The sequence below is a fragment of the Salvia miltiorrhiza genome, chromosome 6, assembly GCF_028751815.1.
Source record: "Salvia miltiorrhiza cultivar Shanhuang (shh) chromosome 6, IMPLAD_Smil_shh, whole genome shotgun sequence".
NCBI classification, from domain to species: Eukaryota; Viridiplantae; Streptophyta; class Magnoliopsida; order Lamiales; family Lamiaceae; genus Salvia; species Salvia miltiorrhiza.
In genome coordinates, this window is record NC_080392.1 from 45,081,407 (window position 1) to 45,133,578 (window position 52,172).

The window sequence follows — 52,172 nt, forward strand, 5'->3', positions numbered from 1 at the left end:
AGATGAGCGGCGAATTTTGGTGTGTTCCAGAAATGGGGTGGCTGGTTTGGGAGAGAATAGGTTAGAATAGTTTAGGGTTTCAACTTTTATAGCGTAATTAGGGTAGGATTAATTAAATGTATTACTCCTCTAATTTTTTCCAAAAATAGAAGTGTGTCTTTATTATTGGGACAGCCCAATAAGGAAAGTGTGTCTTCAATAATGGGACGGAGGGAGTATAATTTTGGGGGGAAAAATTTAACTATGTAAAATGAGCAGCTCACTAAAACAAATTTGACATTAGCAACGTAGAAATTCGTTAATTTTATTAACAATGAATAACATACATCAGGTTATGCTAAATCAGTATATTGTATGTGAATATTCATTTTGTAGATGGAAGGAGTAGTATATGCTAAAACAGTACATTGTAATTGTAATTTTAAAAAGCTCAAAGAGAGTTAAATGAACACCAAATTGAATAATTATTGTATACTCTTGATGGACACGGATAATATTGGATTAACAACAAAATAGATATATTGGCATAATGAACAATGACTGGCACAAAGCAAGTGCAGTTAAAAGTTAACGACGATGACAGTGGCACAAAATCAAATTCTAAACCACACCAACAATACTTTTTCTTTAATGCAATGCAATAAACGAGAAAAGTGGAAGGCAACTACTACATGCTTTTCACACATTCCCTCGAACCATAAGGCAATGAACAAAACATACTACGCATTATTAGATATATTTTCCTATACTTCCATTCTCACCAGCACTTGAAGAAGTTCAACAGAAAGTTGACACTTCACAATCTGTCTCTACACAGCAAGTTTGTCAGTCAATTTGTATTAGCAAAGACATAATTTCAGAAACATGAATTCTAGTTCTAGAGGAAAAGAAACATCCACAATAAGAGAAGTGTAGGTTTCTTGGCGTGCATCCTCTATTCTTCGCCACAACTAAACTTATACAACTTCACTTTTTTTTATCAAACAGGAAGCTAGTAAGGAGTGCCCTAGTTATGCTTAAAAAGTCTATAAAATGCCAAAACTGCAAACTCAAGGTAAGCCCAAAACAACATAGTAGCAAAAATCGAGGGGTAATATGACCTATAATAACAGCAAATAATGTATCACTGGGAGAAAGAGAAGTTTTAGTTTTTCCATATGTTTTAGCTTATATCAATCAACAGCTAAATAACACACCAGCGGTCAAATGAAATAAAAACGGGTAAGAAACAATAACCAAGTTACCAGTTTCAGTTTTTGGGATATATATGATAAATTTTTATTGAAGTTATAATAATGAGAGCTCAATGACACAGTATCAGTTAAGTAACAAATTATAATCAAATTTGAGACAAGTTCTACCAGATCAAGGAGATCTTCCACAACCCATAGCTGAATTTTCCAAAAAAGCAAGTTGCACCAACAGCTGCTAGACCCCCCCATCATAACTGCCAAAGCTTCGTTAGTGCATTCACCAGCTCCGTGAGTCACCTCAGCCTTGATATGTATGGAGGAGCCACCACAAGGAGAAAGAGCAGCAGCTGAAGGTAAGTGAGCTGGAATGCATTCCTTAAATCTTGAATAAAGGTTTTCTAAATGTGATCCTGGAATAGATATAGCAAAACAAACATGAAATAAGATTAACTTATTATATTAATGGCAACTAACATCAAACACTGCAGAAAGTACCTGCAGCATCGACCAACATAATAAAAGGTTATGCAACCTCCCAAAAGATGCTGCATTTACATAGTAAGATCACAAAAATAGACATAAAACAGAAGGAATCTAAATTGTTCTTTCCCCCTACTTGTGCCAACTCAGTGGTCCAGAAAAAGACACCGGAGTCCAGATAACACAAGAATCAGTAGCCCATGCCTAGTCATAAGTACAATCCCTGTTCCGCAAGCATGCTGCATTCCGGAAGGGATTTTGAAAAATTGCATTTATATCTCCCGAAACTGGCAAGTTCGGGCAGTTTGACTCATAGAATTGACTGAAGAATAATAAATGGAATGTGAGTACTCATCCCACGATCAGAGTAATCAACAGTTTTCAGCAGATCTACCTCTTTCCATGTTGTGAGGGGAACAGACCGGATTCTCCAGTTGCCCAAATGAGAAGTCCAAATTATATGAAGCATTAGGACCTTGGTAGAATGGATAGTCCACCTGCAATTTCATTTAAGAGCACAGCATGTTAGATGGGACAAAAAACAGATTAACGAGAAAATCATATCACAAGTATCATATGCGTTTTGGAAGCAAATTACAGTGGCCTCACCATGTGAAGCACATTCAAAGAAATATCACCCTCAGATGTGTTTGGCAGCACAGCTAGCTCATTTGCATATGAAATATTCTGATCATCCATGCCAGCAAACCTGGTTCTAGAGTGTAATTGCTCCATATTCTCATGGTCGTAAGATGCAGATGACCGACAAAGTGATGAGAATGGAGTTCCAGTAACTCCATTAGAGCAATCCAAAGGAGGCAGTAGATCATCAAGTTCTATATATGTTGAATTGTCTTCAGGAAGCATGTTAAGTGGGTAGTCAACGTTATGTGATCCAGAAAAATCAAATATGCCTTCATTGATTGCAGTCCAACTATCCAGGTCATGAAGACCATTATAGATATCCAAACCCTCATTATAAGTTAACAATCTGTTATTCCCATTGCCACCAAGATCATCCTGCTCAGCACAATTCACATCAGCCCATATTCAAAGCGATGCATGCAAATAATGCACAATGCAATTCAATTTTAGTCACTAAAAGAGGAAATACCATTACATTTTTTCAATCTCTCTTATTTTACCATAAGGGAAATTGGGGAAGAAATGGAAAGAAAAATGAATCTCACATAGTCAAGCACAAGGATAGATGTATTCCTAGAAGACAAATAAACAAAATGTGCCATGAAGCATATAGTAACATGCTATGAACCCCCGATACATCTGGGAGGTTGGCATATCATCCCTGGGAGGTAATATGCAGACAGAAAAATACGCTCAAAATATGAATTAAATACTTTATTTTTTTTCTTTTTATTATTATTTTAAAATCTAAAATACATTTTAGTGCAAGTAAAATACATTTTGCCCTAATTGACAAATCATAGCAGAACATAAGATTAACACAGTACAGCTGGGTCTACAGGACTTCACAGCGTGCTGCTCACACCGCCGCTGTTGGGTCGACGCAACTTCACAACAGAATTGAGAAAATCACTTAATGGGAGCAGATGGGTTCCGTGTGTGTGTGAGAGAGAGAGATATGAATGAAAGAGAATCAGACGTTAGTGAGACGAAGAGGAGTTGGGTTGAGCTTTTTTCTGTTGTTCTAGCAAGTAATCACTAAGAATCTTATCTAGGCCTATGTTAGAAATGGTTAATTGTTAATTTAGTAAAAGTATTTTGATATTAATGTGTTTATACGATTTTTCTAATATTACATTAATAAAAATATAAAAATATTATAAATATAACATGATATTCTCAATGTATTCCAATCTTAAGTTTTGGAAAATGAACGTATTTGCGTCCCCGTGTCATATTCATATTTCATATCATCCCCATCCCCCATCCTTCATTGCTAATATGAAATGTAGCTAGACATGTGTACTTCAACAAATATTTACCTGGCTAAATCCATTCCCATCAGGAAGCAGCATGTCTTCATCGGCAAATGATGCAAGCATATGAACAATCTCATCATTGGTCTTATCTGCAGCCACCATACTATTTGGAGCAACAGCTGAAGATGATGGACCATCTTCAAGTATAGGCAGTGGTCCATTTCCAGAATCAAACAAGCCACTTCCAAGAGGCAAACTTTGCTCTTCATTCTGCATCCCAGAAGTTTGGGGAAGACCTTCAGCTGCCAATGATATGGCATGGTTTTCAGCAACATTGTCATCATCATCAGTCCAATCAGCTTCATTAAAAGGGGCACCGTATTGTGCACCATTTTTTGGGCCTAGCCCATTCTTCTTAAAGACTTTACACAGAACATAATTATCCTGCTAATGAAAACATCAGCAGTTAGACAACTATTGAGCTACCAAAAACAATATGAAACTGATCCAAGAAACTCATTGACAGAACCAGACAAGAACAATATGCAAAAACTGAAAGAAAAGCCAAACTCATAACTTTTATCAAGACTCTACCAATTAAATTGGTCATTCACAAGAATGGGCATAACAGTACATGCTGAATGAAAATGCTTTCTCAACAATTATAAAAATCCCAATATATGAAATTGCTTTCTCAACAATCTATGCACAACAAGATTGATTGTAACATGTTAAAAATAATTCAACATATTTATTTAATCTACGTAAACTATAAAGGTGAGCATGGAGAAATTCATAACAAAGAAAAAAATAAACTGAATAACCCACTAATGGTTGCTATCTAAATACCAAAACCGAATTAGAATTGCATGAAATAAGTGGTTGGTGATGTCCAGTTATTTCAAAGGAAAAAGTTCACTTCAATAATAAAAATTGACAATTTGGACGTCAATAAGTCACTGAATGAGATCTGGGTATCATCATTAAAAAAGAATTGTAATTCTGTTCCAACATGAGAAATTCTAGGATGAAGAGCTCAATTTGAGAAAACTGTGTCAAAAAGGTTAAACAGAAGCAGCACAAAAAAGGTAAAATTAGAATCAAGGAAAAAAAAAACAGAAAGAAAATTTGAAGCGACTTCATCACAATTCAGCACTAATCTAACTAACATGCAAAGAATATATACCGTACAGTTTTGGAGAAACTTTTGCAAACAACAATTATTCATTAAAACTTTCAGTAACAGCCAAGAAAGGAAGCACCTGAACTCCAGCTTCAGCCAACTGATTATCAACGACTCTGTACTCATGGATAACCCAATCCGTTCTTTCTCCTTTAGGGGCATGCCCCAAGTGGAAGATCAAGGTCTTAACAGCTCCAACAGTTTTCTCATTGCACGAAATAGTCCTGTCTTTTCCAGTAGTTTTCCAATATCCATTTTCAGTTGCACGCTTGACACGGACTCCACATGCATACTTCTTCTCTCTTGGACAGAAAAAGAACCACTCCAGATCCTTACTTTTCAAGCTGGATTTATCTGTGCATTAAGACAGATAACCATATGAACCACTGGATATATGAGAACAAATAAAGAAATTGCGAGGAAAATATGAGCTACTCAAGACAGAGTATCACAACCAACTGAATCAATGTCAGCATGTCATTAGAAAAGTTTATGGCAGAATTAAAACCATTTGCAGTATAGAGTTGTTTCTGAAACTTTAATTGTAAGTATGTAGTTGCTTCAAAATGTGACAGTGCGTCAACCAAGCTTTATCTACATTAAACCAGATTCCGGAGGGAAGTAGGAAGCTCAGAATATTAGATGAAATATAGATGAATGTAATATAGAAATTTAATATTGTTCAACGAAAGTTTCAAAATGATCATGTTTATTCAATTGCTCTGCCGTGTTAAATAAAGAACAAAATAGCTGACAGAAAAAATAAATGAAATAAAATAAAAGGAGATACAACTGACCTGGAAGATCCCATGGAGAGTATTTGTAGATGTTGACTTCTGCAATAGCCTCATAGAGAAGCTTCTTACCCAAAATCTTCCTCTTGAGATAGTACAAAACCAACTCAACATCTGTAGGATGAAAGCGGAATCCTGGGGGGAGACGCATACTCACCGGGACAACAGAACACCTAATAATCCAACTACTGAAGTAAACTCCCACCAACTATTTACTGAACAGCTCTCCCCACCAAGAACAAACCTTCTGCAGCCAATAGTTCTCAAAATTGAAAAAGAAAAACGAAAAATAAAAAGTGAACGCCTCTCTACACACCAATCCCAAACCACAGCCACTAACTTAATCCTCGTCTTCAAGTCCAATGCCGAAACAACACCTTTGTAGAGCACCACAGCCTCCCCCGGCTCATGAAACAGAAAGCACACCACACAAACCACTGATGCTTCTTGTTGGAATCAAAAGACATCTGGTGTGCAATACAAGCCCTAACATTTCAACTATATCAGTAGCCTTCACGCAAAATTAACAAAGCCCAGCTCAAACAACTGAGAACCACATCACGCGTGCCAACCAAACCCAACAATACAGAACTGATACAGTTGAATGGCACTAAAGACACTGATGATATAGTACAATACGTCAACGGAATTGAGCAAACATAGATTAAACATTTCCACTAAAAAAGACCACACCTTTTACGTTTAAAATTTTAAAATTTTAGTCCTAAACATACTCATCCAGTTGAAGGGTAAATACACAGATTAAAGGGCAAAGGACGAATTAAGATTTCATGTCAATCAGAAACAAAAAGACCCCAAAAGTCTCCAGAAATTAGTTCTGACACGAGCCTAACGATGGATACCCAACGTCAATACATAAACCCTAGAATCCAAACCGCCCCCAAAAACAAATTCCTCAAATCAATAGACCAACAAAACATCAACTAGTAAAAGAAGGAAACACAATTTTCGTACGACAAAACAACAAAAATAAGAAAACAATGGCAACACACACCTCGAAGGGAGACAACCCGGTGGAACGTAGAGGGAAAACGCGTACAAGAAATACAAGAAAAGCTCAAGAAAAAATAACGAGAGAGGGAGAAATTGTGGATGGGGGAGGGTTTATATAGAAGTAAAGAGAAGGGTTTAGAGCGAGAGAGTGCAATAGTGTCAAGCTTGTGGAGTAAGCTAATCTTCTCATTGGTTGATTTACGTTGCATCTCACTATTTTTTCTTTTTACTAATTTAATTTAATTGACTAACAAATTAAATTCTTTAACCTTTATTTTTTTCCTTTTCAAATGTGATATGCATTTAAAATTAATTAATAGTATAACATTAAATAAAATTTTAATGTATTACGTGACCTTTATAAAATGGTGATTTAATTATTGCGTATAATGTTTATTCTTATTATGCACGATGAATATCGAAATTAAACGACATGTCTAAACGATTGAACCGCTCCCCACGCCAAAATAATGTTGCGAAGGAGCCACCACCGCCTCTCCAACAACAGAAGCCGCTCCCCACCTCATCGCCCAGCTCTTTCCCTTCCCCTTCCCATTGGCGCCCCCACCGGCGGCGGCGCCTGAATTTTTCAAAATTCAAAAACACCCTCTGGTACCGCTTGCCACAAAATTCCGAAAAAAGCCCCCCAACCCCTAAGAATCACCATTTAGAATAATCACATCGCCCCCCACGACCCCCACGACCACCTCCCACTGAAATAGCCCACGAGGTCGCCGTTGTCTACAGTGCAAAAGAGAGAACATAGGGTATTTTTGGATTACTCTTCGTTTCATAGGTATATAGTTTTCTTGTATAAGTTATCGCAGGATATATGAGATATATTAATTTTCTTAAAGAAACAATAAGCGTAGTACGAGTATAGCCTTAGGGTGTGTTTGATATAAAATTGAGATAAAGGGTGATAAATAAAACTTAGATAAATAATACTTAGATAAATAATATCAGGGGGGAGGAGGTATTAAATTTCTTAGTGAAACAGTGATATAAGAGCGGGCCTCTCCCTTAATGCGGGTTTTCTTGTTAATCAATATTGCTAACAAACGCTTAGATAAGACGTGATTATTTATCTATTTTGCTTTATCTAGGGCTATCAAACATGCCCTTAATCTCGAATCATCCCAATTAATAATATGGGATACTAAACGGGATGATAAGACCAAATTATTTATCTATCATGGCTTATCAACCCTACCAAACACTACCTTATAATAGATTATTTATACATCATTTTAAAAAATTACGCACTTCCTCTGTCCACGAAAAATAATCTTTTCTTATTACTTTGGGACATTCACAAAAATTATTCTCTTTTAAGTGAGATCATTTCTCCATTTGCACCTATTCAAAGCTAGATAGCAGAACCAGCAAACTGACATACAACCTATGCAGTGAGCAAACTGACATCCAATTTACTAATAAAATCATTACAGAAAAAAAAAAAACAATGGATTCTCACTCTTCTGCAGGAAACTCATGAAAAGGATTCACAAATGCAGCCGCAACACGATAATTAACACATTAAATGTACGTGTTTTGGCACCGATGAGACGTGTAACCAACTGGTACCAATCAAACTTGCACACTTCTATCCAAATGAGCAAATTGCACTACACGAGTGAAACAAATTTGAAATTTATACACAATACAACAGAATGCTACTTGCAGCATTTTCACATAAAAGAATCAAGGCCGGAGATGGACGCCGGGGAGTCGAAGCCAAGAGAGTGTGATAGAGAGAGCAGCTTATGAATGTAAACTGATCAAAGCTTAACGGCAAGGCAGCAAATATACAGGCCGAGTTCTTTGCTACAGATCAATTGGTGTAGCAGACTCAAAAATCATAATCAAGGTTCCGAGTGCTGTCTTCAATGAGTTACACCCCCACCCCATTCTCAATCATTCTGTACAGTATGGCCCACACAATGTGGGTTAAAACGTCGAACCCCACCTCGAATAATGAAAACTCCATCTCTTCTCCTGAAACAAGGGAAAATGGCAAAACAAAAAATGGTAACTCCTCCTGTAGAGCTGTTTCATCAGCAGCTATACATCGACAGAGCACTCCTGCCTCGATACAAACTTGCTCACTGACCGAAAAAGGCATCCCAAGTATCATCGCCATGCATATTAGCAGTGATGATACATCGTAATTGCTCACTGCCAGGAAACCAGATATCCTCAAGCACAAAGAAATACACTATCTCCAACGGAGCTGCTGTCAAGGGTGTAATCCGTGCTCATAATATCCCATTCAAGACTCTCTGGTAGTAGTCATACTGGCGTGTCCTCCATGCATCCAAGCTACTGCTGATCAGCGAAAGGACCAAAGACACACATTGCTGATACAGGATAACGTTGTTTTGTGAAGGGATGGACAATACAAAATAGATTATAACAAAATTAGTGGAGGGTGGGGGGATCAAACCTCCTCTGTCAAACTAAGATGAAATCGTTTCCTCAAGTTCTGTATTGTCCGGGGACCACCTTTGAAACAAGGGAAGTCGGAATCCTACAAAAAATGGATAATTGGAATCAGATTGGGTGGTCAAAACTATGATTATCATAACAATGCTTTCCGTGTACATTTCCATTTAACTATTGTGGAGAACCCACCTCCTGTAACTGATTGATGATTAAAAATCTAACCGTCAAGAAAAATATGATAACAGATTCCACGTAACAATCCTTTATATGATCCCAGTAACATGCAAGAATCAAACCCCTGTTGCACAAATCAATCTAATTGGAGGAATAAATATCAAACGGTTTATATCATGTTAACAGGTTGGTTTCTGTAAAACACAGGCATTTCAGTCTACATGAGCACTTCCAACAATACAGTCATCACATCCCAAGAAAACCAATAAGAAGGGTTCTGGATTGACTAGAGAAACACAATCTATCAATTCAGAGCATCCTCATGCTTCTCTAATAATAATAATAATAATAACAATAATAATTAATTAATTAATCAATATATAAATAAATAATAATTAATTAGTAAAAGCAAGCACCACAGCCAGTCTCGTCTAATCATTTGTAAATATAGCTAACTAGGAGAAGTTTACCTACCCCACACCCTGCACCTATGACCTGCCAACTGATAGAACACTTTCTTCGAACTAATAGATACAAACACAAAAGAAAATTGTAAAAGAAGGTTCCACAAGGTCAAAGACCACTCTGAAAATCATAATTTCTCAAGAAATACTGTAACATAAAACACCACATATTGGTCCACTAATCCACCTATAACCCTTTATAATGCAAAATGGTGAAAGGATTATAAATGCTCTACGATGATAAGTCAAACCGAACAATACTTCATAAATCGTCAAATTCAAATACTCCTTCAGTCTACGCTAAGTGTAGCACAATTACCTTACTCGGTGTTCGACGAAAAGTGTAACACTTTCCTTTTTGGGACATGACCCCACACGCTCAACCTTATAATTCAACCTCACAACCACTCCTTATTCACCAAAAAACCACCCCTGGACCACACTCAACCCTTATATTCTACATGGTGGGACACTTTCACCACTAAAAACACATCTACCAACCATTTTATTAAAACACATGCCATCCACAAAGTGCTACACTGAGTCAAAAAGAAAAAGGAACAAATTTAGAAGAAAATTGGATAATCTCACCTGCAACATCTCGACAAGAAGAATTATGCGCTCTGCATGTTTGCGACACGTTAGAAAACCTTGGATGCATAAAACCTGAAAAATATAGGTTGACAGCAATAGATATAAACACCGACAAACACAAGATTGAGACCAGACTCATACATATTTGGTCTACAGAGACAGAATGCACCACTTACCTTAAAATAATCGAAAAATTCACTTGGAACTCCCTCAGCATCAGAGTCCATCACCTAGTACAAAGCAACAACTGTGTTTCATTCATAAAGATTTTTTAGCTTACAGAACCAAAATGACCTGAGAAATGTGCCTAAGTGAACTCATATAGGAAAATGTTGGCCCTGTAGGCTGCATGAAAGAATATCTTACCTCAAGAAGTTCACGGGTTAATTTAAATGGTGCACTTTCAAAATTTACACCGCCAGGTGAATTAGAAAGCATGAAACCAAAATCTATGTGTATAATATGGCCTTCTTCATCCAACAACAGGTTTCCATTGTGCCTATCTTTCACCTGGGGAAAAAAAAAAAGAACACCCTCGTCAGGTTACTAAAAAGAATGGTCAGAGAAACAGTAAATTTAAAGCATATATCAGTGTCCATTTCCAGGAGTATATCCTAAGCATGAGAGGAGCCTGGAAGAGAGGAAAGCCTGAATTCGAATAAGGTAAACCCCCCCCCCCCCAAAAAAAAGTTTTATTTGCTAATTTCTCAAAAGGTTAAACAGACCGTTTAACATTTCAAAATATGAATTTGTCAGTAAACTTGAAAGTTGACATCAATTAAAATTTAAAAACTCTTATGCTCATCACATAAGCCCATTCAGAGATAATTCAAATAGAAAACATGACATGGGAAGAGAAAAGTGGAAGAAAAAAAAATGAAAAAAAGACATGCATCATGGAGCAAGAAACTATCTCAACATATTACTCTAAAAGTAGAATAATAAAGTTGTGATATTCTGATATTCAACTATTCATCACTATATTCTATATACGTTAATATTTTAAAGTAGATATATAACTGATATCAAGTATCTTCTTTTTAGCAGCTACTCGACTGAGAAAGGGAGGTTTACCTGTAATAGGTAGCACACTAGAGAGTATCCAGCCATGCTTTCAACAAAGTTCCTCTGCAGTGAAGAAAGATAGCTCAGAACTACTAAATCGCACGCAAGCTAAAAAAATTCCTATGAAACAAATAAAAGCAGAATAACAAAATTCATGAATAGTATTGTCATATTCAGTTTTCTACACAAACTGGTTCTGTGCTAAAAAGGAGGACCAGCAGTAAGTTGGCAGCCAGACGTATATAAATAAGACATCTGAAAATATTCTTTCACATCTATGTTCTAGACAAATATGACATCCTCGAGTTATGTTCTTAATCTGAACATGTTCAATGACATATTTGTGCATGTGTTACATGCAGGTACATACTACTACAGGTAGAGTTTGTGTATCCATGTTCATTTATATTCTCAAAACCTACCCTAATGCAGCAGCAAGGTTATAGACACTACCAGTTTCTAGCAAAGACCTGCTGCAATCTCAAATCATCAAATGTATAAGCGGACATCTATACCTCTATAAGAATATCAACCTGAAACTAAATTTATACCCCTTAAGTCGTATAACTACATATAACCCCTCAATTATTATGAATACCAAAAGTATATCCCAATTCCCAAGCAGGGATATTTTGGGAAATTCATTTAGCATTAGCTTGATCAACGGAGGGGATCATCATGACATAGAATTAAGTTCCAGTTAGGCTTCTAACATATAAAACAGAGTGTGCACCCATGGAGAAGTATGTAATATCCTACTGGGAAAATACACTAATCCAACCCAATAATAGCCCTTGTTTCAAATCCAACTCAATAAATGATTATTTACAAAAACACTCCCAACGAAATGATTTTTTTTTCAAATCTAACTTAGGTTAACTTTCCGGAGCTGAATTGTTGAACAAGACTAGATTTGAAAAATATTCAATTCATTAAGTATATTTTTTAAATGGCTATATATAGGATTAGATTTGAAAACATGAGCTAGTATTGGGTTATTCTTAATGTATTTGAAATCATAATTGAAATTGAGAACATAAAATAGGACAGCAAATCCTTTGTACTTATGTTCGAAATTCATACATTATTTAATAATAATTATTGTAAACTAATGATTAATATAGAATAATCATCTCGATTAAGATTTATTTACAAAAACTGAAACTAATGAATTTTAAATCCAAGTTATGAAATTATCATCCGTAATTATCAAATACTAATAACTAAAGAGAAAAAATTTAAATCTACAATATTGTTATAAATCTTAATCATAATATTGTCATTAATAATAAATCATGCCTAACTGAAATTCATTAACAATAAACCAAAATGAAAAGTATTGTAAATTGCAGTTATGAAATTATCAAATAGTCATTTATTGGGTTAGATTTGAAAACAAAGACAGTGGGCTAGATTAGTGTATTTGCCCAATCCTAACAGGGAGGGTAATGTAATTATTCTGCTTATTTTTGTCCATGATTGTAGTGAGAGTACAAAAGTAGCCCCTATCTATTGAAGATCAAGTATGACGTCAAGTAAACACATGCTACCAAATTCTAATAGCACATTGTATAAAATTATAAAAAGGGCAAGTTCACAAGTTTTCGGTTTCGTAACTTAACACTTCACAAAGAAAAGAAAAGAAAAAAATCAACACAAAGCAAAAATAATATACAGTTATTCAAATAATATGGAACAAATGACAAAGCATTTCAGCCATAACATAACTCCTAAACAAGAAAATTCAACCAAAGAACACTATCCACAGAGACAGAGTAGTGATAAGTTCAATTTTTCCAAATCAAACAGGCCAGAAACAGAATTACCTGAGAGAGCTTGAAGCTGGGAGAATTTTCTTCATACTTGGCAACAAAGAAGTCACGCAAACTTGAGATGTTCGGAAATCTACTTTTGATTGAATGAAGTGATGCCTGATGAATAAAATTACAGAAAATAAGTTTCGCTCAAGATACAAGCATTTCATATAAGTATATTCAACTATATTCACAAAGCAGTATCATTACCGTGTCTGGTATGGTTTCAATAAGAGCTGTATAAGAAGAAGTAACTAAAACTTCATAAGGACGCAACCACAGTGGGAGACCAGCCTCCTGGAATATATCTAGCATTGGGAGTGATGAAAAAACCAATAAATATTGGCTAAAGTAGCACAAGATAGTTGAAGCAAGAAGTGGAAAGTGGACATTCATATCCAGCATCATTATTGCACAACTATGAATTAAATTGGCCAGATGACCAAGGGAAGTGGAACTAATATAATGGGCTCATGACATAATAAGATATAAGAAACTCATAAGTAAATCAAGTGCCTTCATGTGAATATTCCTGATCACCAGAACTTCACATAATAATAGCTTTTGCTCGCAAATGAGAAATCTTCTCCATTCTAAGTCATCATTGATTCCTATTTATTTTGCATGTGTGTGGAAACAAAATTAGTAGCAAGGATCCAAGAAAACAATATATGTGCAACAGCTAAAGTCATTTATATAACTGCTCGTGGATGATGCGATTAAGAGGCCATTCTTGATCCCTCACATTAAGTGCCTAGACAGGGACTATGAGACCCTCACACCCTATAGATACCACACAGGTTTAAAAGTTCTATTAAGATAGTTATTAATAATTTAATACTATCATACCACCTTTTATTGATCATTGCTAGCTATTATGATGATTTCTCAAACACAGTCTCCTGGCAAGTCCAGATCATGAGTGGATACACATTTTTAACTAAGAACACGTGATACTTAAAGACTAATGAACAAGAAACAACTGAAAACAATAGCACTAAGGCCAGTGAGCAGGACGGAAAACATGAACCTAAATTTCTCTTAGGAGACGGTCACTTACCATAAAAGTGAGATATAAGTTGTACAGCCAGGTGTTCCTGTCTACAGTCATCCCCACTCTTCACAATCACCTAGGTAAAACAAGAATCAGATAAGTAGCAACTCTAAGAAAGGAAAGAACTATGTTGGCACATGTACATTACAATGTACTTCCGGTGGAAGGACAAACGGACAAGATTAAGAAGTATGAAATTTATATTTGGCACAGTTCACTAGAAAGAAGAGAAACATAAATTCATAAAATCTGGCATATAAAATGCAATAGTTATATCTCCAAAGGATTCAACAATATCTAGTCAAGAATTGTGAACAAAAAGCCTTCCATATCTTTCTGATTGACGTAATCTTAACTTACTTTGTCTACTCATATCTGATGAAAATACTAATCAAGCAAAGGAATTCCTTGTCAATCCAACCAAATAGATCCAAGCTATAGAGTAGAGATCATTCATTTAAGTCATTTGGGTGAATGGATTAGAAGTGATAGCAGCTATATCTTACAGCAAATTTTGGTAACAACTATTTCGAATTAGGATTTACGAGCCCACCCTCAGACCCTCCAAATGAGATATAATAGAATCTGACCTTTCTAGAAAATTACTGAGTCCCTATTATTTGGTCTGGATTAAGCAGATTTCAGTTGGATCTAAGCACAGATGCATCCATTAAACAAGAGCCATCATGAGAAAATCATGATAAAATTGCTCATAACACAATGATTGACAAATCCAAGCCATCCTTTCTGATACATTACAAATGGTAGTCTCATGTCATATACAGATACCATAATCTAGCAGATACTTAAACAGCTTCGTGAGACTACTATCTACCTCACAACAACTATATTTCCAGAAAGACAATTAAGAAGTAGAAAAATCCATCCCTTTGGAGTAAGTCAGATGCAAAGAGTTGAGGTAACTTACAGAATGCAAGTCCCACCCAGGCAGTTTTCCATACAATGAGGCATTGCGTATTCTCTCCTTCTTAACCTCCCAAAGTTCACCAGCTAATGCATCACTGACTTTGGGGACACCACCATTAGCAACCTAATAAAAATGGAATACATAATGACAACCCATGTAAACATAAACATAGAAACACAATGAAATTAGACATTTGGACTATTGACAATATATTCACCTTTGGTTGTGCATCTGATGAATCCTGTCCAGCCCCTTTCAAAGGAAGCCCTGGAGGTGCTTCTCCTTTCAAAGCAGCAGCCTTTTTTTGTTGTGGGGGGAGGGGGGGGGAGAGAGATTAAAACCAATAAATATCAATAATCCCATATTCCCATATAGGAAGATGGCCCATAAAGATCTGCCTTAAAAATTATTTTCATTGAGAGGATATACACGGGAGGATTACCTTGACTTCCTCGATAGCCACCGTGCTTGGAACACGGCGGTGCTCCTTCCGACGAGGCGGATCTTGGTCCACTATGTCATCCATGCTAATCCCAGGTTCAGCTGACAAGACAACCCTTACCCATTCTGAATCACAGTCATCCTCAGCTTTACATGCACAGTCAGCCTCTGTGGTCCAGCCAGCACTAGCAGCGGCAGGCTCAGCATGGTCTAGTTGCTTCTCCAGTGAGAAATTAACACGAACAAATTTCACTTTGGCCTCCCATAACTGAGCCATTGCTTGGTCTATAGCTTCAGAGGTAGACCTGGACATCCTATCATAACCAGTATGGTACATATCCTGCCCTGTCCGCAGTGGATAAGCCCATGGTGGTGGCTTTGGCAAAAGTGCATCTCCATTTGCCAACGGAATTCCTCCTCTGGAAAGCTTTTGTGAATTTGATGCATCCTTAGAATTACTATTTGAAAAGATGCAGAAAAATTCATCACCAAATTTCATTGTCATATGAAAGAAGTAAAACTCCAGGTTTCCGCCAAATAGCTTATTCTGGCAACAAAACTCACCTGGGAGCTTCACTCTTCAAAACCTCTACACAGATCAAGTAAGGAGCCTTTTCTCTGGAATTTAGAAGAACAGCTTCATCTTCGGGTATGTGAACCACACGATACATTCCTCTCCCTATCGGAAAGCATATTCCTGGGTGATCATCATATAAATTGAACAGTGAATCAATCTCCATCAAAAGACGTTTAAAAAGATACAGTTATTTGTTTGGTTGATAAACCAGTTACAGCATAAAAGTAAATATGCAGACAACATCTAATAGACAGAGATAAGTTTGATTATGTGCAGTTATCAGAACAACAAATCTTCAAGAAATGTTACTCCCTCCGTCCCCCAATTTCATGCCCCTTAGAGAATGGCACGGGTTCTAATAAAATGGTTGAGTGTGTTGTGAGCGGAATAAGGGTCCAACCTTTATGAGAGTGTTAAAGTGATTAAAGTGGAGTAAGGGTCCCACCTTTTATGGGGTTGTGTGGAGTAATTTTACTAAGAATAGAAAGAGGCATGAAATTGGGGGACGGACTAAAATGGCAAAAGGGGCATGAAATTGGGGGGACGGATGTAGTATTATAAAATTATACACTAAACACAAGTAAAAATTCATAATGCATTTGCCACATAGTTCTTGCCTATTTGAGGAAGTAACAAACTCAGACATTCCTCCAGATTATTTCTCAGTCTTTACATGCACAGTTGATTCTATTTCAAAAAGCAAGATGCATTAAATTTCCCCATAGTTCTCCAATCACAAAACGTAGAAATATGCATGCAAGTACTAGCTTGCAAGGGTCATAAAGTATTAATCTAAATGGAGGAAATTGTTCAACATCTGGGGTACACAAGAATTCTGAAAGCAGGGCCCAACTGGGGCGTGCTCTCAGAGATCACCAAAAAGTAATTTCCCACAAAGGAGCTCACTACATATTAAACTTAAGAAATAAAAGGCAAACAAAGAGTCCAGGCTAAAAGAAAGTAGTCGCTCCCAGGCTTTCAGCATTCGCAATTCATTAGACTACAACAAGCTGGCAAAATTAACTCCTGATATAGATTTCTCATGGAGAAAATCCAGTTCACCCCAGAACAGAAATAGCAGGGCAGCTAGTAAAAAGAAAGAAGGAAAGCAGATATTCTGCAGTTCGAGGCGAATATTTTACCTAAAAGAATATAGAACAGTTAAGAAAACATATACAACTCCCTTACAAAAAATATTCTACAAGTTCAAAATTAGAACAGATTTTAATACGAGGGAGTGCTAATATACCAAATCATGAAGCAGTGTTAAATTTCATTTACCTCCACTGTTTTGAGCATCATCTATATGAGCATTGATCTCTACAAGCGACTGAAAGAATGCAATAACAAAAGGTTCATTTGATGGATGAGAAATTTGAGGATTTTGAAGGAAGCAATAGGAAATTAAGACAACCTCACAAAGAGCAGATTTTCGATCGTCGACAGGAAATATATCAACGAGGCCATAGGATGTCTCACATAATGTTTGGACAAAGTCAAGTGATTCATGATACGTCCCTTTTCTAAACTGTGATGCACTATTTGGCAGAGGAGGTTTAGCATTCGACTTTTCATTTTGCTGCTTTGGTGAGCCAGGAGAGTTCTGCAAAATGAAATACTATTGCTATGAATTTGTTAAAGAAGCCAGCCTATAGCAAGAATCTCATAATAAATCGTAGGAATAAAATCTCTGCTAGAAATATATGCAACTCAATATAAATCAAACAATACCAAAAACAATATTCTAGTCAAACATAAAAATTACATTACAATTCCCTCCCTTATAACAGAATGATACATAAAAGATACTCTTGGATATATCCTGAAGAATGATATTAATTATCTGAAAAGGTCAAAATCCACGATTTACCATAGTTTGAATTAAGTAAACGAAGAAAAGCAGTTCCATTTCTCCAACCCTATTAATTTTACCATATCATTCTGCATAGTCTTCCAGTATACCTTATCTTATTTCATCTCTTAACATATTCTACGGTCTACCTCACAGACCAACCAAACTCCAGCCCATCAACAATACAAGAGGGCCTAATCACTTATAACTCAGCTACATAGACAGACATTTTGATGAAATACATTGAGCTCAAGAAGACCTGTGACTCAATGAAGAACAACAGGAAACTTCCCCTAAGATAGATCAAACATAGAATGCTGGGTTTTTCCAGAAAACCTGTACACTTCAATCACTCATTAGCAAATAAATTAAATTTTTCAAAGTTAAACTAAGTCCGGTTACTGCAAGTGAATCCTCTAGACAGCTATTGATCAATAATTATGTTTTCTTCCAGAGTAGAGAATTATCTGGTTCACATTTCTAAAGAAAAATTTAGTTCAACAGTTTCAACTACTTCCTATCAAAACAAATTTCCAAAGGTCTATCAGATTATGTTTGCCAGACTTACCATCATCTGATACAGTAAACAAACATAATTTCCTCTAACTTCTCTCTATATCTGTAACAAGTCTGATTCAGGTAAGGATAATTCCAGATGCATATCATAAACATGAGTATTCTTAGAAACCTTTCCAAATGTTAACTGTGACTCCAGCAACAAAGGCTTGTATACCAAGCACAATCAATTAATACTCGACACTAAAATTAACACCCAGAGCTACTACTCCAAAATATAGATGTCCAGGCTAGAGTCAGGAGCTACTTAACTTCACCAATTACTATGGCACTAATATTTACACCCAGAGCAACAGCTATTCCAAAATATAGATGCCCGAGATAGAATCAGGAACTACTTCACTTCATCAATTACTTTGAAGATGACATCCTAATACAGAGTATAGGTAGTTAAAACTTTTCATATTTTGGAATGTTTCAGGTTCTTATTTAAATAAGGGGAACAAATGATCGGAACCAGTAAATATATCATCACATGGAGAGCACGGAAAATAAAGGAACAGACCACTTTGTTCTTTCGGGAGCCATATAGTTCAGAATCCTCAACAGAACGATCACGATCCTTGAACAACTTCCGGAAAAAGTTTTCTGTTCCGGGACTGCTTTCATGCACGTTACTGTTATGGCCATTAGTATTTACCCTTGAAGCTTTGGAGTCTTCTGGATGAACACGAAGCGACCTACGGAACAACGAAAAATCTGATTGTTCCTCATCTTCGCCATTTGCATGTCCTTTCCTGTCCTCATCAATACAGACCAAATCTTTCCTGTCTTCTTCAATTTTTTCTTTAAATAGTTTCTTGAAAAATCCTTCTTTATCATGATCATCACAGGACTTTGATGCTCTTTCCAGATCATCATATTTATCAATACCATCCTTCCTGTCCTCAAATTTGTCCTTAAATAGCTTTTTGAAAAACCCTTCCCTTTCATCATCTTCTAGAGCTCTAGACAAAGTTTTTTCCTCAGCATCACTTTTACCCTCCCGAAACAACCGTTTGAAAAATCCATCTGAACTAGTACTAACTTCCTCCTCATCTTTACCACTCAACAACCTGCGAAAGAAACCCTCTTTCTCCGTCTCATCATCATCCTTATCAACTGACTGCTTTGCATCTTCATCTCGACTACTACTCAATAACCTCTTGAAGAAACCAGCTTCCTTCTCATGCTCCTCTTCATCTTTACTTCTATCCACTGACTTCTTCATCTCCTCATCCCGACCATCCCTCAACAACCTCTTGAAAAACCCACCTTCCTTCTCAGGCTCTTTCTCATTCTCCTTGGGCATTGATTTTCTTGCATCCTCATCCCGACTATCCCTCAACAACCTCTTGAAAAACCCACCTTCCTTCTCGGTCTCCTCATCAAACTCTTTGTCTTTATCCCCCTGTCTTTCTAGCATCATCATCCCGACTATCCCTTAACAACTTCTTAAAGAATCCACCATCCTTCTCAGGCTCATCATCTTCCTTCTCCCCCGACTTCCTAAACAATAGAGCATCCCGAACCTTAGCCCCTGGGATGAACTTCTTAAAAATCTTATTACTCTCATCTGGGGATCCCACTACCTTACCACCATCATCCTGAGATATTGAATTCCCCGATGAGGGTGAAAATGAGAAAGACCGTGATGCTGATGTACTACTCGGAGGCGAAGATGTCAACGACAGCAACTTCTGTTTGGAAGAAAACAACCTATTCAACACCTGATTCTTACCAATAGGACTACTACTACTACTATTGATATTACTAGAAGAAGACATAAAACCACTACTCCACGTCTGAGGTTTAATCAAAGGAGGCCATTCACCCATCAAAGTAGCTGCAAACTGGCATTTCTCCTGAATCCTACTAATCCCCTCATTATCATCTACATCTTCCAACTCCGCCATCAAAAACCAGTGTACTTTAAGCGCAATTTTGAGGGATCTCGAGCATATATCTATAACAAACTTATCGAGTGAAGGGCTAGGCTTGTGAATTAACATATAGCAAATTTGAAACAAGTAGCTCTCGATGCCGGAGAGAGGTAGAGTGTACATCCGGTTGCACAAGTAATCCCGCACCCCAGGATGATCGTGCTTGTAGAGGTAGCTGACCGCGATCCATTCGCAGAAAAACGCCGAATCGAAGAACCTAATCAGCCACCCGCTCTCACCGATGCTCTCACTGGTCGGAATCGTCCGCGTCACCTCGCGAGGTGACTCAGCCCACTCGCCGAAGGCACGCGTCAATCCCAGTAGCCTCGCCATCGTCAAATCCTTTTTCTCATCCTAGACATGGGCATCAATCAAATCTTAATTCAAAACCCCTAATTTTGAGAATTTGAAGTGATATCCCCACAGGCGCAGAATTAAAGATGAAATATACAGAGGGAATTGGGAAATTGGGGTTCCGACCGGCGCCGCAAAATTGGCCGGCACCAGGGGTATAATGGGGAGAAAAGTGGGAGGAGGTGGTGGTGGTGCTAACGTGCGCGGAGGGTGCTCCGAGGGGGGATTCCTCTTAATTTAATTTTTTTCTTTTCAAGTTTCGAGTGGGGAGAGTGACGGCGAAGGCATATTTTTCTTTGTTAGCGTCGAAACTAAAATTATTTTTTTTAATTAAAAATTAGAATCGATTTCAAAATTGAATTGAATTACTATGTAATTTAAGGGGGCCTCTTGGCGCATGTGAAAATTGGCGACAAGTCAGAATTTTTTAATTGTCATAAACAAGAATAAATGGGAAGTACTGTGAAAATAGTATAGAGAACCAAATTCATTTAAATTGGGATGAATTCGAGGCGGAGATTATCCAGTGTTGGAAGGGTTCTCGTTGGATATCCACCAATTTATTTATTTGTTTTACAAGTTTTTGTTATACATATAAGTATTTTATTCATTCCATCAAACACATCAAAATTCTAAATATACTAATGTCATTCAACATCACAAACACATCATAAATTTCACAATTAAAACCCAAATATATATTCTAAAGAATCTACGTATTCCTTTTGAAAAGTTGCATAAATTTAATAAAGATATTTATTTAATTGTATGAAATATAATCGGGGCGGGTTCGGAGTGGGTATATATATCCCTGACCCGACACGGGTATAATTTTTGTACCCTCCCTTGAAATTTCACCCCCGTACCTCGGCCCCTTAAGGGCGAGTACCCGAACCAACGGGTATTATTGTCATCCCTACAACAAATCTACACGAGCGTAATATTATGAGGATCGATAGCTTCGATTTATAATGATACAAAATTAGGGTTTAGGATTTATGATATCGCTTTAAATATGGAAGAATGTATTATATCTATATCTACAACACTCTCCCTTGAATGACCAACCCTAAATAGATGTTGCTTCATTGAAAACGTGCTAGAAAAATCAAATGGGACAAAGCGTACAGTTGTTCCCCCTGAAAATGATCATTGTATATCTTTGAGTCGGCGCATGCCGATCTTATGTACCAACTTTCTAAAAGTTGATGTTGGTAACGGTGTAAACAAGTCCGCTAAATTATCGCTTGAGCGGATTTGTTGAATGTTGATGTCGCCACTCTTTTGGAGGTCATGCGTGTAGAAAACTTTTGAAGAGATATGCTTCTTCCTATCACATTTGATGTATCATTCCTTGAGTTGTGCTGTACAAGCGGACTTGTCTTCATATAGTACAATTGGATTGTCCTTTGGTGAAGTTAATCCACACAACTCTTAGATATAATTTGTCATATTTCTCAACCACACACATTATTGATTTACTTCATGGATTGCGATGATTTTATAGTTATTTGAGGATGTCGGAGTCAGGCTTTGCTTTACAAACTTCCAAGATATAACACTTCATCCACGTGTGAAAACATAACCAGTTTGTGACTTTGCTTTATGCTTAAGAAGTCCCGTTTAAAGGTTGTCAAGAGAATAATTTGATATGCTACTGGGACTGCATAACTTGGAATGTGGTTTTCAAAGGACATTAATCCTAACATTGTTAGTTTTAATGATGTTGATTGGCCAGGTAATGTTGATGACAAGAATAGTACAAGTGGATGATATTATTTCCTAGGTAACAATGGTGTGTCATGGTCTAGCAATGAACAAAACAGTGTGTCTCTCTCTACAGTTGAGGCATAATACATTGCGATTGAAAGTTGTTATGCACAACTCCTTTGGTTAAAACAAATGTTGGATGACTATGGTATGAAAAAAGTGACATTCTAATTGTGATGTGTGTTAACACTAGTGCCATTGAGATTTTTCAAAATCATGTTCAATATTTTCGCACAAAACACATTAACATTCGTCATCATTTCATTAGAGACCCATGCTTTTATCACCTCTAAGGGGGAATGAGATTCAGTGTACCACACTTGATGTCCCACTTTTAATTTTATTTATTTTCTTCAATGTGAAATTTGTATGGTTTAATTTAATTTTGTGAAAATTAACTAGGGTTTATTCCATCAAATTAGAATATATAATTATTTTTCATCATTTAATTTCACTTTTATTAACTAACAATAGGTTGATAAATTCAAAGTCATGGCATATACTTTTTTAAAATTAAAATTTATAAAAATAAAAATTAAATATAATTCATAGTATTATAATAAAATTTATTTTTATAAAAAATATTTTTAAAATAATAGATATTTTTTTGATAGGGTAAAACAGTGACACAATAAAATCATGGGACATTGGATCACATCTTCTCTAAAGGACCGCTCTCTACTTAGTGTTGCATATTCAGCACTAATCATATTACCTCATTCTAATTTAGACCGTGATAGTTGTGTCTAATGAAAACTTTATTTTAAATCATAATTTTCCCTTTAGGATTTACTAACCACCCTTTAACGTTCTAAATTCACCGTCATTCGGTATTTTTATTTCACGGGTGCCTCTGGTTCATTCATTGATTCCTTCATAAATATTGTCTCTCTTCATCATCCTCCTCCTCCTCATCTTCTTCTTCTTCTTCCACTTTTCACCCGCTTGATCTACATTTATAATTTTTTATAGGGTTAATAGTGTTTTATGTCCCGAACTTTCAATATTTTCTATAAAATGTCCTGAACTTCAATTTTCTCCTAATAAATCCCGAACTTTCAGTTTTTTCCATAAAATATCCCACTATACAAAATTCGAAGACGAAAAGATCACAAAAAAACTCCGAACTTTCAACGTTTTCCAACAATACAGGTTCCTAATATGATTTTTCAACAATAACGGTCCCCAAAGTATTTCATTTGGCAAGATAAATCGTCTTTTCGTCACCGAATTTTACATGTCGGGGAAAAAACTGAAAGTCTGGGGTTTATTAGGAGAAAATGAAAGTTCGGGACATTTTATGGAAAACGCTGAAAGTTCGGAACACAAAATTAACCCTTTTTTATGTGTTCAATTATTGAAAGGTACTACTATTGCATCTATTGCACACAATTAATTTACAAACACACATCCTAAACAAACAACTCGGCAATCACGATAACCAGGGCCGGCCCTTGTGTGTATCAAGTGGGGCAATGGCCTAGGGCCCCAAAATATAGATCCAATACTAATGTTATACCTTAATTAAAAAAAAAAAAAATCTTTCACTACCTATAGGTCAGCGATCAATAGCAAGATTAAAAAAAAATTATATTCCAAATTCCTAATCTTAAATGGTAACAGAACATAAAATGACTCTCTATTGCATAAATTTATATTACTAATCATAAGATACTAATTTTATTGGGTGAGAAATGTTGCATAAATGTTGTGTTAACTTTAAGATGCCCTGAAACATACTGATAAATTTGACATTGATGCTCAAGATTTATTTTCTGAATTACAAGTGTTACAAATATGTTTACCACAAATGAAGTTCGAAGTTCTTGAGTTTGTTAAACTTTCATATTGTTTTTCTAATGATTCTATTGCATATAGGATATTGTTGACTATATCGATTACTGTAGCTTCAGCTGAAATAAGTTTTTCAAAGTTAAAATTGATAAAATCATACTTTCTTTGTCCCACGAAGTTTGAGCAGTATTTCTTTTTGAGTTGTCCAGCAAAACTTCAGCACTTTCTTTATAGGAATTTTTTTTCTCTACATTCACCTTTTCATTTTTTGACCTACCGCACTTAACGCACAAAATATTGACACTTTAAAACTCATGCCGAAAAGAAACTGTTCAAGCTTCACGGAACGTAGGGGGTATTTAACTAGGGCCCCTTTTTTTATTTTCGCCTAGGGCCCCCAAAATGTCAGGGCCGGCCCTGACGATAACATCCATGATTAAAAAAAGAACTCACATCTTAATTTAATTTTAGAACGTGTGATTTATGAAATAATTAAAGAACAAGAGATCAACCTAATGAACAAACTTGCGAGTAGCATTATTGAGCAAAAACTCTTGAGTCCTCTTCTCATAATAGAACCCGCCGGAGGCAGAAGCATCCGCCGAGAAAATCATGGCACCGTCGATCTCAAACCCACTCTGCTCCAACAAACCCAACGCCGCAAAAAACTCATCACCTTGAATCCCCCTCCCGTCCACCTCGTACGCCGGCAAAACCTTATTCCCGTCGAACTGCACTGTCCGATTCCGGAAAGCTTCCAGATACTTCTCGGGGCTCCTCACCTTGTCCGTGTAGAACTGGTAGTTAACGTAGTCTATGACGCCCCCGTACCTCCCGCAGAGCTCGACGTAAGGCGCGACGGTGGAGTAGAACGGCGCGATCGTGGCGACCGTGATGAGGCTGTGGTTCTTGAGCATGGTGATGAGCTCGCCGATGCAGTAGGCGAAGCTGTCGCCGCTGTGCTTGGGGAACCTCTCGTAGTCGACGTCGACGCCGTCGAGGTGGTAGGTGTGGATTAGGGTTTTGAGGGAGGAGAAGGCGTTGGAGATCCAGAGGTCGCGGTTGCGGGGGTTGTACCAGGAGAGGGTCTTGGGGCCCAGGCTCCAGCCGGAGAGGCTCGCCATGGCCTTCACGTTCGGGTGCTGGGCTTTGGCGGCCGCCACCGCGGCCGGGGTCAGGGTGGCGGCCCAGTACGGCGAGAACACGCCGTTCTGCGCGGCGCCGGAGGAGTCCGCGTCGATGGCGAAACTGAGGATGAAGTGGAAATCGATGGCGTCTTCGATCGGGACGTCCTCCAACTTCACCGGAATTCCGGTCGCGCCGATGTATTCCATCATCACCTTTCCATCTACAATGGAGAAATGTTCACAAATTGATTAGTTTTTATTGGGCCATCTATTTTCTATCTAAGACACTTTTTATATTAATATAGATTAACATAGCCATGCTATAAATACACAAAATATATATACCTAAATTTTGATTTTTAATCAGATCTATTTTTTGGTAATAAAAATCCATAAACTTTTAATTTTTTGAAATTGGACTTGAGTAAAAAAGTTCGTTGGCTAATAACTTGATTGTCTGCAGTCCGATGGGCAATTTCGAAGGTACCATTGGAAACCTCTTGATGATAGATATTTAATGATACTCATATTATTGTGTTTTGGCCGCCGAAAGTGATCGAAAAAAAAAGAAAAAAATATAGAATTTCATTACATTAGCTTTCAGGCCATTTTTCGCCTACTTTTGGTGATCATAACCCAATAATATTAGTATTATTAGAAAGATAACGTCAAGAGCTTTACAATTATACTTTCGGATTGTCAATCAAACCCCAAACAATCAAGATATTGCCAGCGTAATTTGGACTCGGTTCAAATTTAAAAAATAAAAAATAAAAATTACTCCCTCCGTCCACGAAAGAACTCCCTATCTTTCCTTTTTGGGACGTCCACAAAAGAACTTCCTACCTATTTTTGGACTATACCCCACCACTTATAATCCTCTTACTTTTCACTTTTCACAACTTCCAATATTAATTATAACACCTTTTCACTACTCTCAATACATTCATCTACCTTTTATCCACTTTCAATACACTCAACAATATTTTTTCTTAAAATCCGTGTCACTCCCTCCTAGGAAGTTCTTTCATGGACGGAGGGAGTATGTGTTTTTTGACCAAAAAAATAGATTTGGTTAAAAATCAAAATTTGACGTGTGTCATTATGTCTTACTCTTATATCTATAATTTATAAAGGGAGTAATATTTTATTATATAAATAAAATTTATTATAATATTATGAATTACACTTAAATTTATTTCAAAATATATTTGTTAAAAAAAATTATATATATATATATATATCACAACTTTGAATTTATCAACCTATTATTAGTTAATAAAAATAAAATTAAGTGACAAAAATAATTATATACCCAATAGAATAAATCCTAGTTAATGATCACAAAATTAATCTGAGTATACAATGTTAAAATTGAAGAAGAAATATATAATAAAAATAAATAAAATTGAAAGTGGGACACAAAAGTGGAATATCAAGTATAATACCCACTAAATATCGGAATGAGATCCTCTGTCCCAAAATGCAGTGTGTACCACGTGTACCACTCTTCATTTCTTTATATTTTTAAATTATTTTTTATTCAATTTTAATTTATTATGCTTTTATATAATATAAAGATAATTAACAAGGGTTCACTCATCCATTTAGGGTTTATAATTATTTTTTTATATTTATTTGAATTAATAATAGATTATTTGGGTTCATTAATTCGAAGTTAGGGTATATAATTTTTTAAAATTTTAATTTTTCAATGATAAATACTAATTAGAGTTTATAATATAATAATAATTTTTATTTTTATAAAAAACAATTTATAAAACAAAGAAATGAAGAGTGGTACACGTGGTACACACAATATTCTGGGACAGAGGATCCCATCTGCTAAATATCAATTCATATATAAATAGAACATGATAATCATATACGGTAGTGCATATACATACATAATTCATTTTTAATTTGCATTAAGCACATGATGAATGAAGAAGCTTAATAATATTAGTACTTACCACAAAGTAGCTGAAAACTCGAGCTGAGTGTGAGAAACAAGAGAATGAGTTGAAGCTTACTCATTTTTACCTTGAGCAGTTTTATGAGAATATCAAAAATACATATATGAATACAAAATTATATATATACTTGGATTGTTGAAACAAAATTAAAGGAATCAGAGATGAGAGACTCTGATCCTCTGCCCCGATTGAATTTTTGAAGTGCCTTTGGCATTTATATATATAGTTTCCTAAATTATACCGTCGCCGGCGATACAAAATTAAAGAGCTGAAGAAACTAGTTTGGCACAAAGTCGAACTCTACAAGATTTCAGTTTTGAATAATGTAAAAAACAAAAGTAAAATATGATGCATGATTTTGTTAGTGATTTTCAAGAGAAAATTGTTGTCCTATATGATTATGCTCGGGGCGGCCAGTACTTGCTAAAACTAAAAGTAATTGCCACATATCATGCTCTACTATTAAATCTATTATTTGAATAATATGCTTTATAAAAAAATTTAAAATATTATATATGATATCTATAAGGAGACAATACCATATTCTATCCAAAATCATATAGTAGTAAAAGAAAGTTGTATCCATCTTACACAATTTTACACAAAGGGACTTAATTGCACCCAAATTGGAATATAGGGAGCCTAATGACGCTGTTATAATCTCTTTGCGTCGCTAGAATTTAAGAGGATAGGGAGGAGATCAACGGCGACAAGAAAACAATGAGTTTCTCCAATGACGGCGCTAAGATCAATTCGATTGGTAGCTGTTGGGATGATTGTGTAATATACTGGAACTTGAAGGTCTTAAAGGTTATTTTCTTAAGGACCTATCAGCAAATATTGTATGAGTTTGTTAGTTGAATATGGAGCTGTTGGAGCAGACTTCAATCTCAGCCGTTGGATGAGTTTCTTTCTGTTCAAGATAGGTCTTCATCAACAAAACAGAACAAGTGCAGCTGGGTTTCAGTTAGAGAGTCATCATCTTCGTTTTCCTTCTTCATCTTTTACTGAGTGGAAAAGGTAAAGTGGAGAGGTGTGTGTTTTCATGAGAGATTGAGATGTGTTCTGATCTGCTTGTGTGCTGTAACTTCACTCTTGATTCTTGGCAATAAAATCTTCGATTTACTTCCCGTGGATGTAGGATAAGAGATTATCCGAACCACGTAAATTCCCATTGTGTTGCTGTTATATGTTTTGATTCATATTGCTTGATAGAGTTGATTGTTGTTGCGTTGGTGGTGGAAGATACCAGATTGAGTGCAATTGGTTTTCTTTCAATCTACAATTGGCGCCGTCTGTGGGAACCTCCAACCCGCGGTGCGATCTTTGCGATCTGATCTTGTCGGCGATTACTGTGATTACAAATCTTGTAATTGCTTCGATCGGCGATGGCGACAACAAGGTATGAAGCGGAGAAGTTCAATGGCAAGAACGATTTTGCCATATGGCAAATAAAGATGCGAGCCTTGCTGGTGCAGCAGGGGCTAGCTGGATTTCTGAGGGAAGAATCAAAGGATGCGAAGGCAACCGATGATAAAGCCGGAGTGGTCGATGCCAAGAATGCCGAATTGCAGGAGAAAGCTCATAGTGCAATTATCTTGAACTTAAGTGATAAAGTTCTAAGAGAAGTTGCCAAGGAGAAGACTGCAGCAGCTGTGTGGAGCAAGCTTGAAAGTCTGTATATGGAGAAATCTCTGGCAAATCGGCTGTATTCGAAGCAAAGACTTTACTCATTTAAGATTGTGGATGGCAAGAACATACTTGAGCAGCTGGATGAATTTAATAAAGCCATAGACGATTTGGAGAATATAGAGGTGATTCTTGGTGAAGAAGACAAAGCAATTGTACTGTTGAATGCACTGCCCAAGTCATATGAGCACCTGAAAGATGCAATGTTGTATGGCCGTGATAAATCCATCACACTGGAAGAGGTGGAGTCAGCCATCAAAGCAAACTCCTTTTCTAAGAAAGGCATTTTCTCCTCTATAAATGTCACATCTCTGCTTATCAAGCATTTCTGATTTGCAGGCTCAAGACACCATAACTTGTAGCCTTTAACTCCCTTTGGATACCCAAGCATAACACATCTCAATGCTCTAGGCTGTAGTTTATCTTACAACTTCACACCAGCTGAAGGATTGAATGTAAAAGCCAAGTCCAAGAAAGAAAAGAAGTTTAAGAAACCTCAGGAATCTGATAAGAAGTTTCAAAAGAAACCGAAGAAAGAGGATGGTGATAAGGAAGAAAGAAAATGTTTCTTTTGCAAGAAACCTGGACACATCCTAAAGAACTGCTATTCTTGGAAAAAGAAACAAGCAGAACAGCCCAAGGAGTCAAATTCTGCAGACATCACTGAAGGATGTGAAAGTGCAGAAATGCTGAACATTGTGAATCACAGCATTGGTGATGATTGGATAATGGACAGTGGGTGCACATTCCATATGTGTCATGTAAAAGATTGGTTTACAGACATTGAATTTGGGATGAAGGGATCTGTTATTTTGGGGAACAATGAGTCATGCCAGGTGAAAGGAATTGGTTCTGTAAAGATAAAGAACCATGCTGGACAGATTAAGATCCTACCAGAAGTCAGGTTCATTCCCAAATTAAAGAGGAACTTAATATCACTTGGAATGCTAGAAAAGAAAGGATATAGCTTCATGTCTGATGCTGGTTTTCTACATGTAAAGAAAGGTGATACTGTGGTGCTAAAGGGGGCAAGAAAAAACAGCCTATACCACCTTATAGGCACCACCATTGTTGGAGAAACAGAGATCAACACTTCGAGTGAAACTGAGCTGTGGCACAAAAGATTGGGCCATGTTGGAGAAAAAGGAATAAAGCAACTTCAGAAACAAGACATTCTCCACATAACAACTCCTGTCAAGCTAAAAGTTTGTGAAGACTGTATATTGGGAAAGAGCAGAAAAGCATCATTCCCAACTGGAAAAATGGTTTCAACAAGGCCATTGGAATACATTCACTGTGATCTTTGGGGACCAGCAAAAGTCAGCACTATGAATGGAGGAAGGTACTATTTCTCCCTTATAGATGATTATAGTAGAAAATTATGGGTTCATATCATCAAGCAGAAATCAGACACTTTTTCTAAATTTGAACAATGGTGTGCTGAAGTAGAAAATGAAACTGATCTTAAGGTTAGATGTATAAGAACTGATAATGGATTAGAATTTCTATCTGATGAGTTTGAAAGCTACTGTAAGTCTAAGGGGATTAAAAGGCATAAAACTGTACCTGCAAATCCTCAACAAAATGGGGTTATAGAAAGGATGAATAGGACTATATTGGAAAGGGTAAGATGCATGCTCACTAGCTCTGGATTACCTGTGAGGTTTTGGGGGGAAGCTGTTAATACTGCATGCTATCTTATTAATAAATGTCCCTCATCTGCTGTGAATTATAAAGTGCCTAATGATCTGTGGTCTGGAAAGAAATCTGAATATTCTCATTTGAGAATATTTGGATGCCAAGCTTTTGCTCATATTAGGCAAGATAAACTACAGCCTAGAGCATTGAGATGTGTTATGCTTGGGTATCCAAAGGGAGTTAAAGGCTACAAGTTATGGTGTCTTGAGCCTGCAAATCAGAAATGCTTGATAAGCAGAGATGTGACATTTATAGAGGAGAAAATGCCTTTCTTAGAAAAGGAAGATGCTGAAGTTGTAAGAAAAGAAGCAGCTCATTTCGAGGTGGAGTTTACTCAGAAGGAGCCTGTTCAAAATGAGCAACAAGATGATGTGGAAACAGAATCAGATGCAGATGAAGCATTATCAGATGAAGGTGAACAAGATACTGATCTGGCAGACTATCAATTAGCAAGAGATAGAGTAAGAAGGGAAGTTCATCCACCAAGCAGATTTGGGCATGCAGATTTAGTTTCTTATGCTCTAAACATAGCAGAAGAGATCAACTATGATGAGCCTAAAAACTATAAAGAAGCAGTTCATTGTAAGGAAAATGATCAGTGGATCAAAGCAATGCATGAAGAATTGGAATCTATGTATAAGAACAAGACATGGATACTGGTGGACAAGCCTAAGAAACAAAAATGCATTGGATGTAAATGGATTTACAAAAAGAAGGTGGAGCTAATTGATGGTGTTGAGAAACTAAGGTACAAAGCTAGATTGGTGGCAAAGGGATTTACACAAAAGGAAGGTGTAGATTTCAATGAGGTTTTCTCCCCTGTGGTCAAACATACATCTATCAGATTATTGCTAGCTATAGTTGCTCAAAAAGGTTTGGAATTGGAGCAGTTGGATGTTAAAACTGCCTTCCTAAATGGAGACTTGGAAGATAATATATACATGATCCAACCAGAGGGTTTTATAGCTGAGGGTAATGAGAACAAGGTGTGTTTGCTTAAGAGATCAATTTATGGCCTGAAGCAAAGCTCGAGGCAATGGTACCTCAAGTTTGATGAACACATGAAGGCTATAGGGTTTATGAGATCTGACTATGACAGCTGCGTATACATCAAGAACACAGCTGAACATGGAATGACATATCTTCTACTATATGTAGATGATATGTTAGTGGCAGGGAGCAGCAGAGATGAAATAAAAAAGGTGAAGCAGGATCTAAAAGCTAGGTTTGAAATGAAGGATCTGGGGCAGGCCAGGAGAATTTTGGGTATGGATATCTTAAGAAATAGAAAGGCTGGTACACTGTGGTTGTTCCAAGAAGATTACATAAGGAAGATACTCAGGAAATTTCAGATGGCAGAATCCATACAAGTGCAGGTTCCTCTGGGGCAACATTTCAAACTCAGTTCAGATCAAAGGCCAATGACTGATGAAGAAAAAAGGTACATGAGGAATATACCCTATTCTAATATTGTTGGAAGTATTATGTATTGCATGATATGCACTAGACCAGATTTATCTCATGCTATAAGTGTCACAAGTAGATACATGAGTGATCCAGGAAAAGGTCATTGGGAAGCTTTGAAGTGGATACTGAGGTATCTTAAAGGAGCATCATCTGTTGGTATTATGTTTAGGAAACATAGTCCTGTAAAAGAAGATATATTAGAGGGGTATGTAGATTCAGATTACGCAGGTAATGTGGATACAAGAAAGTCACAAACAGGTTACATTTTTACACTCTATGGATCAGCTATTAGCTGGAAATCTGTGCTCCAACCTGTAGTATCTCTTTCAACTACAGAAGCTGAATATATGGCATTAACTGAGGCTGTGAAAGAAGCATTGTGGTTAAAGGGGATATTATCTGAGTTTGGAATCAAACAAAGGTGTGTGAAGATAAACTGTGACAGTCAAAGTGCAATACACCTTACTAAGCATCAAGTGTTTCATGAAAGGAGCAAACACATTGAAGTTAAGTACCACTTTATCAGAGATATTGTGAATAAGGGGAAGGTTAAAGTTGTTAAGGTTGGTACTGAGGATAATGCCTCAGATATGCTAACAAAAGCTTTAACTGTTGATAAGTTCAAGCATTGCTTGAAACTTGTAAATGTGCTGCTTAGGCGGCAGTGAGTTCTTTAAACATGATGATAGCCCTGTACTGGGGCAGATTGGAAGGAAGTTGAAGCTTTTATTACACAACCAAGGTGGAGAGTGTTGGGATGATTGTGTAATATACTGGAACTTGAAGGTCTTAAAGGTTATTTTCTTAAGGACCTATCAGCAAATATTGTATGAGTTTGTTAGTTGAATATGGAGCTGTTGGAGCAGACTTCAATCTCAGCCGTTGGATGAGTTTCTTTCTGTTCAAGATAGGTCTTCATCAACAAAACAGAACAAGTGCAGCTGGGTTTCAGTTAGAGAGTCATCATCTTCGTTTTCCTTCTTCATCTTTTACTGAGTGGAAAAAGTAAAGTGGAGAGGTGTGTGTTTTCATGAGAGATTGAGATGTGTTCTGATCTGCTTGTGTGCTGTAACTTCACTCTTGATTCTTGGCAATAAAATCTTCGATTTACTTCCCGTGGATGTAGGATAAGAGATTATCCGAACCACGTAAATTCCCATTGTGTTGCTGTTATATGTTTTGATTCATATTGCTTGATAGAGTTGATTGTTGTTGCGTTGGTGGTGGAAGATACCAGATTGAGTGCAATTGGTTTTCTTTCAATCTACAGTAGCAAAATCGCAATCACCGCTAAGATCAATTCAATTCCATCGAGAGGGAGAACGTACATGAAAGAGCATGGAAGAAAGTTAAATCGTGTATATGTGCATGCTGTCAACGAGAAATAGATGGAAATGCAGCCCTTCAATCAGAAATAGGCTTCGCTGCCGCCTAAAGTCGAACATGAATCTACTATCGTCGTCGATCTCGTCCCTCTCCTCTTAAATTTCGACGATGCAGATAGAGTGAAAGCGCAGTGCAATAAAAAAAATTACAAACGACATCATTAACCCGAGCCGAACACTTATCTTGAGCTTTTTCATTAATCATCTAAGATAGTGAAGTCTTATATTGAGCTTTTTCATTAATCATCTAAGATAGTGAAGTGCTGGTTAAATCTAGTATGTTATATAAAATAAATTACTTAATTATATTTTTGAAATTATATTAATTTATATTAAAACTATAAAATCAAGTTATACATAAACCAACTTCTATACCAATCTATATTAAAAATTAAAAATTAAAAAATAGTGGGTTTGGATCGGGGGTTTTGAACCCGACGTGAATCGAACACGCAACCTTCTGATCTGGAGTCAGACGCGCTACCATTGCGCCACGGATCCCACTGAAATCTTACTCACTTCAATAATATATGTTACTTAGAATACTTGCCAGTAAGTTTCCAAACCAAAAAAGTAGAACTCTATATCAAACACATTATTTCATACTTACGACCAAAAAATTTAAGATAGAAGATACAATTATTACAACACAAACAAGCAAAGCTACTGAGTCTTCTTTTCCTTAACCTCCTTCTGTTTCCCTGCAAATTTGTTTTTCACTTTCTGCAATTTCTCCTCAATCATCACATTCAACCTTTGCCATCTTACCCTCACATTCTTCGCAAACTCTACTATCTTCTGCTCGTTCTTCACATAAATCGCCGGCACCGTCATCGCCCCCAAAATTCCTACAACATTTTCACCCACAAAAAAAAAAAAAGCTTAATCTAGCCATTCAAACACAATCACCCTTAGCAAAAGTAGTCGAATTTTAATTAATTGATAAAAATACCTATGAAGCAAAGCGTAACAAAATCCAAGTGTTGCGCGGCGAGCGCCACCAGATAAAGAGAGGCCACAGCGCCAAGAAACACAAACCATTCCCTCTCGCCGCCCACGTGGAACATCAACCGGATGCCGTCCTCCGCCCGCTGCCTCAATAGCCTCGCCTGCGCCGTCGCCGTCTCCTCGCTAATCTCTAATTCCGACAAGTCCGGCGCCTCTCTACAAACAACAAACAAGAGAAACCTTATGAGAAAAAAAAAATAAAAAAAATACTCCATCGGTCCACTAGTTCGTGTCCTAACTCAACAAATAAATAATACATTTTTTCTTAAAATCCGTGTCTCTTTCCCTAGGACACGAATTGACGGATGGAGGGCGTAAAAAGTTTTGAAAATTGGTGATGAGATTAGTTATACTTATTCAAGAAGCGGTGCATATTGCCCCAAAAGAAGAAGCATGTGAGAAGGGCCATGGCCAGCCAAGAGAGGACTGTGATAAAAGTGTATTGGTAGACATCGATGACGATCCACGTGGCGGCTGCCGCTGCAAGGATTCCGACATTCAGTTGCTTCCTTCTCCATAGCAGCACGTCGCTTAGTAAATCTGCTGCACACAATTTCAAGAATGCATGCGTCAAATCAAAACCCCTAGCTCTGTATATATGAGACTGAGAGAGAGCTACCTGTGTTGCTATGGAGTTGAGCTACTTCTGGCGGCGGCGGGGTCGAGGTCGGAGATTCCGATGTTGCTTGGTTTTTATGCAGGTCAGCTTTTGGCGGCGGCGAGGTCGGAGATTCCGATGTTAATTCGGACATGATTCAAAGTAGGGATCGAAAACGAAAAGCCTTAAGTTTGAATTGTAGAAGATGAAGTTGTGGAAATGATGAAGAATTAATGAATGAAGAGAGGGAATGGATATGGCATGGAGCTCCATTGAAGCAATTAGACACGTGCAGTGCTCGGGAGAGCGCCACGTGGACTCCATGCAAGCCTTTCTTCCCTATTTTGACACTCCATTGCTGTTTAAAGGATTATGATCAAGTCTGCTACACTCATAATCTGCTATCGTTTGCGCTGTCGCTTATGACATGTGAAGCAGTCATCCCATATGAAAAAATTATTAGATAAGTACATTGAAAGTGAAGAAAAAATGGTTGAATGTATTAAAATAATAAAAAGTTATCGAAATTAGTACTAAAAATGGGAAAAAGTAAAATAAAATAAAATATTATAAGTGATTAATATAGTCCAAAAAGTAAAATTATGAAATTCTTCGCAGACGTGAGTGGACGGAGTGAGTACGCTCTGAATTTTTTTTGTGTGCGAAATTTGAATCACAGCTGGGGGTCCATGGCCACAGAGTATTCACGCGTCGGGATGAGAGCGAGAGCTTGATGACGAGCGTGAGGTAGACATGAGAACTTCAGATTCGCATTTAAGAAATTTTTGGATCGAAATTGAAAATGAAGAATCCTAATTTGAGAAAAAAAAACTGTTCAATTTATAATTTAATCCACGAATTTACCCCAAAATTACGATGATGTTTAACTGTGAATTAAACGACATCATTGTACTCGTCGGACGACGTTGCTTACGTGTAATTTCCGGTTGCCAATTAAGCATTAGTTTGGGAGAATTTTTAATTCAAGGGAAAATTCAAAATCGATTGATGAATTTTTACAAAAATTTAAAAATTATATGGAAAAATAAAAACTCGATCAAACTTGGTAGATTTTGACTCTATATGCCCAATTATTTTTATAATTTTGATATGGGTGAGGTCTGAATTAATTCAAACGGGCTTAACCCGACCCATACCAAATTAGTGAGTATGAGGTTGGGCCAGTCCAATGGCAGAGAAATGATGAGTTAAGAGCAGTCCGAGTTTGTTCCACAAAGACATCCAAGTTGAAATGACATGGCAAAAAACACCTTTAATTTATGTGCAAATGGAAAAGATTAAAACTTCAATTAGAATTTTTATTGAAATTTGTGTCATTATTTTCCTAAATTACATTTTATGTGCGAAGGAGTATAAGATAAGATGAGGGGTTCAATTATAATGTATTAGAGTGTTCATTTTCAAAACTTTAAAGTTCAAAAAACACATCCGCAAGCCAAAGGTTCAAGATAGCCTATTAGTGTGCGTGTGTTGGTTTAGCAACAGGTGATTAATATTTAAAACCTAATATCTTAGGTTCGAATTGATCGTAGCGCGGTCTTTAATCTTTTTTATTTATTTATATAATGTATGAAAAAAAAAGAAGTTTCGAGATAGGCTCTTGTAGTGAGTTTGTGTTAGCTATAATCTTGAGGTGGTCCACAAGAAACTTTCATCCATACCATATCGCATGAGGATAGGATTGTTCGCTAATTAGAGGCGCACAACACTGTACATGATGGGCCCGTGCACCATGTAACGCTTTTATTTATTTATTTATTATTATATAAATTATATAATTAAATAAAAAAATTAAAATTTATATAAATATTCGTGATTAAATTAGTTAATGTACTACAAGTGACAAGTGTAATGTTTCATTACATTTCAATTTTTTATTTTATTTTTACTTGAAGAAATGAGAAACGGTGAAAACGTAAACTCTAGACCTAGTTGTTTACATACTGAAGTCTGCATCACTTAATATCTCATTAGAGACTTTATTTTAAATTATTGCGTAATCAGAGTTCGTGACTATTTTATATTTGAGTAATTAGTTTTGTCGTATATATCTGAAATGTGTAATTTTAATGGGATATTCGGTCTTATAATTTTTGGTATTTTCATCGTGTTCCACCATTAATCTCATTATTTTATAAAGCTTTATAATAAAAAAAAATTAAAAAAAATTACTATTAGATAATGATCCTTAATTAGCATTCAATTAATATTAAAGTTTAAAATTTAAAATAATACAAACCCTAGCTAATTATAGATTAATTAACTCTAAAAAATAATTATCAATCGAAAAACTACTAAATAAATATAAAAGTAATTACAAATTCTAATTAGATTACTGAATCTTGATTAATTATCTTAAAATTATATTATAAGAAATTACAATTGAAGAAAAAATTATTAAAAATTAAGAAAAAATGAAAGTAAGACGCCAATGTGTACATAATTTGTCTTTGTCATTCTGCTTTACCTTTTAATTTATGAAATAGACAAATAGTCACAGAATTTAAATTATGATACCATCATCTGATCTCTGATCTATCCACATACCTAACCTTGGGTCAATATTGAAAATGATATGTATAGTTAAATCCATATTGATGTCACGTAATAAGAAACAAATCTTTTGAAAACTACTTTTGAAAACTAATTGTGATTTAATATACTACCATATTTGATGTCATTGTGTTCCACTTTTGATTTTTTAATTTTTTTTATATACAATTTTATGTTTAATTTCATATGCTTATTAATTAGAATTTATTCCATCCCGCTAAAATATATAATTACTTTTCATTATTTATGTTCACTTTTATTACTTAATAATTCATTATTAGGGTTGGCAAATTTAAAGTTAAATATGTAACTTTATGTAATAAAAATTAAATATAATTCATAACATCGTCATAATAAAAAATTATAGGACAATATATCTTATTCTTATCCAACAAGAGACACTCCTACCCCCCCCTCCCCCCCCAACAAAAAAATAAAAATAAAGATGTAAATATAGGCCAAACAAAAGACAAAGCGGATAAGAGGAAAATGTGAAAGCAAAAAAGAGATAAAACTTGCAAGAAAAAAACTTTGAGAGTGTTTGACTATATTTATTTTTAAGATATTGAATAACTAAACTTTTAAGTTAGAGAAGAAACTCATAATATTAAAAAACTTTTAATTTATCAAACATTTTTGAAAAGTTTATAAATTTCTAAACAATTTATAAACAAAGCTAAACACCCTATATTTGTTGGGGATATTTATCCATAAGATGCTTGCATAGTTGCATCATGCATGTGTGTGCTGACACTAAAATCAGTTTTCAGACCCACCTAAATTAATTACATTGCTAACACAGCAAATAATAATAAATATTTTGAGACAAACACTGAAATATAACCAATCAGTTTATCTCTGTACGTGAAATTAAAATAATTGAAGGTTGGTGACTGCCAACTTTAATTTCACGTCCACATCCAATCTATATATATATCTTGACTGCTGAGACCATGAAAGGCAGGAACCCTAGATCCACTTTGTGTTACTTTTATTTTCTTACACATTCAAATTTGAGAGTGATATTTAATATTCTTAATTTGAAGTTAGGCACAAGTATATAACAATTTTTATTTATTTTTTAATTACATATATATATATATGTATGGAGATAAAAAATAAATGCATAACCTCCCTTAGGGGTGGGAAGATAGGGTTCGGGGATAGGGTACCCGACCCGAAAAAATCGGGTATCGGGTACCCTATACCCGAAAAATTAGGGATCGGGGTCGGGTTCGGGTACTTAGGGTGTTAAAAATTCGGGTATCGGGTATAACCGAAATACCCGATTTTTTAATTAATAAATTTTAAATTATTTAATTAAATTTAATTTAAAAATCTGTAAAATTTTGAATTAAAATTCAATTTTAATTTAAATTTTTAGACTTGGGGAGTTGAGATTTGTGCTTGTTAATTTTTGATTTGATGTTATATACTTGTTAATACATGGAATTAAAAACATATACAATTATATAGGGAAAGGCTGAAAATAGGGGCTACATTTTCGAATTTTTTTTTTAAAAAAAAAGGGTATTTCGAGTATTAGGGTACCCGATTAAGCCAAATCGGGTAATTCGGGTACCCTAATACCCGAAATACCCGATTTTCACAGTTTGACTTGAAAGATTTAATTTTGACCGGTTAATTTAGGGTATCCGAATACCCGACTCGGGTATTAGGGTACCCGATTTTTTTTCGGGTTCGGATTCGGGTATAGGATTTTGGTCTTATTCGGGATCGGGTACCTGATTTTTTCGGGTAGGGTACCTGATCCCGACCCGATTCCCAGGCCTAACCTCCCTCCTTTGAGCGAAAGCGTTTAGAATTGATGTGATATTAAAATTGTACAAAAAGTGAAATAAATGCTCTCATGAAAATATACTATTATATAGTATGATTATGCAATTGTCAAAAATATGTTAGAAACTTATTGTAAATTACGTTAGTAAACCCAATTATGAGGGTGGTTGAGAGTTAAGCTTATTTTAGTAAACCTAGTCCCTTTGAAGAGTACAAAAATGCTTGACTATTGCATATCTAAGTTAATAGACTAATTAATTGACGAATACATAATATATACACACATATATAACATGTCTTATTTTTGGTCGGGGCCCTACCGCCTCACTCGCCAAGCGGTCCTAACTACGTATATAAACTATGCTAAAAGAGTATTTCAATCTATTAATTTATGATAGGAAGGTAAAATTATGATTCACGTAGTTCTACTAAACACTCCGAACAAGTTCTTATCGAATCAAACTCTAAGTAGCTCGTAAATAGTTGGATTCATCCTCCTTACCTCATCATTAGACCATCTCCAATAAACTAATTCTCAATAGCTACTTTCTTTGCATCACAAATGAATATGTTAAAGTATGCGTATGTTTCAAGTCAAAGGTCTCGCGTTTGAATCCATCATAATAAAATCTTTAAAATTTCTTATTTATCTTAAAAGAAAATGATGCAACACTCTATTCTAACTAAAAACATAATAATAATAGAAAATTGTACCAGCACAGATAAAAATTTCGTGTAAATTCGCGTAACATTGTATACTATTACATGAATTTTGATTACTATTTTCAAATTTTTATTTTTATAAATATTTTTATACTATATGAGAAAAGTTAAAATTAGATATCGTCTTTAATAAAATAAGAATGTGCCTCTCTAAAAAAAAATTTAAAAAAAATAAGAATGTGCTAAAATTTCATCCACTATTCAAAAAGCAAAGAAAAGGTTGTTGATATCTAATTAAAATAACAATATCACGAAACGAGCGGTGGCGGCGAGATTCTCGGCAATTTAACTTTAACCGCCAACCACCCTTTTCTTCTACGTTTCGGCGGATTAACAAACCAATTGAGTTGGTTTGTAAACAAACATGGAAGGAAAATAATTAAACATGCATTCATAATAACGCGGAAACGCGTCAATTAGCATATACCATGAGTTGGCAATGGCAATGCGAGACAGCCATGCGGCCCGCTTCCTCCTTTTTCTTTTTCTTTTTCTTTCCAATTTTCTCAAAGCTGCTGTCTCTGTTGCCTAATCATTTTTTATATATACATACGCCTCCTCCTATTTACCCAAAGATTCACTCTCATTCTTTTATTCTTTCTATTTTAATCTCTTTAACCAGGTGCGTATCCAACCCCCCCACATTTTATCCGCATGTTTGTTTTTTGGCTGAATCCCACTTCAGATCTAGTGTTTTTAGGGTGCTGTCGGTATTCTAGCTTCTCCAAGATTTGATTTTTGGTGCTGGGTTTCTGTTTCACCACTCATTTATGTTCAAGAATTTGAGGCAGCATTTTTCTCTTTGGGCAGATTGTTAAGTAGGTGAAATGGGGGGAGCAGTTTTGCTGTGTTTGGTTGCTGTTTTCTCGTTTTGGAGTTTCTCTTTTGTGAGAGGAGAGGATGCTTACAAGTATTACACTTGGACTGTCACTTATGGAGCTGCTTCTCCACTTGGCCCTTCTCAACAGGTTAGCTATGCAATGCTTCATTTTTTTTTTTCATTTCTAGAGAAGAGAGAGAGGTGCAGTTTCTGAGAGTTGGATGATTTGCAGGTGATCTTGATAAACGGTCAGTTTCCTGGCCCTACGCTTGAGACTGTGACCAATGACAACATTATCCTCAACGTTATCAATAAGTTGGACCAGCCTTTCCTCTTGACATGGTGAGTCACATTCTTCACTTATCATCTTCTTTCTTTCTCATTGCTGCCCTTATCACTTGATCTGCTTTTCAAGCTTTCTTGTGTTTTAGTACTTGTTGAATAAGACTTGGAATTGGTCACTTTCAGTATATATAATATTGAGGATTCTAGTCTGTCTCTTTGGCTTTGAGTAATCATGTGAAGGATGATTTGATTGTGTCACATTTGTTGAACCTGAAAGTTGTGAATGTTGTGTATGGATGAATAGGAATGGGATTAAACAGAGGAAGAACTCTTGGCAAGATGGAGTGGTGGGAACCAACTGCCCCATCCCTCCCAACACCAATTTCACATATAAGTTCCAAACTAAAGATCAAATTGGTAGCTACACATACTTCCCATCCACTCTGATGCACAGAGCTGCTGGGGGTTTTGGAGCCCTTAATGTGTATGCTAGATCAGTGATTCCAGTTCCGTACGCGAAGCCTGCCGCGGATTATAGCCTTCTCATTGGTGATTGGTACAAGACCAGTCACAGGGTAAACCTTCATCCACAACCCTACTTAGTTAATTATCATTGTTATGAGATGAGATTAGTTTTGATCACTTAAACTGAGTTAGTGCTTTTGCTACTTAGAGGTCCCTAGTCATATGTAGTTTTGATTTGGTAAGCATGTAGGTGAAGAGAATTGGATTCTTGTCATATCTGACAGATAACTAGATAGCCAAATGTGCTTTACAAATTCCTTAAAAAAAAAATATGTGCTTTACAAATTGAAGCCTGGCTCTTGTAGATGAAAATGGTGTATAAATAAATGGTAAAATGCAATGCTAATTAGTTCTTGGTTACGTTTGATGAAATAGGTATTGCAGCAAATACTGGATTCAGGAAAGGCCTTGCCCTTCCCTGATGGAATCCTCATAAATGGCCAGGGTCGGCCGGCCTTCAGGGGCGATCAAGGTCGTCTAAGAACCTAAGTATATTTGTATGTTGTGTTTTTTCATTGAGAGGTGTATTTGCTGACAGAGAGTCTTGGTTATTCTTCAGGGAAGACCTACATGTTTAGGGTCTCGAATGTTGGCTTGTCCACGTCGTTCAATTTCAGAATCCAAGGGCACAAAATGAAGCTTGTCGAGGTTGAAGGGTCTCATGTGCTTCAGAATGTCTATGACTCTCTTGATATTCATGTTGGTCAATCAGTGACCATCCTCGTCACGTTGGATCAAACTCCTAAAGACTACTACGTCGTGGCATCAACGAGGTTCACAGAAGCCGTCCTCACTGCAGCTGGCGTCTTGCACTACTCCAACTCCCAGGCTCAAGTTTCCGGCCCTGTCCCAGCCGGTCCAACCAACGAGGTCGGATGGTCTGTTGATCAAGCTCGGTCTTACAGGTATCACAAATAAACAAATAAACAAATAAACAAAAAAAACTGTTTCTTCTTTAGGAACTAAGAGCTGATGTAATTGTTAATGTTTCAGGTGGAATCTTACCTCAAACGCAGCAAGGCCTAACCCTCAGGGTTCTTTCCATTACGGAACAATAACGCCAACGAGAACGATTGTCCTCGCCAACACTGCACCTATCATCAACGGCAAGCAAAGATACGCTGTCAACGGCATCTCTTACATCAACGCTGACACCCCCTTGAAGCTCGCTGATCACTTCAACATCCCGGGCGTTTTCAGCCTCAACTCCATCCAGAGCTCTCCATCCGGCAGTGGAGCCAGCCTAGGCACCTCCGTGTTGGGAACCTCCCTCCACGACTTCATTGAAGTCGTCTTCCAGAACAATGAGAACACCATCCAATCATGGCACCTCGATGGCTATGACTTCTGGGTTGTCGGGTAGGCCAAAACTCAACATTCATTCTCAAAACCTGCAACGACGTATATCTCTAACTCCTGTTATTGCTCATCTAAACAGATTCGGGGCGGGGCAGTGGACTCAAGCTAGCAGGAAGACCTACAATCTCGTCGATGCTTTGACCCGACACACCACGCAGGTAACCTGCATTGCATCATCAAATCTGTGCTAAGGTTTCATCATGTATAATATAACACATTGGTTAAAACTCTGTGTCTCAGGTGTATCCGAGCTCTTGGACAGCGATATTAGTATCGTTGGACAACCAGGGCATGTGGAACTTGAGGTCGGCGATGTGGGGACGGCAATACCTCGGACAGCAACTGTATCTCAGGGTTTACAACCCAACACAGAGCCTTGCCAATGAGTATGACATGCCTAACAATGCTCTGCTCTGCGGCAAAGCCGCCGGGCGAAGAAACCCTTAGCTTTTCTTCCCCTCGTTTGAAGCTTTTTAAGAGTGTTTTGATGAGTTTTCCGGCCATGAGAGGTTGGCTGCTAGCTAGTATACCACAAACAGAAAAAGGTGACTCTTTTATCTTCTTACATATGTATATTCAAACATAGTATTTATGTAGTTTGGATCAACTTTGTAGTGGCAGTTGGTTTGTTGGGTTTGTGTAATGGACATGAGTAAAATCATGTTGCTAGACCCCACTATGGAGTGCTATATTTGTGTTAGGATGCTTTAATGATTTTTCCCGAATATGGTTGAAAATTAAAGTGTTTGCTTTAATGGTGTTACTTGAATCATACGCCAAAATGAATATTTTCTTATAGTATTACTTTATTATTTCGATCATCTATATGCATAATTATCGAAATAATAATATAGATATATATATCTTGTATTTTCTCTAAATTATAGATAAGTGCATGTATAACACTATAATCATTTTTTTTAAAATTGTTATTACCCAAAAAAAAAGGAAAAACACACTCATAAGCAAGTTCTCTAGGTGACTCGAACGGTCGAACCTCCTATTTATTGGTTGGAGGAGAAGCGTCTTATCAACAGACTGCATTTTATTGTCATATAACACTATAATTATAAATGATTAGAATTGGAAATAAAAATAATTACATTAGGGCATCGACATGGTTGATTGTGTATGAAGGGTATCTGATTGTGTATGAAGCGATACCCTGGCCGAAGGCAATTGCGATAATTTGAAACTGATGAAGATGAATCACATTCCTTCATCATTTCATCTAATTTCACAATTTTTATTAAAATTCGTATTAGTACCCTTCTTTAGGAAAAGATGTTTGAGGAACAAAGGGAGGAACTTTCTTCATGGTTAACCATTGCAAAATTGGGTAGCAATTCGATTAATAATTGTATGGTGAGTTTTCTTGTATTGTAATTATCGGTTAAGCGAAATTAGCGAATCATGCTTAGTTAGCCCTAGTCAACAATATAGTAATCGACAATTAGAGGCTTTAGAGCTAATTAACAAACAATATTACTCCCTCCGTCCCAACGAAAGCGGTGCGTATTTCTTTTTGAATCGTCCCAACGAAAGTAGTACATTTTTCTTTTTAGTAATAATTTTACACTACAAACAATATGGCCCCACACATTTTTACACTACAATCTTATTCTTCTTAAATCCCGTGCCGAAAAGAAGCGCACCGCTTTCGTTGGGATGAAGAGAGTATTTATTTCTATATAAAGAAGTAAAAAATATTAGATATTGCAAGATGAAACTATTTATAAAATTAATTGAAGATGTGTAAATTTGTATGCGCTCGAAGACCTCCTAAGACACTATTTATAGGGAAACAAGAAAATTTTCAAAGTATGTCAAATCAAAATGTATAGTTAGAATTGATAATGTTCATATATTATGTCAAATTTAGCAAAGTTCACAAGGTAGTTGAAGGTTAAAAGAACAAAAGTTGGTCTCCTATGCAACTTGTTGTACCATGCAACAGATTCGACCCGTGACCTGATCCGACGTCCTAAACCCTAATCTCCACCCCCCCCCCCCCCCCCCCATGTGTGTGGCTTCAGTGGCGGCAACTAGATCAACGCCTTATTTCTTCAAGAGAAACTCCCACCGAAGTTCACTATGAATCTCCAACCCCCCCCCCCCCCCATGTGCCTCAGTCTTCCATCGTGCGATTTGTGTCTACCTCCGTCTGCCACAGTTGGCAACGCTCCCACGGCCAATCTCCACATCAGTGCCCTACCCCACCGCTCTTCTCTGAGCCGTGCATTATGCTTGCCGGCGCTCGTGGATCTGGAAGAGAAGCACCCCAAAAGCATACACATTACTTTTCTCAGTGAAATGGCTAGTGTTTGTGTACTCGAGAGCAAGATACCTCATAGCAGCGCTAGCTTTGAGTGCCGAGAAGACTGTTATCACTTATCAGTGAGAAGTTTATGAATAAAACATGCTTGTTATAGGTGAATATTTGCATTTCGTCTATATTTTGGTGATTGGTTGAGGTTTGCTTTCTTTACTTGATGCGTAACTTCAAGAACGTGAGGAATGCATATGAACTTGTTAATTTATATCTAGATCTTTTTTCCTTATTGACAAACTCAATGTTACTTCATTTTTAAAGTGAATGAAGATGAGATTAAAAGAGTTTTGTTATGTTGGAGATTTTGTTTAGAATTGGAGTTTCTCTTCAAATTGGTGAAGTTTTTTTGACCAACAAAATAATATTTTACTAATAACAAATAGTAAGACTTTTGTTAAATACAAATGATACTTTGAAGATGATACTTATTATAAAAGGAAATGGTACATTACAAATGATATTTTTAATGTATGCAAACGATAATTTGTAAATAATATTTTTTATAAAATCGAATGATACTTTTTATAAAAACAAATGATATACTATTACAAACGACGCTTTTAATAACAAGAAATGATACTTTTAATGCATGCAATTGATACTTTTTGAATGAGCAGAGAAATAATATTTCGTAAATGACATTTTTTATAAATTAAAATATTATTTTGTATAAAAATAAATGATATATTACATGCAAATGAAACTTTGAATGGGGCCGAGCCAACAGTTGGAAATTACTCATAGCTATTAATATATATATATCTTCCTTGCACCATCATATTGTATGATACAACAAGCTGTATATGAGATTTTCTAAAGAACAATTAAAACATGTGATGTGAGAAATAAATTTGAGGAGATCATTTTCATTCAACGTGATATGAGCAAAAGGAAAAGAGTCAGTATACAAAATTATCCACTTTCGTATATTAAAAATAAAAATTATGTATTTAGATAAAAAAAATTTAAAATTAACCAATTGTTGTGTAAGATGATAATTTTGTCCCTGCCATTAATTTTCCAATACATTAGCCTTTTTTCTCTCTACTTTGGCGGCCGAGGGAGCTGCAACGATGTGTGGGGGCGATAGTCAGGGAGATGACAGAGGATGAGGCAGCATCGGAGGTGGCACTGAAGAGGATTTGGTGAGAGTGGTGGATGAGGCGGCAAAGGTGGAAAGGCGATCGATCTGAAGGAGTCATAGTTTGAGATGGACAGTGGAGGAAGCAGTGGTGGAGAACGCCTGATTGCACGTCGCCCCGAATTCGAAAATCGGCAGCAGCCGATGAATCACTACGTCGAAAATCTCACTATCCTTCTCTATTTCTTTCTTTGGCGAACAAAATCAGATTTGCGGAGAATTATTGTGGATTTAACTGAATATTTGAGGTTGTGTGCTGTCAAAATTTCGTGAAATAGAATTATTTGTGAATTCGAGCTCAAAAACTCAAATTCACAACTAAAACTTTGTGAATAATTTTGAAGTTTTTTTTACGTGAGGGAAAAATATTTTATGGAAATTTTTATTTTTAATATTTGAATTTGAGTATTTTTGAAGTCCACTCCAAGAAAAACTTTATTTAAATTTGGCTCCAAATCCCAAATCCCAATGTGGAAAGCCACTGGAGTTGTTGATGATCCACATGAGAACCTCCCATTGTCTTCGCTTCTTGGTTTCCAAATTGCATTTGTAAAATCAAAATGACTGTTTAAATTAATTTCGTGCAACTATTATTTTAGTTAATCATGTTTTACGAAAGCCATTTAATCCGTAATTAATAAGATCCGTCCTCGGCTGCGCGCTTCTCGCTTTCACACTCGCCTTACTCCACCGACAAATCTTGTTCCGTTTATAAACCTTACACAAGTCGCACATTTCACTTATTAATAAATACTAGTAACTTTTTAACACATTATTTACTCTTCAATTCGCTTTTATAAGTTGCTTTATTATTATGAATTGGTCTCCATATTAAGTTTATGGAGAATTGGGCGGATCATAAAAATAATTATTAGTATAAGAAAGAGTAATTATTTTTCATCACAACAATAATTACTATGAATTATCCCCACGACCTGTGCCTCGATCAGCCCCGATCCGCACCCAGACCCGCTCCTCAGCCCCGACCCGACACGTCTCACTTATATATGCGGTTTGATATGAGAATTTGTGTATTCTTATTACGTACCCAAATCCTTAATCACTACAACAGTCATCACACAATAACATCCATATTGCATTTGAATATGGATCACACATTGAAATATCATATCGTTCTTGTTATTTTTTCAGTAACTCAATCCTACTATCATGTACTCCTTCCGTCTCATTTTAATAAGCTCATTTCTTATGGGCACGTAGATTAAGAAATTTACTTCAATTAAGCACATTTTTTTCTTTACTCAAAACGAAAAATGAGTCTATTCTAATGAAACTTTCTAAAAAAAAAACGAGTCTATTAGAATGAGACAGAGGGAGTAATGATTTACTAATTGAACGAGACAAACAAATTATATTATACATTACATAACCAACATATAAAGTTCCTAACTTGAGTGAAATGAACACAAATTCGATCAACATAAAACAACATCATTTGCATGCTAGTAAGAGAAGAGAAATTTCTTCATCAACTAAGTAACTAAAAGCTAGCTATATAACCTTACTCTGCAAAACGTGAGAAAAGAAAATCTTCCCATTCATTGTATAGTACCCTTAATGCCCACCAAATTAAGACAAGCAAATACCGCAACAGAAAACTATAACAATAAAGAAATGATTGAGTGAATTAAAGCCAAATTGCTTTGCGTCGAAGGATTGAGACTTACAAGAAATCTAGTCAAATAGAAGAGGCCATTAAAGAGCAAGAAGTGCGGCGCAAATGAGCTTTAGATTTCTTCTCGAAATCTACATTGAGTTGCATGTTACCATTCATGCCTACGTTTGTTGGGATCTACGTCCACTTCGCCTTCACCTTAATCACCTTATATATATATACACACTCTTTTTCTGCACTTTTCATTTCATCACTGCTCATCCATCCTCGAATTTTTGTAAGTGCACATATTTTCATCTTCTGTAGCTTAGTTGGTTGGTTGGTCGTTCACAACTGTTTTTGTGGTTATAGACTACAGAAAAAAAATGAGACAGGCGCAGGCCATTCTTCTCCTGCATTTTTTCCTGGGAGCTGTGGCCTATTTGAGCTGCGTCGAGGCCGAGGACCCTTACGTGTATCTCAGTTGGGTCGTCGAGTATGGCGAGGCTGCGCCTCTCGGCGTCAAGCAACGAGTAAAAAGCCTCAACGCAAACTACGCCGCCATTTATAAAATGTTGCTCTGTTTTTTTCTTTCTCACCTCTGTTTTTCTGGCTCACCTCTGTTTTTCTCATGCCAGGTGATTCTTGTCAACGGGCAGTTTCCTGGGCCGACGGTCAGCGTTGTCACGAACGACAACGTGATAGTCGAGGTCCGGAACAAGCTGGACGAGCCAATGCTCGTCACATGGTAAGTTCGGGTGTGTGTGTCTGTGTGCGTGCGCGTGTGTCTGAATGTCCGGTGCATGACCAGGAACGGCGTGAAGCAGAGGAAGATGTCGTGGCAGGACGGGGTGCTGGGGACGAACTGCCCGATTCCTCCGAACTCGAACTGGACTTACAGGATGCAGATGAAGGATCAGATTGGCACCTACAACTACTTCCTGTCCACATTGATGCACAGAGCCGTAGGCGGCTACGGAGGCTTCAACATACTCGCGAGGTCCATCATCCCCGTCCCGTATCCCAAGCCGTTCGAGGAGATCACGGTGCTCGTCAGCGACTGGTGGAAGAAAGATCACAAGGAGCTTGCAAGCAATTCTTGATTCTGGGAAGTCCCTTCCTCTGCCTGATGGCATGCTCATAAATGGGAAGCCCCAGTCTACTACTTTCGACGTCGTCCCAGGTAAAATATTCCACACCTTTAGCAGCACCAGCAGCAGCAACGACAATAACAGCAACAACAACAACAACAGATTTATATACCAATGCCAATAAGCGGTACATGTATAATGCAGGCCAGACATACTTGTTCCGAGTCTCAAACGTGGGAATCAGCACCTCCATCAACTTCAGGATTCAAGGGCACACAATGGTGCTAGTGGAGTGTGAAGGGTCTCACACAGAGCAGGAAGTGTACGAGTCGCTCGACCTCCACGTCGGCCAATCCAGCTCTCTCCTCGTCGCCATCCAAGGCGGCAACCCCAAGGACTACTACATGGTGGCCTCCACCCGTTTCACCAAGCCAATACTGACGACCACCGCCACCCTCCACAGCCAGGGCTCCAGCATGCCAGCGTCGGGGCATCTCCCCATTTCACCAACCTACCACATCCACTGGTCCATGAAGCAAGCCAGGACCATCCGGTACCCACCTGCCCTGCCCGCCTACCCCACGCACCATTTCAGTTAAATAACTATAACCGTGCATCGCAGTTTAAAATAAATATCTTGATCCGTGGGTGCAGATGGAACCTGACAGCCAATGCAGCAAGGCCGAATCCGCAGGGGGCGTACCACTACGGGACAATCCCAGTCGTCAGGACAATAGTGCTGGAAAACACTGAACAAGTGATTGGTGGGAAGAAAAGATATGCTGTGAACAAGATGTCGTACCAGAATCCAGAGACGCCCCTGAAGCTGGCTGATTACTTCAACATCCCCGGCGTCTTCACCGTGAACTCCATCCAAGACAGCCCCCCTCCCGGCCCCGCAGTTATGGGAACTTCAGTTCTAGGAACCACGATGCACGACTTCGTGGAGATCGTCTTCCAGAACACCGAATCCACCGTCCAATCATGGCATTTGGACGGCAGTGATTTCTGGACTGTGGGGTAAGAATAAGAACAATACTAGCATGACATGAATACAAGATATTCATTTCAGCAACACCAGATTCATTCATTCATTCATTCATTTGAACTTGAAACACAGTTTTGGGAGTGGCAAGTGGAATACGACGTTGCGCAGACGCTTCTACAACTACCACGATGCTCCCACGAGGCATACAGTTCAGGTAATGGCAACTCAACTCGAGTTGTGAATGTTTGCAAAAATATCTGATGCAATGTGAGTAAACGTTCATGTTTATGGTGCATAGGTGTTCCCATACTTCTTGGAGTGCCATTTTAGTGTCTCTGGACAACAAAGGGATGTGGAATTTGAGGTCTGCGAATTGGGCGAGACGATATTTGGGACAGGAGCTGTATGTGAGAGTTTGGAACGACGAGAAGAGTCTATTCACAGAGACAGACATTCCACCCAATGCTCTGCTCTGTGGGAAGGCCAAGCATTAGTGTCAAAATCCAAATTATTTCTGTAATCTCTTTGAATTTTTCTTGTTTCTTTTCCATTTATATTTCAGTTACGAGGGTGTGACTGTATGCAAACAAAAAGTGTTTACGAAAGATAGAAACAGAGGTAGTTTTATGATTTGTGATGGTCGTTTCATGAATTGATGGATACGACTACTTCATTTCAATGCTAATATTACTTCATTTAAACATTACAGCATAGTGATTAACAATAGATGAAGCCCACAAATCCAAGTTACTGCTGAAAAGCCTAGCTTCAACCATGCATATAAATAACTACGATTGTGGCACATTACTTTTTCATTTGTCACGTCATTTTTTAGATTTTCAAAAAAAATAAGAGAAAGATAATTACCAGCTACAAATCAAAAGATTGAAGTATTATTGATATGTTTTAAAAGGTTAAGTAGTATAATTTGCAACAACATCACAACGTTAAAATGTAAAGAATTTAAATAGTGTTCAACCCTTAAACTTTTTTTTTTTTTTAGCCCAATCAAGTTATCAACCCTTATACGTTAGTAACATTTCGTTTTATGTGAGAAAATGGGGTATAATATTTTGTGTATCGATTTTAGCTTTTTACAATATACAAAATACATTTTTTGTTTGAAAATTAGGAATAGATTATTTTGTGTGCATGAGAGAGAGAGAGAGAGATTATCTTAATTTGTTGTGTATTGATTGATGGATAGAGTAGTAAAGTGATCTTTTATTCCATTTGACTTGATGTGTAGTAATTTTTGAGTTATTCTATTTGGCTTTACATACATTTTTTTAAAATAATTGTTTTATTACACTACAATTTTACCCTCTAAATAACTGCATCAAAAAATAGGCCAAGGTTATGTTCCTATCGTAGGAGTTCATAGAAAAATGTTCCTATCCATAGAGATATTTTGAGTTGGAGGATGGGTAAATTGAAATTGATACCTTATCATAAAAAGAAAAAAAAGAAGAAAAAAAAAGAAGAAGAAAGAAATTGATACCTGATCATTCGCCCAATCACTTTAAATATGCCATATAATTGATTTCGAGTTAATCTCTCTTGACTTAGAGCAGTTCGA

At 36.8% G+C, this 52,172-nt stretch overlaps 5 protein-coding genes, 1 non-coding gene and 1 pseudogene across 7 annotated transcripts; 2 read left to right on the forward strand and 5 right to left on the reverse strand.

Annotated features, from left to right (window-relative positions):
• Window positions 1-499: 499 nt before the first annotated feature.
• On the reverse strand, window positions 500-6,770 carry LOC130989950 (NAC domain-containing protein 82-like). 2 transcript variants are annotated; one of them, XM_057914129.1, is made up of 7 exons: window positions 6,570-6,770; window positions 5,558-6,040; window positions 4,840-5,114; window positions 3,641-4,021; window positions 2,283-2,693; window positions 2,068-2,170; window positions 500-1,603 (listed from the first exon to the last, which is right to left on the reverse strand). In XM_057914129.1, the coding sequence occupies exons 2-7, from the start codon at window positions 5,703-5,705 to the stop codon at window positions 1,203-1,205; spliced, it is 1,719 nt and encodes a 572-aa protein (XP_057770112.1). In that variant the 5' UTR covers window positions 5,706-6,040; window positions 6,570-6,770; the 3' UTR covers window positions 500-1,202. The 2 variants fall into 2 exon arrangements, with proteins under 2 accessions (XP_057770112.1, XP_057770113.1); XM_057914130.1 differs by having other exon boundaries at window positions 1,254-1,995.
• Window positions 6,771-8,024: 1,254 nt separating this feature from the next.
• On the reverse strand, window positions 8,025-21,123 carry LOC130989952 (phosphatidylinositol 4-kinase beta 1-like). The gene is given in 17 exon segments (XM_057914131.1): window positions 8,025-8,928; window positions 9,015-9,098; window positions 10,243-10,317; window positions 10,422-10,475; window positions 10,612-10,755; window positions 11,320-11,373; window positions 13,137-13,241; window positions 13,335-13,432; window positions 14,185-14,254; window positions 15,107-15,229; window positions 15,324-15,404; window positions 15,549-16,005; window positions 16,112-16,244; window positions 17,406-17,454; window positions 17,539-17,727; window positions 19,058-19,942; window positions 19,944-21,123. Coding segments are annotated over 17 exon segments (3,567 nt in total). The 5' UTR covers window positions 20,808-21,123; the 3' UTR covers window positions 8,025-8,826.
• A 3,693-nt stretch (window positions 21,124-24,816) lies between these two features.
• Window positions 24,817-27,564, reverse strand: LOC130989953 (chitinase 1-like). Its single transcript, XM_057914132.1, has 2 exons — window positions 27,493-27,564; window positions 24,817-25,740 (listed from the first exon to the last, which is right to left on the reverse strand). Exons 1-2 carry the CDS (start codon window positions 27,554-27,556, stop codon window positions 24,905-24,907), a joined length of 900 nt encoding a protein of 299 aa, XP_057770115.1. The 5' UTR covers window positions 27,557-27,564; the 3' UTR covers window positions 24,817-24,904.
• A 6,599-nt stretch (window positions 27,565-34,163) lies between these two features.
• On the reverse strand, window positions 34,164-34,235 carry TRNAW-CCA (transfer RNA tryptophan (anticodon CCA)). The gene has a single exon. It is a non-coding gene; the product is annotated as a tRNA-Trp (tRNA).
• Window positions 34,236-34,397: 162 nt separating this feature from the next.
• LOC130991032 (reticulon-like protein B13) lies at window positions 34,398-35,494 on the reverse strand. The gene is made up of 4 exons (XM_057915234.1): window positions 35,362-35,494; window positions 35,096-35,282; window positions 34,687-34,898; window positions 34,398-34,582 (listed from the first exon to the last, which is right to left on the reverse strand). Exons 1-4 carry the CDS (start codon window positions 35,492-35,494, stop codon window positions 34,398-34,400), a joined length of 717 nt encoding a protein of 238 aa, XP_057771217.1.
• A 5,231-nt stretch (window positions 35,495-40,725) lies between these two features.
• On the forward strand, window positions 40,726-44,181 carry LOC130989954 (L-ascorbate oxidase homolog). Its single transcript, XM_057914134.1, has 9 exons — window positions 40,726-41,059; window positions 41,248-41,405; window positions 41,490-41,599; window positions 41,847-42,117; window positions 42,443-42,539; window positions 42,627-42,972; window positions 43,061-43,426; window positions 43,506-43,584; window positions 43,667-44,181. The coding sequence occupies exons 2-9, from the start codon at window positions 41,265-41,267 to the stop codon at window positions 43,871-43,873; spliced, it is 1,617 nt and encodes a 538-aa protein (XP_057770117.1). The 5' UTR covers window positions 40,726-41,059; window positions 41,248-41,264; the 3' UTR covers window positions 43,874-44,181.
• A 4,444-nt stretch (window positions 44,182-48,625) lies between these two features.
• LOC130989955 (L-ascorbate oxidase homolog) lies at window positions 48,626-51,296 on the forward strand (annotated as a pseudogene).
• Window positions 51,297-52,172: the final 876 nt, after the last annotated feature.

Bases quoted from the DNA above. Each gene is read 5' to 3' on its own strand.
- LOC130991032 (XM_057915234.1), bottom strand. From the start codon at position 35,494: ATGTCCGAATTAACATCGGAATCTCCGACCTCGCCGCCGCCAAAAGCT. The intron at 34,899-35,095 runs GTATAACTAATC...TGTTGTTTGTAG, and splicing joins ATGCACCGCTTCTTGAATAA to AGAGGCGCCGGACTTGTCGG. The intron at 34,583-34,686 runs GTATTTTTATCA...AAAATGTTGTAG, and splicing joins TGTTACGCTTTGCTTCATAG to GAATTTTGGGGGCGATGACG.
- LOC130989950 (XM_057914129.1), bottom strand. From the start codon at position 5,705: ATGCGTCTCCCCCCAGGATTCCGCTTTCATCCTACAGATGTTGAGTTG. The intron at 4,022-4,839 runs GTGCTTCCTTTC...TTTCATTAGCAG, and splicing joins TGGCTGAAGCTGGAGTTCAG to GATAATTATGTTCTGTGTAA. The intron at 2,694-3,640 runs GTAAATATTTGT...TGTGCTGAGCAG, and splicing joins ATGGGAATGGATTTAGCCAG to GATGATCTTGGTGGCAATGG.
- LOC130989953 (XM_057914132.1), bottom strand. From the start codon at position 27,556: ATGAGTAAGCTTCAACTCATTCTCTTGTTTCTCACACTCAGCTCGAGT. The intron at 25,741-27,492 runs GTAAGTACTAAT...TCTCCATTGTAG, and splicing joins GAGTTTTCAGCTACTTTGTG to ATGGAAAGGTGATGATGGAA.
- LOC130989954 (XM_057914134.1), top strand. From the start codon at position 41,265: ATGGGGGGAGCAGTTTTGCTGTGTTTGGTTGCTGTTTTCTCGTTTTGG. The intron at 42,118-42,442 runs GTAAACCTTCAT...TTGATGAAATAG, and splicing joins GGTACAAGACCAGTCACAGG to GTATTGCAGCAAATACTGGA. The intron at 42,540-42,626 runs GTCGTCTAAGAA...GTTATTCTTCAG, and splicing joins GGCCTTCAGGGGCGATCAAG to GGAAGACCTACATGTTTAGG.